Below are 69,236 nucleotides of genomic sequence, written 5' to 3'. Positions count from 1 at the left end.
TGTGTTGTTCAAGAATGATAAGTGGTATTAAAGTTCACACCAAACCCTGAATCTCTAGTATATGCAGAAGCCATATAGGTTTTTGCTTGTTTTTTGAGAGGCTGCTTCTATCACCTTATACATTTTCAGTAAGTTAAAATACCATCAGATAATTGTCACTGCCAAAAGAAACCTGTGAAGACATAACAACTAAATTGTTGCTGGGCGCGGTGGCTCACGCCTGTAATCCCAGCACTTTGGGAGGCCGAGGCGGGCGAATCACAAGGTCAGAAGATCTGAGACCATCCTGGCTAACGTGGTGAAACCCTGTCTCTACTAAAAATACAAAAAAATTATCCAGGCGTGGTCGCGGGCACCTGTAGTCGGGAAGCTGCGGCAGGAGAATGGCGTGAACCTGGGAGGCGGAGCTTGCAGTGAGCCCAGATCCCGCCACTGTACTCCAGCTGGGGTGACAGTGAGACTCTCTTTCAAAAAATAAATAAATAAAACTAAATGTAATGTGGTGCTGTGGAACAGAAAAAGGACGTTAACAAACTAAGGAAATCTGAATTAAGTATGGACTTGAGTTAATAGTAATGAGTCAACCAGGCACAGTGGCTCACACCTGTAATCCCAGTACTTTGGGAGGCTGAGGCAGTGGATTACCTAAGGTTGGGAGTTCGAGACCATCCTGGCCAACATGGTGAAACCTCATCTCTACTAAAAATACAAAAATTAGCCGGTTGTGGTGGCAGGCACCTGTGGGTTATTAGTTGTGACAAATGCTCCATGCTAATGTTGATGTTGGTAATAGGGAAAACTGGAAAAGTTTGTGTTTTCTTACAAAGCAGGTGAAATAGAGGAAGGGTGAGTGGTGGTGTGAGTGAATTGGAATTATCCATTTCAAATCCTTGAGGTTAGCCTTTTTTAGGAAGCTATTGAGAAGTTTTTATGGTATTTTAAATTCTAAAAATGCTACAATGGTTTTTTTATTAATTTGGTGAGCATTTACTAAGGCATTCAGATCAAGGTGCAGGGACAGGCAGTATGGGAAAATCATAGTTGTGTTCTGAAAGGTATTATATTTTCTTTTTTTTTTTTTTTTTTAGATGGGGTCACCCAGGCTGGAGTGCAGTGGCACAATCTTGGCTCACTGCAACCTCTGCCTCCCAGGTTCAAGTGATTCTCCCGCCTGAACTTCCAGAGTAGCTGGAATTATAGGCACGCGCCACCACAGCCTGGATAATTTTTGTATTTTTAGTAGAAACGAGGTTTCACCATATTGGTTAGGCAGGTCGCAAACTCCCTATCTCAGGTGATCCGCCTATCTCAGCCTCCCAAAGTGCTGAGATTACAGGCATGAGCCACCACTCCTGGCCTTAGGTCTTATATTTCCTTTCTTTTTTTTTTCTTTTTTTGAAACGGAGTTTCACTCTTGTTGCCCAGGCTAGGGTGCAGTGACGCGATCTCGGCTCACGTCAACTTCCGCCTCTCTGGTTCAAGCAATTCTCCATCCTCAGCCTCCCAAGCAACTGAGATTAGAGGCGCACGCTGCCACTCCTGGCTAAGTTTCTTGTATTTTAGTAGAGATGGGGTTTCACTGTGTTGCCCAGGCTGGTCTCAAACTCCTGAGCTCGGGCAGTCCACCCGCCTGGGCCTCCCAAAGTGCTAGGATTACAGACATGAGCCATCCTGCCTGGCCTAGGTCTTATATTTTCATAGAGAAAGTAAGATAGGATTTCGACATGTCCCTGTTATTCTTTGAGCACTTTCTTTCATTTTTGGAATAAGACATTTAGGCTCATCTTGTACTTTTCATGCCCTAGCTGTGGGCAGGGCAGCTTTTCCTGTCGTAGCCATTTCTCCAAAGAGCCCTGGTTCCTTTTAGTTGCGAATGGTATTTAGGGCCAGGAGTGGTGGTTCACACCTATAATCCCAGCACTTTGGGAGGCCAAGGCAGGAGGATGGCTTGAGCCCAGGAGTTCAACACCCTTGACAACTTAGAGAGAATGCCTCTCTACAAAAAAAATTTTTTAAAGAAAGGAAAAATTAAGAATGGTATACAATCTATATTTCTGTATATCTCTACATATTGAAAATCACAAGTTTACTTTGATATCTTGTATTTCTAATTCAGCCCCACAGGATTCATTATTTTCTTCCTTTTCATATGTATACCTGCCTTCTTAACCTGCTTGGGCTATGGTACCCCACAACAGGCTGCCCTTTGTCAGGGTATACTCTCACACTCCATGCCAGGCTGCCTTCCTTGAGAATCTCTCTCTTGCTTAGGCTCTAAAACCTTGTTCTAGGCTGTCCAGGTGTGTACACATTCGCCTCATCCTGGCTCTGGATCCTCACACCAGACTACCCTTTCTGGATCTTCTCCTCATCCTGCTTAGACTCAAACTCTCCATTCTCATCAGTAGCCAAAACTTATTCTGGCAATGATTTTCAGGGGAAGGCTCTCCTGAGATTTTAGGCTCTCGTGAGGAAATGGGAGGGTCTTGTCAGAAAATTTTAGTGAGGTAATTCTAATATACCTAGACATCATAGCTGTCTCCCAGGGCATAGAACTACTGAGAAGAAATAACTGGTTTATTTTTACATAGGATGTGATATCTAATATTGGACTAAAAATGAGGACGCTTATGCTATACTCCACTGGTACTATCCACTAGATTTAATTGATAATGTGAGAATTGGAAAAAGATCCTGGAGATGCTCTGGTTCAGATATTTGGTGGAACTCCATTTATTGCTCTTGTTAACACAAGTTACCTCCTACCCTAAGATTTCAAAGGGTAAAGATTAAAGTGACTGCTTTGTGCAGCTTTTCTTCTTTCTTTCTTTTCTTTTTTTGGCTAATCAAGTGGAGCAGTGAAAATGGAGACAACAAAGAAAGGACCAGCCACTTTTTTCTTTAATCCTATTAAATATAATAACTTTATATGATGCAAGTCTTACGTATTCATTTTAGAAGACTTGGAAAATGTAGAAAAACACAAAGGAATGAAATCGTGTCACGTCATCCAGAAATGCTGACAATTAAAACCTTAGTGTTGTCTTTTTAGATTTTGTTTGTACTTGTATGTGTATGTGTGTGTGTGGGTCTTTGTTTATTTTGCGATATTGTTTTTGTATTTAGATAGAGTTTAAGTGCAAAGTAATCTGCTGATTTAAGGTTGTTTTAAATTCATTTCTGAGGAATAAAGGATAGAAAGGCAATTTCCATCCCTTTGATGTTCCATAATTCTAGCTATTTATATCATTCATTTGCCCCTTCAGCATGTATTGGCTTAAACCTGTAATACATTCCAGAATAGCTGGATTTCTTTTGTTTTCCCATCGATAATTTTCATAGAGTAGATGCTCGATGACATATAATGAAGAAAGGCCAAAAATAGAGGTAAGTGAAGCTATGAAAGAAAAGGAGAAGGAAAGAGGAAGCAGAGTAGTTTGATTTTGTTTATTGCTACTTAAACCAGAGAGATAGGTTGTTCTGGAAAGGTGATTTGCTTGTTTTTACACATACGCAACCTGACTCTTTTAGGTATATTTTCTAATATACCTAGACATCATAGCTGTCTCCCAGGGCATAGAACTTGGCTTATTTCTTTTTTGTTTGTTTGAGATGGAGTGTCACTCTTGTTGCCCAAGCTGGAGTGCAGTGGCATGATTTCGGCTCACTGCAACCTCTGCCTCCCGGGTTCAAGCGATTCTCCTGCCTCAGCCTCCCCAGTAGCTGGGATTACAGGTGCCCGCCACCACATCTGGCTAATTTTTATATTTTTAGTAGAGATGGGGTTTTGCCATGTTAGCCAGGCTGGTCTTGAACTCCTGGCCTAAGGTGATCCACCCACTTCAGCCTCCCAAAGTGCTGGAATTACAGATGTGAGCCATGGTGCCTGGCTGGCTTATTTCTTTTAGGCTTTGGGCCATTGGTAATTTTCCAGCTGATACAATACAATCCAGCTTTATTCAAAAGATAAGTATTCTGACTCTTGTTCAGTGTTTATTCAAACTTGTGTTTGCATGTATTGGACTATAAGAGTTTTGAGAATATAGTGAGTGTTGTTTTTGACTATCATATTTTAAATGGAAGATGAAATTTAAATTAGTATTTGCTTGTTTCTTTTTACAATACAATAGGTAGCTTTGCAGTTTGGGGAGGCCTGTTTTCCATGATTGACTGTAGCATGGTTCAAGTCAGAGGAAAGGAAGATCCCTGGAACTCCATCACAAGTGGTGCCTTAACGGGAGCCATACTGGCAGCAAGAAGTAAGTAGTCATTATAGAAGTCACACTTTTTGGAAAACCTCATCTGCCTTAATTGAATGACATCTGTAATATAAAAAACTGATTATTGACCAGGCACATTGGCTCATAACTGTAATTCCATCGCTTTGGGAGGCTGAGGCAGGTAGATTGCATGAGCCCAGGAGCTTGAGATCAGCCTGGGCAATATAGGAAGACCTGGTCTCTACAAAAAAAAAAATGTAATTAGCTGGGTGTGTTGGTGCATGCCTATAGTCCCAGCTACTCATGAGGCTGAGGCAGGAGGATCCCTTGAGCCACCACACTCTATCCTGGGCAACAGAGCGAGACCCTGCTTCAAAAATAATAATAATTATAAAAAACGAGCATTGCTTAATTTGGCATAGCATAAATATACAGTATATGGTGATTTGAAAAAAAAAAGTAAGGGGATCTCTTTATTTGGAATATTTGAGAATGAGAGAGCATGGAATTCTAACCCATATATTACAGTGGTTGAGAGCACTTCAGGTCCCAGTTCTGCCATTAATTAGCTGTATGACTGGTCAGTTTACCAAACTTTATGCTATAATTTCTTCACCAGTAATCTGGAGTTAGTTAATAATTATACCTGCCATATAGAATTGTTATGAATAAGGAAGTTAGAACCATCTTCTGGATCCTCAGGACAGAGAGCAAACCAGAATTCCTTTGAGCTTAGTGGTTTAGACCAAGGGGTTTGCAAACTATTTCTGTAAAAGGCCAGATAGTGAATATTTTAGGCTTTGTGGGCTATGTGGTCTTTGTCATAGCTACCTAACTCTGCTGTCATAGCATGAAAGCAGCCATGGATAATACATAAACGAAACAGTATGGCTGTGTTTCAGTAAAACTTTATTTTTTTTCTTGAGACGGAGTCCTACTTTCACCCAGGCTGGAGTTCAGTGGCACAACCTCGGCTCACTGCAACGTCCGCCTCCCGGGTTCAGGCAATTCTCCTGCCTCAGCCTCCTGAGAAGCTGGGACTACAGGTGCCCACCACCACTTCCGGCTAATTTTTGTATTTTTAGCAGAGACGGGGTTTCATCATGTTGGCCAGGCTGGTCTCAAACTCCTGACCTCGTGATCTGCCCGCCTTGGCCTCCCAAAGTGCTGGGATTACAGGCATGAGCCACCACACCCGGCCTTTCAGTAAAACTTTATTTACAAAAACAGGCAGCGGGTGGCCTGTGGGCGGCCGTAGTTTACTGATTTTGGGTCTTAGACAGTAAGAGTTTGGGAATTGGAGGAGCCTGTAGCCATATGGACAGTTCTCTTCTTTACTATCTCTTACAGTAAACTAGATTTCTGTAAAAAATAATCTCTTTGTTATTAATGTCTTCAGATGGACCAGTGGCCATGGTTGGATCAGCTGCAATGGGTGGCATTCTCCTAGCTTTAATTGAAGGAGCTGGTATCTTGTTGACAAGATTTGCCTCTGCACAGTTTCCCAATGGTGAGTCTTCTTTTTGCTTAAAACTATAGCTCAGACGTTTTGGAATGGTTTTCTGATGTTAAGAAAGAACATACTTTGCCTGCTAAAATGTGTGGTATGTATTGATATGCTGTGGTTCATGAGGACTGTGATAATAGGTAAAAAATGAACATGTTACATTTAGCCACAATAACAAAAATTTTTTGTATAAATTTGCTGTTGATCTTTCTTTATAGTACTTAGGGTTTATCAGTGCTCATGTATCGCAATAAATGTCTGATCATTTTAAAAGGACTTGAAGAATGGATCTGCAGATGTGTAGCAATGATGAAGGTCAATTGACAATTTAGTATTGTATAGCTACATGCCAGACACTGTTTTACGTAGTGAACAGGACAGTCCCTGCCCTCAAGGACTTACATTCTGGTAGGGGGAGACAGACTAACACATTAACAGATAAATTGGCTTATTTTAGATAGTGTTGCTTGTTTTGAAGAAGAGAGTAGTGAAAAGTGACTTATATTTGGGAAGGTCACTTTAAGGTTCACAGGAGAAAATTTAGAATCTTAGAAAATCAGCCTAGCTAATTTTATATTCGTTTAATTCGTTGTCTGTTTTTCTTCCTATCTGATGCATAGGGTAATAATTAAATTGTGGGCTGAATGATCATTACATGGTTATAGAATGTGCTCTCAGCTGATTAGCCAGGCATAATGGCTCACACCTGTAGTCCTAGCTACACAGGAGGCACAAGAATCAGTTGAACCTGGGAGATGGAGGTTTCAGTGAGCCGAGATCACACCACTGCACTCTAGCCTGGTCGACGGCGCAAGACTCTGTCTCAAAATGAAACAAAACAAAAAACGTCTGTCAAGATGGTCCATTCCTGTAGATGGTCCATTCGTGTAGTTCAGCTACTCAGGAGGCTACTCACTTGAACCCAGGAGTTCAAGGCCAGCCTGGGCAACACAGCAAGACCCCATCTCTTTAAAAAATTTTCAGTGTCTAAATGAAAATATCCCTTGACAGTGGAAGGATGCAGAAAGATATTGTGAGGTGGCCAGGCACAGTGGCTCACACCTGTAATCCTAGCATTTTGGGAGGCTGAGGCAGGCAGATCACTTGAGGTCAGGAGTTTGAGAGCAGCCTGACCAACATGGTGAAACCGCATCTCTACTAAAAATACAAAAATTAGCCGGGCGTGGTGGCACACGCCTGTAATCCCAGCTCCTTGGGAGGCTGAGGCACAAGAATCACTTGAACCTGGGAGGCGGAGGTTGCAGTGAGCTAAGATCACGCCATTGTACTCTAGCCTGGGTAACAGAGCAAGACTTCGTCTCAAAAAAAAAAATATATAGGCCGGGCGCGGTGGCTCAAGCCTGTAATCCCAGCACTTTGGGAGGCCGAGACGGGCGGATCATGAGGTCAGGAGATCGAGACCATCCTGGCTGACATGGTGAAACCCCGTCTCTACTAAAAAATACAAAAAACTAGCCGGGCGAGGTGGCGGGCGCCTGTAGTCCCAGCTACTCGGGAGGCTGAGGCAGGAGAATGGCATGAACCCGGGAGGCGGAGCTTACAGTGAGCTGAGATCCGGCCACTGCACTCCAGCCTGGGCGGCAGAGCGAGACTCCGTCTCAAAAAAAAAAAAAAAAAATATATATATATATATATATATATGTATGTGTATATATACATGTATGTATGTATATATACACACGTATATATACATGTGTGTGTGTGTATATATATATAGAGAGAGAGAGAATAATAGTAGTGAAAATTTGACCTGGCATTTGGGAAAGAAACATGCAGAATAGTGAGACATGTTGAAAATTATTTTTGGAGCTTGGAAAACATTCAGCATGAAGTTAGGAATAGATCATACATCCCAATTTGCTTTGATTTCCCTGAGGCACCTAGCAAGAGATTCAGTATCTTTTTGGCACAATTTTCAAGTGCACTGCTTGTTAAATGCCAATGAGGTAATCTGGATGACCCTGCAGACCCTCTCACCTTCTGTTTGTTTTTCATTCCTTACTTCTGAGTTAACACTTTGTTGGGATGGTCACTTTCCAATTTTGTTTTGACCGCCTCAGTGTGAAAGACTTCACATAAAACATCAAAAGAGTTCCATATTTGCAGAAATTCAGAAATGTATATAGCAAAAACTTAAATAGTTACATTGTCTCATAGAAATTAGCCTTGAGTACTTTGTTTTAGGCTTTTTTCCTGAGAGGGAATCTCCTTTTTATTTTATTTATTTATTTTAATTTTTTTTGAAACAGAGTCTCTGTGACCCAGGGTGGAGTGCAGTGATGCAATCTTGGCTCACTGCAGCCTTAACCTCCTGGGCTCAGGCGATCCTCCCACCTCAGCCTCTTGAGCAGCTGGGACTATAGGTGTGCACCGCCACACCCAGCTAATTTTTATATTTTTTTGTAGAGATGAGGTCTCTGCCCCTGATCCTGAACCCCTGGGCTCAAGTGATCCTCCCGCCTCAGTCTCCCAAAGTTCTGGGATTAGAGGGGTGAGCCACCGTGCCCAGCTGGAATCTCCTTTTGAGTAATTAAAACTCAGCATTTATATAGAAGCAGCCTAAAAGAGGTGAATTTATTTTTAGACAGGAGATGTGTTTCTGAAAAGCTGTGTAGAGGGGAATCTTTGAAGAGTTAATTATATTTTTCCAGTGAACTTACATGAAAATGTTTGTTTTTTGTTTTTTGTTTTTTTTTTTGAGACAGAGTCTCGCTGTGTCACCCAGGCTGGATTGCAGTGGCGCAATCTCAGCTTACTGCAACCTCCGCCCCGGGGGTGCAAGTGATTCTTCTGCCTCAGCCTCCTGAGTAACTGGGACTACAGGTGCGCGCCATCATGCCTGGCTAATTTTTTTTTGTATTTTTTGTAGAGACACGGTTTCACCATATTGGCCAGGCTGATCTCGAACTCCTGACCTCGTGATCCGCCCGCCTTGGCCTCCCAAAGTGCCAGGAATGTGAACCATCACGCCCAGCGAAAAGTTTTTAAAACAGTGGGAAAAGAGTAGATAGAACTGTATTTAAATGGCAACAGTGATTTTCTTTGGCTTATCTTTTGTTTTTGTTTTTGGTTTTGGTTTTTTTGTTTTTAGAAGAGTCTTGCTCTCTCGCCCAGGCTGGTGTGCAGTGGCGTAGTCTTGGCTCACTGCAACCCCCGCTTCCCGGGTTCAAGTGATTCTCCTGCCTCAGCTCCTGAGTAGTTGGGATCACAGGCACCCACCACCATGCCCCGCTAATTTTCATATTTTCGGTAGAGATGGGGTTTCTCCATGTTGCTCAGGCTGGTCTCGAACTCCTGACCTCAAGTGATCCGCCCACCTCAGCCTCCCAAAGTGCTGAGATTACAGGTGAGAGCCACCGTGCCCGGCTCCAGCTTATCTTTTTTACCCAGTTTCTTCTTAAGTTTTCTGTAATTAACAGATAATTGCATTTATAATGAAGTAAAAATATATGAGTGAAACACTTTGAAAGCTTCAGAGAATTCTACCACTGCCCTCTTTCTCTCTTCCAGATATTTTTTAGTCTATTTCAGTTTTTCTTAAAGGAGAAAAGATTGATTCATCCCCTAAAAGTCTTTTTTTATTAAAAGCACTTTGTTTTTCTTAGTTCACAGGCTCTCCTATCCCTTGAAAATGAAAACTGCAAGACTTTGTTCAACAGCAAGCTATGTGGTGTCTTCCCATTTCAGAACTCATTCCCTACTTAATTGGTTACATAAATTGGATTACCAAGTTCTCTTAAAACATGACTAAGATACTTATACTTTGTGAAAATAATTTTAAATAGCTACTGAAAAATATGACAAGAAGTGGGAGAAACTCTTCTAATCTTGATATATGGCAGCTTGTTACAGCAATTGCTTTAAAAACTTGAAGTTTGCTTCTTATTTTTTATTTTTTTTTATTTTTTTTTTGAGACGGAGTCTTGCTCTGTCACCCAGGCTGGAGTGCAGTGGCGCGATCTCGGCTCACTGCAAGCTCCGCCTCCTGGGTTTACGCCATTCTCCTGCCTCAGCCTCCGAGTAGCTGGGACTACAGGCGCCCGCCACCACGCCCGGCTAGTTTTTTGTATTTTTAGTAGAGACGGGGTTTCACCATGTTAGCCAGGATGGTCTCGATCTCCTGACCTCGTGATCCACCCGCCTCGGCCTCCCAAAGTGCTGGGATTACAGGGTTGAGCCACCGCGCCCGGCCGAAGTTTGCTTCTTGCTATAATTAATCTGTCTGACTTTGCTAGCATAGTGTTTGAGAACTGTTCATTCTGGAGCATAGCAAGCCAGTCTGTCATATGTTATACTAAATTTGAAGGTTCTCCAGTACTCTTATGGGAATTAGTTAGATCTATAAAGAAATTAGGGTTATAGCTGTAATTTAGCATATTATTTTTTTGTTGATTGATTTACTCTCTATAGAGACTCATTCCTTTTAATTATATAATATTCAGGTGATTTTAAAATCCTTTTTATTTCTCACTTGCAGGTCCTCAATTTGCAGAAGACCCCTCCCAGTTGTCTTCAACTCAGTTACCTTCCTCACCTTTTGGAGACTATCGACAATATCAGTAGGACTTCTTTCCTAGGATTTCTTTAACAGAACGAGTTGTAGTTCGAGAAGGATTTCAGAAGATCAAGTTGTACAGTCTGTTTTTAAAACCATAGGTGGGACAGCTATGGCCAATAGGCTATAAAGAGACATTTAGCACTTTTTTCTATTTAAAGGAACAAGGCGGGAGGGGTGCTAAAAGATAATACATTTATTTATTCACACTTGAATTACATTTGTGATCAAAATAAATGTTTAAATCGCTAAAGGAAAATACAATAAGTGCTTGAAAGATGAAGGACCAAAGGGCCAAAAAACAGTAAAATATGATCATCATCTCCTTGGGGACTTCTCTGCCTGGTTTTGTGTGTTCTGCTATTCAGACAATAAAAAGCTGGTGGAACTTACTCTTTCTTTTAAGATAAGTTGTAGACTTCGACGTTTCATGCTCATGTACTTCAAATAATGCATGTTTTGTAGTTAGTCCCTTATCACTTGAAGTGACTTATGAGAATTATGCAGAGCCAACATGGATCATTTCACAGTGAGATGCTTTATGGATTGAAGGATATGGTAAAATATTTATACTTTACTTTGAAAGTAAAATATACTATGTCTTGGTTTTGAGGATATTGGATACAAAACTCTCTTCCTTTAGGGCTGCTGAGTCTTGATTCCTGATCATCAGAAATTTCACCAGAAACAACTTGCTTCCAATATACCCAATTCTATATGAAGAATTCATGGAGAGTGTACTGGCACTGGAAGAGTTTAGTGTTTCTTGTATGCTTGAAAATAAAATATGTACTGTGTTGAATGTGTTCCAAGTCCTCTGAAGCTGATCTTCATAAAGGATGTATTTTGGGGTCTGGTTGGGCCTTGAAAATGGATGAGGACTTCAGAACAGGTCATTTTCTTGATAATATTGGAAGTGACATGTGGCCTTATAGGAGGCATGATGTTAGTTAATTCCACATTTGCCTACATCTGTGGGAAATGGAGAACGAAGCCATGTGGGTACTGTAAACACACGTTTATCTTTTGGCCCAGTGCCATACATATGGTAGGCATTTAATTACTGATTGTGTTTGGATAATTTGGGAATTTTTTACTGTGGTAAAATATACATAAAATAATACTTATTAACTGTTTGTAAGTGTATAATTCAGTGGCATTGAAATACAGTCATAAGGTTGTATAACAGCCATCACTATGTATACCCAAAATGTTCTCATTATCATAAACATAAACTGTGTTTTATTTTTAGAGACAGGGTCTTACTCTGTCACCCAGGCTGGAATGCAGTGGCGCAGTCATAGCTTACTGCAGCCTCGAACTCCTGGCCTCAAACCATCCTTCTGCCTCAGCCTCCCACACACCATGCTGGGATTACAGGCATGAGCCACCATGTCCAGCCTTCACCAACATAAACTCTGTACCTGTTGAATAATAACTTCCCATTCTTTCCTCACTGCAACCGCTAGTAACCACAATTCTGCTTTCTGTCTGTGAATTTGCCTTTTCTGGGTACTTTATATAAGTGAAGTCATAAAATACTTGTTTTTGTGTGTCCGTCTTAATGCACTTGGCATGTTTTAAGGTCCATCCATGTTGTAGTATGTAGCAAAATTAATTTTTATGGCTGAGTAATACTCCATAGTGTGCATATACCACATTTTATTGGTGATCAGTTAGGTTTTTTCTACCTTTTGGCTATTATGATTTATGGTGCTATGAACATTGGTGTGCAGCTATCTGTTTTCAACTCATTTTTGGTTCTTTTGGATATACACAAAAGAGTGGGATTACTGAGTCGTGGTAGTTCTAGGTTTAACTTTTTTTTTTTTTTTTTTGTAAACAGAGTCTGACTGGGTGCAGTGGCTTACATCTGTAATCCCAGCACTGGGAGGCTGAGGCGGGCAGATCACAAGGTCAGGAGTTCGAGACCAGCCTGGCCAATATGGTGAAACCCCGTCTCAACTAAAAATACAAAAATTAGCCAAGCATGGTGGCGGGTGCCTGTAGTCCTAGCTACTTGGGAGCCTGAGGCAGGAGAATCGCTGGAACCTGTGAGGTGGAGGTTGCAGTGAACAGAGATTGCGCCACTGCACTCCAGCCTGGGTGACAGAGTGAAACTCCGTTTCAAAAAAAAAATAAACCAAAAAAGACATAGAGTCTTGTTCTGTTGCCCAGGCTGGAGTACAGTGGCATAATCATAGGTCACTACAGCCTTGACCACCTAGACTCAAGGGATCCTCCCGCCTCAGCCTCCCAAGCAGCCACTTACTACAAGTGTGCACCCCATCTCTGGCTACGTATACATTTTATAGAGATAACGTCTCACTATGTTGCCCAGGCTAGTCTCCAGCTCCTGGCCTCAAGTGATCTTCCTGCTTTAGCCTCCCAAAATGCTGGGGTTATGAGTATGAGCCACCATCCCCAGCCGAATTGTTTAATACATATTCTAAAACTAAATTTGGTATACTAGAGTAGAGCTCAAGATAAAAAGTAAAAAAACTAAATTGTTTTAATTACTAAAATAAATGACTGGAGAAACAAGCAGATTAGGAAGGAGGTTTTCCCTAGGTCTTTACTGGAATAGTGAAATTAGTTTCTCACTTTTAAGGTTGAAATGCCCATCAGAAATATCCCATCTGTTTTTCTTTGTATCTGACACCTTGTGCCAAATTGGCATACAATAGTGGATTACTTTTCTTTCTTTTTTTTTTTTTTTTGAGACAGAGTCTTGCACTGTTGCCCAGGCTGGAGTGTAGTGGCGTGATTCCAGCTCACTGCAACCTCTGCCTCCCAGGTTCAAGCGATTCTGCCTCAGCCTCCCAATTAGCTGGGATTACAGGTGCCCAGCACCATGTCCAGCTAAATTTTTTGTATTTTTAATACCAACCGGGTTTCACCATGTTGGCCAGGCTGGTCTCGAACTCTTGATCTCGTGATTCACCTGCCTCGGCCTCCCAAAGTGCTGGGATTACAGGCGTGAGCCACTGTGCCCAGCACTTTCTTCTTTAAATAGAGACAGGGTTTTGCCACATTGCCCTGGCTGGTCTTGAACTCCTGGACTCAAACAATCCTCCCACCTTGACCTCCCAAAGTGCTGGCATTACAGGCATGAGCCACTGTGCCTGGTCGAAATAGTGGATTTCTGAATCAGGATTTGGAAGACATGGGTACAGCTGCACCTGCTATTGAAAGTGCATCTGTTTTCACATAGGAAACGTCTGCAAATTATGAAAGCATGGTCATAGCTCCACCCTGTGGCATGTTACTTTTAGTTAAAATTCATTGTCCAAATTCTATTCACGCCAGGCCCAGTGGCTCATGCCTGTAATCCCAGCACTTTGGGAGGCTGAGGTGGGTGGATCACTTGAGGCTGAGACTTGAGGTTTCACCATGTTGGTCAGGCTGATCTCGAACGCCTAACCTCAGGTGATCTGCCCGCCTCAGCCTCTCAAAGTGCTGGGATTATAGGCATGAGCCACTGCATCTGGCCTCTAATAATAATAGTAATAATAATAAGATAATCAATTCAATCTGTTAGATCATGGGTGAGACCTTGTCTCTACTAAAATTCAAAAAATTTAGCTGGGCATGGTGGCATATATTTGTAGCCCCAGCTGCTCAAAGGGGCTGAGGCAGCAGGATTCCTTGATCCTGAGAAATGGAGGGAGCAGTAAGCCGAGATCACACCACTGCACTCTAGCACACCACTGCACTCCAGCCTGGGCAACAGAGCAAGACCCTGTCTCAAAAACAAGAAAATTGACAATGGCTAACATCTTTAGCTAATAAGGCAAATAATTATTGGATATTTTCCTTCTTTTTCCCCATGTTTTACATATTCTAGTCCTTTTCAGTGCATAAAGCTAGGAAATACGTAGTATATAATCCATGCACAGAAACTTCTGTTTATTTCTGTATGTGTCCTTATGTTATAAAACAAAAACTAAGTCCCTCCAACTCCAATCTAGCACCACGGGATTCATTCTAGCTGTCTCTCTTAGTTGTAATAGCAAGAAACCTGGCTTCTCCTTATAATAATTTACTGATTTGTTCAATCCTGGTTACATATATTTTGGAGTTAGTAAACCATAGCTCTGAGAAATGGATTTGCCAGCTATAATAGTGTTTGTACACAGTTGTTTTCAGTCTTCAGTATCTATTCAAAACATGTTCCAAAGCTATTTGGATAGATACTGTGTTTTATAACACAAGGACACAAGGGTGCATGGCTCACACCTGTAATCCTAGCACTTTGGGAGGCTGAGATGGGTGGATCACTTGAGGCCAGGAGTTAGACAGGCACCAGCCTGGCCAACATGGTGAAACCCCGTCTTTACTAAAAAATACAAAAATTAGCCAGGCATGGTGGCGCACGCCTGTAGTCCCAGCTACTCTGAAGGTTGAGTCACAGGAATTGCTTGAACCCTGGAGGTGTAGATTGCAGTGAGCCAAGATCGTGCCACTGCAACCCAGCCTGGACAACAGAGCAAGACCCTGTCTCAAAAATAAAGGAAAAAAAAAGGGCCAGGTGCAGTGGTTCACACACCTGTAATCCCAGCACTTTGGGAGGTCAAGGCAGGTGGATCACCTGAGGTCAGGAGTTCGAGACCAGCCTGGACAATATGGCAAAACCCCATCTCTACTAAAAATACAAAAATTAGCCAGGCGTGGTGGCATGCACCTGTAATCCCAGCTACTTGGGAGGTTGAGGCAGGAGAATGGCTTGAACCTAGGAGGTGGAAGTTGCAGTGAGCCCAGATCGTGCAACTGCACTCCATCTTGGGTGACAGAGCAAGATTCCGTCTCAACAACAACAACAAAAGTATTCTCTGATCTGTTAATTACTGGGAGAGGTGTGTAACGTTTCTTACTCTTGGTGAATTTGTCCGTTTTCTCTTGCATTCTGTTAATTTTTTTATTTTTTGATACAGGGTCTTGCTCTGTTGCCCAGGCTGGAGTGCAGTGGCATGATCTCGGCTCACTGCAGCCTTGATGTCCTGGGCTCAAGTGATCCTCCCACCTCGGCCTTCCAAGTAACTGGGACTACATGTGTTCACCACCACGCCCAGCTAATTTTTGTATTTTTCTTAGAGACAGGGTTTCACCATATTGGCCAGACTGGTCTCAAAATCCTGAGTTTAAGCAGTCCACCTGCCTTGGCCTCTCAAAGTGCTGGGATTACCGGCATGAGCCATTGTGCTCAGCCAATTTCTATTTTGTTTGTTTTGATACTGTATTATTAGATAGATAATACTCTAACGTGAGTTAGAACACTAACAAGCAGTTTATACCTAGGTATTTGTGAACTCCTTACCATCCCAGGTTTCTGCCGCCTCAACTTGAAGTAATACCATCCTGTCTTATTATTTCTTTTCCTTGAGTGTTTTGTTTTGTTTTATTTTTTAGGTAAAGTCTTACTCTGTCGCCTAGGCTGGAGTACAGTGGCACAATCTCAGCTCACTGCAACCTCCGCCTCCGGGTTCATGTGATTTTCCTGCCTCAGCCTCCTGAGTAGCTGGGATTACAGACATGGGCCACCACACCGGGCTAATTTTTATATTTTTAATAAACATGGGATTTCACCATGTTGGCCAGGCTGGTCTCAAAGTCCTGATCTGGCTACCTCAGCTTCCTGAAGTGCTGGGATTACAGGTGTGAGTCGCTGTGTGTGGCCGAGTTTTTTGTTGTTTTTTTAAATTTTACGTATTTCCCCATTTATTGGTTTGTGAGTTATATACTGTCTTCAATTTATATTACTTAAGTGGTTTCCTTTAAAACTTTAATACAGATACTTAAGATCTCACATTTATTCTTACTCTCCATCTAATAATACAAGGAGCTTAGAATGCCTTAACTTCCTGAAGCCAATTAAGCCGACTGAGTTCCTCTCCTCATGGGGGCCCAGTGTGCAATGGCTGCAAACAGCAGCTTCCCTGGTAGTGATGCAGCCTGTTTGTTGTATGGATTGCTCTAAAGGACCTTGGAGACAGTCCTTTCAGATGGATGTTCATGTTTCTGACCTTGCACTACCCCAGTGTAGGCTCCAAACAGGCATGCGAGGTGCCATTGGAAAGCCCCAGGGCACTGTGACCAGGGTTCACATTGGCCAAGTTATGTCCATCCGCACCAAGCTGCAGAACAAGGAGCATGTGATTGAGGCCCTGTGCAGGGCCAAGTTCAAGCTCCCCAGCTGCCAGAAGATCCACATCTCGAAGTGGGGCTTCACCAAGTTCAATGCCAATGAATTTGAAGACATGGTGGCTGAGAAGTGGCTCATCCCAGATGGGTCAAGTACGTTCCCAATCGTGGCGCTCTGGACAAGTGGCAGGCCCTGCACTCATGAGGGCTTCCACTGTGCTGCCCCTCTTAATATTCACCAATAAATTCTACTTCCTGTCCACCTAAAAAAAAAAAAAAATGCTTTCACTTCAATTACCCCTCTTTCTTACATACTTTAGGTCTGTTATTTTAGTTTTATCCTGATTCCCTCAAAAAACATTATTAGTATATTATTAGTGTTGTTTCTATACAGTTGTTTAAATTTATCTACTTTTTTTGCTCACTGTTCCTTTTTGCATCTCATTCCTTCCTTCAGTGATTCCTTTCCTTCTTGAAATAATTCCTGGCCTGGCGCAGTGGCTCACACCTGTAATCCCAGCACTTTGGGAGGCCGAGGGGGTGGGGGGGTGGATCACCTGAGGTCAGGAGTTTGAGACCAGCCTGGCCAACATGGTGAAACCCCGTCTCTACTTAAAATACAAAAATTAGCTGGGCGTGGTGGCAGGTGCCTGTAATCCCAGCTACTCGGGAGGCTAAGGTAGGAGAATTGCTTGAACCCAGGAGGCAGAGGTTGCAGTGAGCCGAGATCGTGCCACTGCACTCCAGCCTGGGGGACAAGAACTAGACTTCATCTCAAAAAAAAAATTCCTTTAGAATTTCTTTAGGAGTCTATGGATGGTAAATACTCTAAATTTTTATCTAAAAATCTGTGTTTTCCCTTTTTAATAGTTCATTTTTAATTTTATTTATGTTATTTTTATAAAGACAGGGTCTCCCTATGTTGCCCAGGCTGGTCTGGAAATCCTTGGCTAAAGAGATCTTCCTGCCTCAGCCTCCTAAAGTGCTGGGATTACAGGCTTGAGCCACTGCATGTGACCAAATAATAGTTTAGTTGGGTATACAATTCCAATTTGACAGTTGGCTTTTTTTTCTCAGTATTTTGAAGATAATGTCTCTGGCTTGTATGTTATTAATGAGAGGTCTGCCCTTGGTCCAATTTCTTATTCTGAGACGGAGGTTTGCTCTTGTTGCTCAGGCTGGAGTGTAATGGTGTGATCTTGGCTCACCACAACCTCCGCCTCCCTGGTTCAAGTGATTCTCCTGCCTCAGCCTGCAGAGTACCTGGGATTATAGGCATGTGCCACCATGGCCGGCTAATTTTATATTTTTAGTAGAGACAGGGTTTCTCCATGTTGGTCAAGCTGGTCTTGAACTCCCAGCCTCAGGTGATCCACCCACTTCGGCCTCCCAAAGTGCTGGGATTATAGGTGTGAACCACCACGCCTGGCCCCTTGGTCCAATTTCTAATTGCCATTCTTTTGTAGATAATCTGTCTCTTTTCTTTCACTGCTGTAAGATCTTTATGTCTTGGTTTTCTTCAATTTAACTAAAACATGTCTATAGATAGCTTTATTTTTATTTTTGCTTATAATTTATTGTAACTTTTTAATTTTTTTTTTTTTTTTTTTTTTTTTGAGACAGGGTCTCACTCTGTCACCCAGGCTGGAGTGCAGTGGCGCAATGTTGGCTCACTGCAACCTCTGCCTCCCAGGCTCAAGCAATTCTCCTGCCTCAGCCTCCCGAGTAGCTGAGATTACAGATGTGTGCCACTACTGCCCGGCCAATTTTTCGTATTTTTAGTAGAGATGGGGTTTCACCATGTTGGCTAGGCTGGTTTTGAACTCCTGAGTTCAAATGATTCACCAGCCTCAGCCTCCCAAAGTGCTGGGATTACAGGCATAACCCACTGCGCTCGGCCCTGTAACTTTTAAATCTATAGAATTATGCCTTTCTAGCCGGGCGCGGTGGCTCAAGCCTGTAATCCCAGCACTTTGGGAGGCCGAGGCGGGTGGATCACGAGGTCAGGAGATCGAGACCATCCTGGCTAACATGGTGAAACCCCGTCTCTACTAAAAATACAAAAAACTAGCCGGGCGTGGTGGCGGGCGCCTGTAGTCCCAGCTACTCGGAGGCTGAGGCGGGAGAATGGCGTGAACCCGGGAGGTGGAGCTTGCAGTGAGCCGAGATCGCGCCACTGCACTCCAGCCTGGGCGACAGAGCGAGACTCCGTCTCAAAAAAAAAAAAAAAAAAAAAAAGAATTATGCCTTTCTATAGAATGGAAAATTTGTGGCTATTATTTTGAAATGTCCATCATATGTTACATTGTAATCATTTACAAATAAAATGCATTGGGGGAGAGGTGGGTTGTGCCCACAGTGTCCCCTTTCTACAATCCTGAATTCTCTGAATTCCTGAATCTCTGCCGTAAGTTATTACAGTACCTTCTACAGGCCAGTTCTGAGGCAAACTAGACACTGTGGGAGCCATGCAGGGAAGCAGAAGTGGAAATGAGGTTCCTGGTATTCCTAGGAAGAAGTAAGGCTATAAGGGGAAATAATATAATTCCTAAAATCTTTTTTTTTTTTTTTTTTTTATACAGGGTCTTGCTCTGTTGCCCCAGCTCGAGTGCAATGGTATGATCACGGCTCACTGCAGCCTTGACCTCCCAGGCCAAAGCAATACCTCTACGTCATCTGAGTAGCCAGGACCACAGGTGTGCATCACCACACCCGGCTAATTTTTAAAAATATTTTTGTAGAGAGGGGATCTCCCTCTGTTGCCTAGCCTCGGCTTGAACTCCTGGGCTCAAGCAGTCCTCCCGCCTCAGCCTCCCAAAGTGTTGGGATTACAGACGTGAGCCACCACACCTGGCCTAAAATCTTTTACCCTTTAGCCAAGGATGACATCCTCTTCCTCTGTCAATATTTAACTAGAAGGATCAGGCTAGGCATCTCTTTGTTGTGCTCCCCGGCCTCCTTTTCTTCCCATATCAAGCACAGCACGTGGAAGTGTCATGACCTGTTTTCTTGTGCGTGTGCTAAAATGTGAGTTAGGCCATGAACACCACAGGGAGAGGAATTGTGCCAGACTTATTCCAACTGTACCCCAGGCACTTAGCTGAACAACTGGGGTCTAGTAGGAAGGTACTCAGCAAAAGTGCATTGCATCAAAGACTGAATAATTTCAAGATAGGAGTATTCAATGTCTAATATGTACCAAGCATATCTACCATAAGCATTATTTCATGAAATAAAATAATTTCAACTCTATAAAACTAGGAAGCACAGAATAGAATACTATTTCCCTTAATGAAAAACTCACTACATTGTTCTTTTTAAAAATCTCATTTCCTAGCTGAACAGTAAAAACGTCATCACTGATTAGCTCCTGTTCATAGAAGACCCACTGCAACCCACTGGTACAGAAGAGAAACAAAGTATTCAGTGGAGATGTCCCTAGCACAATAAGCGGTACAATACAGTAAGGGAAATAGAAGTGACATGCGATGGACAGCCAGGTCTAAAATTGCGCGGTGCTGATTGCTGTCCCTTAACCCAACAGTGGAAAGATAGGCGTGCCTGGAGTTGCTGGGGGGCAAGCCTCGATCCAGTGTGAATTCCGTGGACTTGTGCAGGGTTTTACTGTTTGCCAAGTGTGTTAGACACGTTACCTGGTAGAGTTCTCACATTACTTCGTGAGATACACAGATATTACGACTCTATTTTACTGATGCAGAAAGAGGCTAGGGAAGAGTCATGTTTCTTGTGCGACTTGCCCAAGGTGATACACAGTCCTAACAACCGGCCTACCACAGGGTGTGTGATCTCGAACTCAGACCTTCCCAGCCGAGGCTCAGTCCTCGCCGCTGCCTAGAAGATGAGGCAGCAGGAAGGGTCAGCAGAGAAGGGTGCCCCACCGGGACGACTGGAACACCTCAGTAGGATACAGGTGGGCAAACGTGGGCCACACGATCCCACCGGCCTCTTTTGTCCTAAGCGCCGAGGCACTGGTGCAGCTAGAAGAGTGGGCGGTAGAGTGCAGGGAGGGGATGCGATCTGGCGCAGATTTCGGGGGCGGGGCCCGCGCGGCGGGGGCGGGCCCGCGGCGCTCGGGGCGGGGCTCCCCTCGGGTTCGTGGCCCGGCGGGTGAGCAACGGCGCTGCGGACCATGGCTAGCGGAGAGCCTTCCCCCGGCGGCGGCGGCGCGGCCCGGCGACCGCTGCACTCGGCGCAGGCGGTGGACGTGGCCTCGGCCTCCAACTTCCGGGCCTTTGAGCTGCTGCACTTGCACCTGGACCTGCGGGCTGAGTTTGGGCCTCCAGGGCCCGGCGTAGGGAGCCGGGGGCTGAGCGGCACCGCGGTCCTGGACCTGCGCTGCCTGGAGCCCGAGGGCGCCGTCGAGCTGCGGCTGGACTCGCACCCGTGCCTGGAGGTGACGGCGGCGGCCCTGCGGCGGGAGCGGCCCGGCTCGGAGGAGCCGCCCGCGGAGCCCGTGAGCTTCTACACGCAGCCCTTCTCGCACTACGGCCAGGCCCTGTGCGTGTCCTTCCCGCAGCCCTGCAGCACCGCCGAGCGCCTCCAGGTGCTGCTCACCTACCGCGTCGGGGAGGGACCCGGGGTGAGTGAGCCCCGGACTGCGCCCGCTGCTGCCTGCCCGCCCTTCCGGCCCCGAGCCGCCCTACGCCCGCACCTACCCCACCCGGGAGGAGGGACCGGGAGGACCCTTCCAGCGCGTCCCTGGAGGGGCCGAGCTCCCCGCGCGCCGCCTCTCGGCCTCCTCCCCTTGCTTCCTGTTTTCCTCCCGGGCTGCCTGGTTTCCTTCTTCTGAACTTGCTCCAGTCATTGAGCGGTGCACCCTTCGCCTTTTCCATCCTTCGGCGTCTCCTCCCTGGCCTTGGCGGCTTGTCTACATTGCGCCGCATTCCCGCTCATCGCACACTGCCGTTTCTGACATCTTCCGTGACTTCCTGGATGACCTATTGTTCATGCATTTCACTTAGTGCTGTCTTGGACTTTTGGACCGAGGTCCCTGATTATCAGCCACCTTATCTCTGCTTTATGGTGGCTCGGGAATTAGCCAGATGCTGATCTAGGTCTTTGTTCTGTGTGGCCTTCTAGTTCCACAGTTAAAGCTTATATCTTTGTTTTTGTTTCCTCCTGTGAAGTCCTGGATTTGATTAACGAAAGAATTTGAGTAAAAGTGAGAACCGGAATTAGGGTGCTATAAGTAATAATTTGGCCTTCTCACTGTTAGCTAGTTCTTTAATTTTTTTCGGAGTGTAGGGCAAATACTGGAAATAAGAGATGGAGTTAGGTGGCTTATGTCTGTAAGAGTCAGAAAATCCTTAGGCTGTGGCTGCCAGTTATCTCTCAGGTAGAGTGAGTTGCAAGTTTCACAGTAAACAGCTTGCTTACAGTTTAATTTTTCTTTTATTTATGTATTTGAGGCAGAGTCTCACTCTGTCGTCCAGGCTGGAGTGCAGTGGCGAGATCTCGGCTCACTGCAATCTCTGCCTCCTGGGCAGAGGTTCAAGCCATTCTCGGACCTCAGCTTCTCTGGTAGCTGGGACTGCAGGCGTGCGCCACCACACCCGGCGAATTTTTGTATTGTTTAGTAGAGACAAAATTTCACCATGTTGGTCAGGCTGATCTCGAACTCCTGAGAACTCCTGACCTCGAGACCCGCGCCGGGCCCACAGCTTGGTTTTGTACGTTAGGGAGACATGATACATCAATCAGTATATGTAAGAAGTACATCGGTTCGGTCTGAAAAGGCGGGACAACTTGAAGCAAAGGCAGGAAGACTGGAAGCAGGAAGGAGCTTCCGGGTCACAGATAGGTGATACACAAATGGTTACCTTCTTTTGAGTTTCTGATGAGCCTTTCCAAAGGAAGCAAATCAGATATGCATCCATCTCAGTGAGCGGAGGAGTGGCTTTGAATAGAATGGGAGGCAGGTGTGCCCTAAGCGGTTCCCAGCTGGAGTTTTCCTTAGTGATTTTGGGGCCCCAGAGATTTTCCTTTCACAGCCAGATTAACACCACCGCACTCCATCCTGAGCAACAGAGTGCAACCCTGTTTTAACAAAAAAAAAAAAGCAAAGATGATGAGTAAGCAATTTTGGTGGAGGTGGGGATTATGGCTAATATTTAATAAGATGAACCAGGCACTAGTCTTAAGTGCTTGACATATGTTAAATGAGTTGTCTTTCCATAAGTGGCTAATATGGTGCATGGTACATGGTGGGTAAGCTGTGTTAGCTTTTACTGCTAACTTTTGTATTTATTTATTTATTTATTTTTTGAGACAGGGTCAAAAAGCTCCCTACATTGTTCTTTTTCAAATCTCATTTCCAGGCTGGGTGCCGTAGCTTACATCTGTAATCCCAGCACTTTGGGAGGCCAGGGCTGGCAGGTCACCTGAGGTTAGGAGTTTGAGACCAGCCTGGCCAACATGGTGAAACCCCATCTCCACTAAAAATACAAAAATTAGCTGAGTGTGGTGGCTCACGCCTGTAATCCCAGCTACTTGGGAGGCTGAGGCAGGATAATTGCTTGAATCTGGGACACGGAGGGTTGTAGTGAGCCAAGATCATGCCATTGCATTCCAGCCTGGATGACAGAGCAAGACTCCATCTTAAAAAAAAAAAAAAAAATCTCATTTCCTAGCTGATCAGTAAAAACATCACTGATTGATGGCATTCAATGATCAGTCAATTGATCAATCATCATTGACTGGTAGAGTGGCACCATCTCAGCCTGCTGCAGCCTTGACTTCCCTGGCTCAAGTGATCCTCCCACCTTAGCCTCCTGAGTACCTGGGACCAACCACAGACCTGCCACCTCCACACCTGGCTAATTTTTGTTATTTTTTATAGAGATGGGGTTTCGCCATGTTGCCCAGGCTGGTCTTGAACTCCTGGGTTCAAGTCATCTGCCCGCTTTGGCGTCCCAAAGTGCTGAGACTACAAGTGTGAGCCAACATACCTGGCCTAATTTTTTTTTAATAGACTTTATATTTTAAAACATTAACAGAAGAATTGAGCAGCTAGTTCCCATATACAGTCCAGTACTCCCTACCTACTCATATACACACAGATTCCCCTCTTGCTACCGTTTTACATTAGTATGACACATTTGTTACAGTTAACCAATGCTGATATATTATTAACCAAGACTAAATCATTTTACATTAGTATAATAATATATTTGTTATAATTAATAAACCAGTACTGATACTGGAGTCCATAGGTTTTTCAGAGTCCCTTAGTTTTTACTTCATGTCTTTTTCCGTTCCAGGAAGCCATCCAGAATTCCATATTATATTTAGCTGTCATGTATCCTCTTGGGACACTGACAGTTTGTTTTTTGAGACGGGGTCTTGCTCTGTCACCCAGGCTGTAGTGCAGTGAGCGACACAATCATGGCTCACTGCGGCCTTGATCCCCCTGGTTGAAGCGATCCTCCTGCTTCAGCCTCCCCACCAAGTAGCTGGGACTACAGGTGCATACAACTGCACCCAGCTAATTTTTTGAATTTATTATTTGTAGAGATGAGGTCTCACTGTGTTGTCCAGGCTGGTCTCAAACGCTTGGGCTCAAACAGTCCTCCCACCTTGGCCTCCCAAAGAGAGTGCTAGAATTACAGGCATGAGCCACTGCTCCCAGCCAGTTTTTTATTTTTTTATTTTTATTTTTTCTATGGAGACAGAGTCCCCCTGTGTTGCCCAGGCTGATCTCAAACTCCTGGCCTCAAGCGATCCTCCTGTCTTGACCTCCCAAAGTGCTGGCATTACAGGTGTGAGCCACTGAACCCAGCCAACCTTGACAGTTTTGAGGAGTGTTGGCCAGGTATAGTGTAGGATGCCCCTGTATTGAAACTTATCTGATGTTTTCTCATGATTAGACTAGGATTCTGAGTTTTGAGGGGCAATTCACAGAGGTAAAGTGCCTTTTTTTTTTCTTGAAATGGAGTTTCGCTCCTGTTGCCCAGGCTGGAGTACATTGGCATGATCTCGGCTCACTGCAACCTCCGCCTCCCTGGTTCAAGAGATTCTCCTCCCTCAGCCTCTGAAGTAGCTGGGACTACAGGCACGTGCCACCACGCCAGGCTAATTTTTGTATTTTTAGTAGAGACAGGGTTTCCCTATGTTGGCCAGGCTCGTCTTGAACTCCTGACCTCAGGTGATCTACCCGCGTCGGCCTCCTAAAGTGCTGGGATTAACAGATGTGAGCCACCGCGCCCAGCCAAAGTGCCATTTTCATTGGGTATTGAGGGCGCATAGTATCCACATGATTTATAACTGTCAGCGTTGATCTCGGTCCCCTGGCTGAAGCAGTGTTTATCAGCTTTCTCCACTCTCTCTCATCCCTTTCTATACTGCACTGTACCTGTTATAAGGACACTAATTAATTTTTTCACACACAAAAACTCAAAGAAAAACCCAGCATCCCAACGTAGCTTCCTTATGCCTCTTAAAATAGGTCTCAGACACCGCTGTGTTCAGAGCCCTTCATTAGACTTGCCCAGGCCTGCCTCTCCCACTCTGCATCTGGAGCCTGCATCTGTTTATGCCTCTGTTCATGTTGCTGCTTGTCTCCTCCTCAGTGTCTCCTCCCTGCCTTTCCAGCCATCTCAATCCTGCTTGTCTTTGAAGGTCCAGCCAGAAACTTTTCTTTCTTCCTTTGTGAAATCATCCTGGAATAATTGAATCCATTTCTAAATTCTAAATGGTATTTGTTACTGACATATACTCCAACCTGCTCTGCTTCCAGGTAAATGAAAGCCTGTTTGCTGTAGGCAAAAACTGGGTTTTGTTATAATCATTCAGATTTGCCTTTTTTTTTTTTTTTTTTTTTTTTCCTGAGGCAGAGTCTCGCTCTGTCACCCAGGCTGGAGTGCATTGGCATGATCTCAGCTCACTGCAACCTCTGCCTCCCGGGTTCAAGCAATTCTCCTGCCTCAGCCTCCTGAGTAGCTGGAATTACAGGTGCATGCCATCACGCCCAGCTAATTTTTGTATTTTTAGTAGCAACAGGGTTTTACCATGTTAGCCAGGTTGGTCATGAACCCCTGACCTCAAGTGAGCCACCTGCATCGGACTCCCAAAGTGCTGGGATTACAGGAGTGAGCCACTGCACCCAACCCAGATTTGCCCTTTGTTTAAGAGCTAACAGAGTGCAGATAAAGAATCATATAACCAGTGCCTATGATATAGAATACATTTCTTCTGAAAAGGTAAGTTTTAGGAATAGAAAACAAATATTAAACCAGGCGCAGTGGCTCATGCCTGTAATCCCAGCACTTTGAGAGACTGAGGTGGGCAGATCACCTGAGGTCAGGAACTCAAGACCAGCCTGACCAACATGATGAAACCCCGTCTCTATTAAAAATACAAAATTAGCTGGGTGTGGCGGCACATGCCTGTAATCCCAGCTACTTGGGAGGCTGAGGCAGGAGACTCACTTGAAACCCGGGCGGCGGAGATTGCAGTGAGCCAAGATCGCACCATTGCACTCCAGCCTGGGCGACAAGAGTGAAACTCTGTCTCAAAAAAAAAAAAAAAAGAAAGAAAAAAGAAAACATATATTAGGCTGAGCATGATGGCTTATTCCTGTAATCCCAGCACTTTGGGAGACTGAGGTGGGCAGGTTGCTTGAGGCCAGGAGTTGGAGACCAGCCTGGCCAACATGGTGAAACCCTATCTCTACAATACAAAAATTAGCTGAGCTTGGTGGTGCACGCGCCTGTGGTCCCAGCTACTTGGGAGGCTGAGGCATGAGAATCACTTGAACCTGTGAGGTGGAGGTTGCAGTGAGCCGAGATTGCACCACTATACTCCAGCCTGGGCGACAGAGCGATACTCTGTCTCAAAAGAGAAAAGAGAATACGTATTAATCACTGACTCCCAGTTGAGTTCTGCTTTTCTGAGTCTTATCACAAGTCCAAATGCAGTTGCTTCAGTAGTTTTTTGTTTGATGAGAAACTACTGTAGAGAGAAGGACACAGACAGGGTACAGATGAAAGGGTCAGAGGCTAGGTCCAGGGTCCCTGAGATGATGCATGGGATGCCGTGAGGAAAGGACCCTTTCTGGTGGCTCTGCCCTGTGAAATGGGTGTCATACTTTGGCTTGGATTCCAGGATGAACTAAATACACAAGAGGAGAGAGCTTTCTAGTTCGAACCAGACTGGCTGGCAGAAAGGTTTTAAGGATTACCTAAAATTCTCTCATTCCAGCCAGCTCACTTCTCTGGCCAGACTGAGCTCGTGTGGGAGAGATGTCAGTTCTGAAATGTTCTTCTTTTCGCTTAGGTTTGCTGGTTGGCTCCTGAGCAGACAGCAGGAAAGAAGAAGCCCTTTGTGTACACCCAGGGCCAGGCTGTCCTAAACCGGGCCTTCTTCCCTTGCTTCGACACGCCTGCTGTTAAATACAAATATTCAGCTCTTATTGAGGTAAGGAGACTAAGATTAGGTGCACCTGCCCTTGGGATTAAGAAATAATTTCAGATCTATCAAACAGGTCACATTTCAGTGGTAAATTATTATATCCATTCAGTAGTACTTCTGAAAAATTGCTTACTTTTAAATTCTTCCACCTACTGAAGTTGTATGTAGCCTTCCTCTAAATCCCATCAGTTGAGCACAGATTTAGTTTCTTGAAACCTTTGTGTTCTCCAAGATAGACTCCGGGCCATTATCATCACACACAGGTGGCTGGTCATGCTTTATTCAAACTAATCAAAAGGAGACTCTCTCCAGGTAAAATCTCCTAAGCTTTCTCTGTTGTCAGGTCCCAGATGGCTTCACAGCTGTGATGAGTGCTAGCACCTGGGAGAAGAGAGGTCCAAATAAGTTCTTCTTCCAGATGTGTCAGCCCATCCCCTCCTATCTGATAGCTTTGGCCATCGGAGATCTGGTTTCGGCTGAAGTTGGACCCAGGTAGGAGACAAAGACCCCACAGGCAAGGTTGGATTGGCCTCAGAGGCAAGGAGGACTCTGACCAGTGGACCTGCTGGGGTGGTTCTTGGGGAGTCTTGGATCCTCTGTCTGAGTCCAGAGCCTTTCTGCAGCTCATGCAGCATGAGCACAGCTGGAGGAAGTGCTCGTTTTCTCCCCACCTTTCCCACTCCCTCTTTCCAGTTCTAATCCTGCTGCCTGGAATAACATCATTAGCCCTGCTAGCAGTAGTGTTGTCCTGGGCTGCCTTACAGAGGGATGTTGGAATTTAGGCTGCAATTTTGGGAAATTGATTTTTTTTTTTTTTTTGAGATGGAGTCTCGCTGTGTTGCCCAGGCTGGACTGGAGTGCAATGGCATGATCTCGGCTCACTGCAACCTCTGCCTCCTGGGTTCAAGTGATTCTCCTGCCTCAGCCTCACAAGTAACTGGGACTGCAGGCTTGCCCCACCACGCTCAGCTAATTTTTGTATTTTTAGTAGAGACGGGGTTTCACCATGTTGGCCAGGCTGCTTTCAAACTCCTGACCTCGGGTGATTCACCTGCCTCGGCCTCCCAAAGTGCTGGGATTACAGGCATGAGCCATCATGCCCGGCCTGGGAAATGGATCTTTATTAATATCTTTAAGTTTTAATGCCCTTCTAGCAGCTATGTCTACTTTCCTATCTTCGTACAAATCTTCCCCATTTTCTTTTGCGCTTAGTTACTGGAAATACACAACTTTGCTATCATTATTTCCTTCTAAGAGGGAAGTGGACTCTCCTTCGTGTCTGCAGCGGATGCGTGAGTCTAAGCCTGCGGTGGCAGCAATGCCTCCGTGAGGTTAGATGGATCTTGTGAAGATACAAAGTGATTTTGTAAAGTTTCCTGAGAAAAGAGGTTTGACCAGGAGTCTAGGTTTTTCCTGGCTCTCATATTACCTGCCACTATAGCTTGGTCCCAATGTGGGAGCATCAAAGGCTGGACAGTGAAACTGTGACCTTTTCCTGGTGCTGTTGCTGTTCTTTATCTCTAGCCCTGCTCCCAGTTCCTAAAGGCAGTGGTGTCCTTGACAAGATTAGTTACAAGCCTCAGACTTCATAATTGGGCTCAGTGGCACTGCTGGTATCATGAGTCTTAGTTTCTGGTTATCAGATGGAGTAATAGATGGGATTCCACTGGCATCTGCTCCCAGTGCACACACTCAAAACAATACCAGTCTGGAAAGACAAAGTGCCCTCCTCTTACGAAGGGCTGTCTTCCTAATAGGCAGGGTAGGAAATAACCAAAAGGATGTCATCTTTGCAACAGACAAGCAAGTAGATAAGTAAAGGAATGTCGTTTCCAAGAATACCCTTACTAAGGTTCTATTTGTGAGAGTATGAACTATTAATGGGAAATGAGAGAACAATAGATTCTAAAGATACTGAATGATAATGATTTCTTTTTATACTGCCTGTAATAAAATGAGAACATGGTATATTGAACTAGGTGACAGGATCCACTTAACTGGTGGTAATGACTTATTCCTTCCCTGATTAGATGGACAGTCCTTGCCTCCTGGGTCACATTGTAGAGTCTTGTGGGGGGTTTATTTATTATTTTTGAGACGGAGTCTTGCTCTGTTGCCGAGGCTGGAGCGCAGTGGTGCGATCTTGGCTCCCCACAACCTCCGCCTCCCAGGTTCAAGCGATTTTCCAGCCTCAGCCTCCCGAGTAGCTGGGCCTACAGGTGCGTGCCACCATTTCTGGCTAGTTTTTATATTTTTAGTAGAGATGGGGCTTCACTGTATTGGCCAGACTGGTCTTGAACTCCTGACCTCGTGATCCACCCACCTCAGCCTCCCAACGTTCTGAGATTACAGGCGTGAGCCACCACACCCGGCCGTGGGGGTTTATTAAATGGGAGGGTTTTCTGGCAAGATATGTCACCTATCCCAGTCCCTGTTACTGCAAGAGGAAAATCCTGGGCATAGGGGAATTATGGATATATCCCAGTAGGCCCTTTTATTTATAATCTCTTCTAATCCTTACACAGACTCCATGAGGATGATACTCTCTGCATTTTAAAAATAAGCAAACCAAGGCTGTGGTGAGTGGCTTGTGCAGGACCACTAGTTGGCAAAACTGGAATTAAAATGCAGGTATTTCCATTGCAAATCCAGTGCTCTTTGCACTATACTACGGGTGATGAGATTGCAGCTTGACTGAGAGCGTCCTCATTTATTTTGACAGAAATGTGTGTCCTGGTGGAGGTATCTTGGATGACTGTCTTAAACCTTCTAGTTGTAGCAAGCTGAAGTCCACTGGGCTGAAGGACTATGGTGATTTTGATATTCAAGGTGGTGGTAGAACAGTTCACAAAGTAATTCCTTGAAGACACTGACTGCCGTCCCATGGTCTTTTTCTGTCTGGTGTCCTGTCACATCATCTTTGGCAACTTTTGTCTCCTAACACCCAGGGTTGAGGGTGGCTGCAGGGTTTCTTGTGCTGTGCCCTGCCCTTCTTGTTTTCCCCTCTCTCCCTTCCTCTCTCTTTCTCTCTTGCTTTCTTTTCTTGTCTCGCTCTCTTGTCCAGGCTGGAATGCAGTGGCACAAGAGCCCACTGAACCTCAGGCTACCAGGCTCAAGCAATCCTCCCACTTCAGTCTCCAGAGTAGCTGGAACCACAGCTACTCTGTCACCATGCCCAGCTAATTTTGTTTATTTTTTGCAGAAGCAGAGTCTTGCTGTGTTGTCTAGGCTGATCTTGAACTCCTGTGCTCAAGAGATCCTCCCAGCTTGGCCTCCCAAAGTGTTGGGATTGTAGGCATGAGCCACCGCACCAACCTTCAGGGTTTCTTGACCTTTACTCAGAGAGCCTTCTTCACTCTGTCAGCCACCCATATTCACAGCCATGCTCTGGAATCTAGAGCCTAGACATCGTCATTGTCATGAACTGTACCATATCTGAACTTTTAAGCCACTTGTCCTCATTCATCCTGACTCTGCTAACCTTCCAGCTCTCTGACAGCCTCCCTCCCACTATATTCCACCACATCTCCTCCTTGAGCTCATGGCAGCCTCCCTTCCGGCAAGCCACCCATTTCTCCTGGGCAGTCAAGACCCTCCTGACTGGGCTTCCCTCCCTGGCCCAAGTGTGTGGTTGGTTACCTCTTACCAACACCCCAAACCTCCTTGCCCACTATTCCGCTGCTGTAATGTCCCAGTCCCTTGTTACACAATTCCTTTTCTCTACTTCTATGAGTGGGTATTTGGGAGATATAGAAAATTGTGAAACTACACAGTAATACCACTATAACTTTCTTTTTTTTTTTGAGATGAAGTCTCGCTCTGTCACCCAGGCTGGAGTGCAGTGGCGCAATCTCAGCTCGCTGCAACCTCTGCCTCCCGGGTTCACGCCATTCTCCTGCCTCAGCCTTCTGAGTAGCTGGGACTACAGGCGCCCGCCACCACACCCAGCTAATTTTTTTGTATTTTTAGTAGAGACAGAGTTTCATCGTGTTAGCCAGGATGGGCTTGATCTCCTGACCTCGTGATCCGCCCGCCTCAGCCTCCCAAAGTGCTGGGATTATAGGCATGAGCCACCATACCCGGCTACCACTATAACTTTCTGCTTCGTGAAAAGTTGGAATTAAAGGAAAGTCGAAATAGACATTTGTGAGGTTTTCCAGAAAAATGTAACAGATGTACAGTCTTCAACAGCAGGTGTGCTTTCAAGGTTGTTCAATGGTCATTTTGTTTATCTTTCCATCTCACTCCCTTTACACTGTTCTAAGACTATACTCTTCAAATTTACTGTCCAATCCCATCCCCTCACTTAAGCAAAAGGTCTTGTCTCCTGTTTTACTGAGAATATTAAATTCATCAGATATGATTATGTCAGCTTCCTGTCCTCCACTTAAAAAGTTATCTTCATCTGCTTCTATCCTTCCAGACTGCGATGAGGGTCCTTCCTTCTGTTTAAAGCCAAATCTCTTCCCTCACATGTCCTCTGGGACTTTGCCTCATCATTTATGTCTCTGTCTTCAAATCTGCAGCCTCCCCCTCTAGACAAGCACCAGTTTCTCTTAGATCTATAGCAAAGCAAAAAACAAACTCAAGGCTGGGCGTGGTGGTTCACGCTTGTAATCCCACCTCTTTGGGAGGCCAAGGTGGGTGGATCACCTGAGGTCAGGAGTTCGAGACTAGCCTGGCCAACGTGGTGAAACCCATCTCTCCTAAAAACACAAAAATCATCCGGACATGGTGGTGCATGCCTATAACCCCCGCTACTCAGGAGGCTGAGGCAGGAGAATCACTTGAGCATGGGAGGTGGAGGTTGAGCCGAGATTGCACTACTGCACTCCAGCCTGGGCGACAAAGTGAGACTCACCTCAAAAAAAAAGCCAAAAACAAACAAACAAACAAACTCGGCTGGGTGCAGTGGCTCATGGCTGTAATCCCAGCACTTTGGGAGGCTGAGGCGGGTGGATCATGAGGTCAGGAGATCTAGACCATCCTGGTTAACATGGTGAAGCCCTGTCTCTACTAAAACTACAAAAACAAAAATTAGCCAGGTGTGGTGGCGGGCGCCTGTAGTCCCAGCTACTCAGGAGGCTGAGGTGGGAGAATGGTGTGAACCCAGGAGGAGGAGCTTGCAGTGAGCCTGGGTCGCGCCACTACACTCCAGCCTGGGTGAAAGAGCAAGACTCCGTCTCAACAAACAAACAAACAACTAAAAAAACCCTTAACTCCATATTCTCTTCTGGCACAACACACTGTCCTTCCCTCTGTAGCCAGGTGACTTGAGTAGCATGTATACTCACTGGCTGCACTTCTTGAAACCCCCCCACCCCACCATCATTTATTGCTACAATCTACAATGGAATCCAGCCCCCCACCCTTGCCATGCCGTTGAAACTCTGTAGTAAGAGAGGTTATTAGGCCGGGCGCGGTGGCTCAAGCCTGTAATCCCAGCACTTTGGGAGGCCGAGACGGGCAGATCACGAGGTCAGGAGATCGAGACCATCCTGGCTAACACGGTGAAACCCCGTCTCAACTAAAAATACAAGAAAATTAGCCGGGCGAGGTGGTGGGCGCCTGTAGTCCCAGCTACTTGGGAGGCTGAGGCAGGAGAATGGCGTGAACCCGGGGGGGCGGAGCTTGCAGTGAGCCGAGATCGCGCCACTGCACTCCAGCCTGGGGCACAGAGCAAGACTCCGTCTCAAAAAAAAAAGAGAGGTTATTTGCCTCAATACAGGTAACACATTTGATGCTTTTAGCCCTCGCCTTCATGTTCTGCTGTTTTTCCTTCAGGCCCCGTTGACCCTCCTCTAGCTTCTGTGCCACCACCCATGCTGGTCGTCGGGCCTCCTGGTTAGTCCTTTCTCGTCTCCTTCCCTGACCCTTTGCCCAGCTCCTTGTGTGTCGGTGTTGCCCAAGGCTCTGTCCTTGACCTGTTCTTTTCTCCTACATGCTTTCCGTGGAGAAACTCACTCATTCTTGTAGTTTAACATATTTTCTGTGTCCTGCGGCCAGAATGATCTCTTAAAACTCAATCTGATAATGTCACTTGTTGCCTTAAAATGCTCCCATGGCTCTGAAGGTCCAGTTCTGTAACAGGGTATCTGAGGCTCTTTGTGACCCGACCTTCTTGGGCCTCTCATGTCCCGTCTCCTGCCACTGCCTCCCCCATTGCAGTCTGATCCTGTCCTCGAGTAATCCCAGACCCTTCCTCACATGCATATGCAGCGTTCCATGGCTAGGTCTTTGCTTTTGATATTTGAGAAGTACCTGATACTGGTTTCCCTATATCTTTTCTTCCTGTTGGAACAGTTCCTATCCTTCAGCAAAGGCAGAGAGGAAGTTTTCCCTCATCCTGGCCTGGACCCATCCCACTTTGCCATCAGTCTTTTTTTTTTTAAACAGAGTCTTAACTCTGTTGCCTAGGTTGGAGTGCCATGGTGCGATCTTGGCTCTCCACAACCTCCGCCGCCTGGGTTCAAGCGATTCTCCTGCTTCAGCCTCTCAAGTAGCTGGGATTACAGGCACGCATCACCATGCCCTGCTAATTTTTTTTGTATTTTTTTTTAATAGAAACAGGGTTCACCATGTTGGCCAGGCTGGTCTTGAACTCTTGACCTCGGCCTCCCAAAGTACAGTGATTACAGACGTGAGCTACCAGCCCAGCTAGTCTCTCATTCATATGTCCGTATGGAAAAGCAGTTCTACAGTGCAGCCGGGGGCTCTTGGTCAAGCAGAGCCTTTGGCTGCAGGAGCCGAGTCCATTGCATCTTTCCATTAGACTGGATCTTCTTGTTTTGTTTTTGTTTCCTCCAAGCCACCTTTGTTTCCCTATCTTTTTATTATGTAAATTTCAAATATCTAGAAAATTGAAAGGATGATGCATTAAACACCTATAGAACCATCTACTTTGTTATACTAGTTATATGAGTGGATTTGTTTTTGTTTTTGCTAGACTGTTTAAAAGCAAGTAAATCTGTGTGCCTCTCTGAAGAATAAAGGCATTCTCCCTTATAACCACAATCCCATTATTGTACCTAAGGCAGTTAACAAATTTCTATTAACATTAGTAGGTTTGGATCCGACACAGTGGCTCATGCCTATAATCCCAGCACTTTGAGAGGCTGAGGCAGGTGAATCATTTGAACCCAGGAGTTCGAGACCAACCAGGGCAACATAGCGAAACCCTGCCTGTACAAAAAATTAAAAAATTAGCCAGGCATAATGGCATGTACCTATAGTCCTAGCTACTGGCGTTGGGGAGCTAAGGTGGAAGGATCACTTGAGCCCCAGGAGGCGGAGGTTGGATCACATCACTGTACTCCAGCCTGGGCAACAGAGCAAGAACCTGTCTTTAAAAAAAAAAAAAAGGTTTGTCTCTTAAGGTTTTATTCAATTCCAGATTCTATTATTAGAACCCTTTCTTCTTCTTTTTTTTTTTTTTTTTTTTTTTTTTTTTTTGAGGTGGAGTCTCTCTCTGTCGCCCAGGCTGGAGTGCAGTGGCGCCATCTGGGCTCACTGCAAGCCCCGCCTCCCGAGTTCACGCCATTCTCCTGCCTCAGCCTCCCGAGTAGCTGGGACTATAGGCGCCCGCCACCACACCTGGCTAATTTTTTGTACTTTTAGTAGAGATGGGGTTTCACCGTGTTAGCCAGGATGGTCTCAATCTCCTGACCTCATGATCCACCCGCCTCGACCTCCCAAAGTGCTGGGATTACAGGCATGAGCCACTGCACCCAGCCTTAGAACCCTTTCTTATCTCTCCTATAAGTAGAGAGAAGAAAACTAACATGTACTGTATAAACCGCTGTTTGAAGGGCTTTTGTGTGTTGTCTTATTTAATCTTCACTCATTTTACCAATGAGGAAACTGAGGCTCAGAAAGGTTAAATCACTTTTGCAAGATTGCATTCAGTAGTGAAACCATAACCATGTAGCACGGTTCCACCTCCATGCAGCTGTCTGGGGTCCTTGTTTGTCAGGTGTGGGGAGCGGTCTCTTGGATCTGTGTGGTGATCTGATCTTGCACCCCGTCACTGTGGCTGACTGCACTGTCACATTCACTTGTCTGAGGCCAGTTTTCTACAGGTGCTTTTAGGATCGGGTCACTGTGATGGTCTCTAAGCACCATTCTGCTTTTTCTGCTCTCTTGTCTTTAGGAGCCGGGTGTGGGCTGAGCCCTGCTTGATTGATGCTGCCAAGGAGGAGTACAACGGGGTGATAGAAGAATTTTTGGCAACAGGCGAGAAGCTTTTTGGACCTTATGTTTGGGGAAGGTGTGATATCACATTGACTCTAGTGTCTCCTGTTAAACTGAGTCCCTGGTTTCCATTCTCCCTCTTCGTGTGGCTTCTCCACCTCCTGCCTCCCAGAGCAAAGTTTCCCTGATCCTAGAAGTGAAGGAGAGGAGGAAAAGAGGAGGACATGAGCCAGGCTCCTCACTGTTGCTGAGGAGAGGACCTAGGAGACAAGGTTCTTTCTTTTTTTTTTTTTTTTTTTTTTGAGATGGAGTCTTCTTGCTCCGTCGCCCAGGCTGGAGTGCAGTGGCATGATCTCATCTCATTGCAACCTCCACCTCACCTCCCAGGTTCAAGCGATTCTCCTGCCTCAGCCTCCAGAGTAGCTGGGATTACAGATGCCCCCCACCACACCCAGCTAATCTTTGTATTTTTAGTAGAGACAGGGTTTCACCCTGTTGGCCAAGCTGGTCTCGAACTCCTGACCTCAGGTGATCTGTCTACCTTGGCTCCCAAACTGCTGGGATTACAGGTGTGAGCCACCAGGCCCAGCCGAGAAGAGGTTCTTGAGGTGATGAAAATGTGACCTGCAGTTGCCAAGTTTGAGATGGAGCAGCACCGTCAAGATCCTTTGTTGACCTGTGTTTTCCCATTGCTGCAAGTTTCCCCACACTCTGTTTTTAACTTTGGGCTCACACTTAGGCTCCTTAGATAAAAGGGTGCACGTTGGTCTTTATGACCCCAAGTTGGCCTCCAGGGGACTCCATGTGATGGAGCTGATAATATACTTACCACCTCCACACCTGCTTGGAAGGAGAGAGGGAAACAAATCCCTAGAGAGTGAGCTCCAGGAGAGCAGACACCACCTGGATGAGGGAAGTCCCGGCAAGGCAGGGGAGCCACCTGGGAGAAGCTCTGAGGAGCCTGGGCTTTATTTTCCGCACTGGGCCCGAAATCATACTCTGCTTGTTTAGCGACTGCATATCTTAGGGCTTGGAAATAGGCTGGAAAGGGAAGCGAGGTAGGGTCTGCTCCCGGAAGCCAGGGCCTCTCGGTGACCTCCCTGCTTCTCGGCAGGTACGACTTGCTCTTCATGCCACCGTCCTTTCCATTTGGAGGAATGGAGAACCCTTGTCTGACCTTTGTCACACCCTGCCTGCTAGCTGGGGACCGCTCCTTGGCAGATGTCATCATCCATGAGATCTCCCACAGTTGGTTTGGGAACCTGGTCACCAACGCCAACTGGGGTGAATTCTGGCTCAATGAAGGTTTCACCATGTACGCCCAGAGGAGGATCTCCACCATCCTCTTTGGTAAAGTCTCCACCCCTCTCCTAAGGACTCTGCCTCCCATTCTTAACCTGTGGGGCCAGTGTGATCTCCTTATGGGGTTTCAGAATATAAGTGGGCTTTCAGAATACAAACCACATACATGGTTTAACAACTGAATTTTTCCTTCTTTCTTTTTTTTTTTGAAGCAGAGTCTTACTCTGTCGCCTAGGCTGGAGTGCAGTGGCCCGATCTCGGCTCACTGCAAGCTCCGCCTTCCAGGTTCATGCCATTCTCCTGCCTCAGCCTCCTGAGTAGCTGGGACTACAGGCGCCCGCCACCATGCCCGGCTAATTTTTTTTATATTTTTAGTAGAGACGGGGTTTCACCGTGTTAGCTAGGATGGTCTCGATCTCCTGACCTCATGATCCGCCCGCCTTGGCCTCCCAAAGTACTGGGATTACAGGCATGAGCCACCGCGCCAGGCCGACAACTGACTTTTTTTTAAAAAACATTTCCCCAGGTCATTAAGTGTTTTTTTTTTTTTTTTCTTGAGACACAGTTTCGCTCTTGTTGCCCAGGCTGGAGTGCAATGGCACGATCTTGGCTCACTGCAACATCCGCCTCCTGGGTTCAGCGATTCTCCTTCCTCAGCCTCCTGAGTAGCTGGGATTACAGGCACGTGCCACCATACCTGGCTAATTTTGTATTTTTAGTAGAGACGGGGTTTCTCCATTTAGGTCAGGCTGGTCTCGAACTCCCGACCTCAGGTGATCCACCTGCCTTGGCCTCCCAGATTGCTGGGATTACAGGCATGAGCCACCGTGCCCGGCTCATTAGATTTTCTTCTATAGCTGCATATATGGATGTTTTTTAATTTACTGTTTGTTTCTAATTTTCTGTTGAAATATGTTGACAAACTTCCTTACATATAAATGTCTATTCGTATCAGATGATTTCAATAAGGATAAATTCTTAGAAACACAATTTCTGGGTCTGAACTTTTTTTTTTTTTTTTTTTTTGAGACAGAGTCTTGTTCTTTTGCCCAGGCTGGAGTGCAGTGTTGCAATCTCAGCTCATTGCAACCTCCGCCTCCGTGGTTCAAGCAATTCTTCTGCCTCAGCTCCCCCACATCCCACCCCCTGTAGCTGGGATTACAGGCATGCACCACCACGCCTGGATAATTTTTATGTTTTTAGTAGAGATGGGATTTCGGCATATCGGCCAGACTGGTCTTGAACTCCTGGCCTCAAGTGACCTGCCTGCCTAAGCCTCCCAAAGTGCTGAGACAACAGGTGTGAGCCACTGCGCCCGGCCCTGAACATTTTAAATTACAGAGTCTTTTTTAGTACATATTGTTCATTGTCTTCCAGAAAGTTTGTACAAATCTATACTTTCATTCAGAATATAGATAGCAAGAGCCTATTTGTGAATATCTGAATCAGCCATTAGGAATCCTGCAAGCAAATATTTTTATCCCATTGTACAGTTGAAGAAACAGACTGAGAGAGGCTGAGTCACTTACTCAGAGTCAAAGCATCTAGGAAAGGGCAGAGCTGGCTGGTTCCAAAACCCTGTCCCCCTCCCCTCCACTATTCCCTCAGTCATTGTTTGTAATGCAGAAGGAGACTTAGAGAGCCTTAAAATTTTGGGGTTGATAATTTTTTTTGTCTGACAGAAACAGTCAGATGAAAATAATTCTAAGTTTTCACAGAAGATCAAACCATTACCAAGCACGGTGGCTCACGCCTGAGGCGGGTGGATCACCTGAGGTCAGGAGTTTGAGACCAGCCTGACCAATATGGTGAAACTCCATCTCTACTAAAAATACAAAAAGTAGCCAGGCATCGTGGTGTGCGCCTGTAGTCCCAGCTGCTTGGGAAACTGAGATAGGAGAATTGCTTGAATCCAGGAGGCGGAGGTTGCAGTGAGCTGAGATTGTGCCACTGCACTCCAACCTGGGCAACAGAGCAAGACTCTGTCTCAAAAAAAAAGAAGATCAAATCATTTTCTAAAAATAAGGCTGGGGGCCGGGCGTGGTGGCTCACACTTGTAATCCCAGCACTTTAATCCCAGCACTTTGGGAGGCCAAGGCAGACAGATCACCTGAGGTCAGGAGTTTGAGACCAGCCTGGCCAACGTGGCGAAGCCCCCTCTCTACTAAAAATACAAACATTAGTGGGCGTGATGGTGCACATCTGTAATCCCGGCTACTCGGGAGGCTGATGCAGGAGAATGGCTTGAACCCGGGAGGAGGCGGAGGTTGCACTGAGCCGAGATCGTGCCATTGCACTCCAGCCTGGGCGACAGAGTGAGGCTGTATCTCAAAAAATTAAAATAATAAATAAAATAAGATAAAATAAAAATATAGTACTTTGATAAGGAAAGGTAACTGTCAGAAAGGTGTGATTCTCCCAGTCCTCATTTAAGAGAGAGACTAACAGCCTGAGTTAACCAAGTCCTTTGTAGCCCACAGCAACAGGGAGCTAGGGACTGAATCAGGCTCTTTGTAACTGTCCCTATTTGCCCTGGGTCCCCAGGAGGGTAATGTTATTAAGCTTCAGGTATCTGTTGCTGTTCTTCTTGAGGCCACAAAGAGGCAGCACAGTGTCTCTGTCAGGAAAATACAGTTGGATGTGGTGACAGACTTTTTCCTGGGGGCTTATGTTTGATTCTGCACCAGGCGCTGCGTACACCTGCTTGGAGGCTGCAACGGGGCGAGCTCTGCTGCGTCAGCACATGGACATCACTGGAGAGGAAAACCCACTCAACAAGCTCCGCGTGAAGATTGAACCAGGTCCAGGAGGCTCCTCTGTCTGACACCCACTCCCCTCAATTGAGCTTGGAGCCCCAAGTTAATGCAAACTTCATGTTGATCAGTGCACACTTAGAATACTTTATTCAGAGGGAGGGGCACTCCAGAGCTCTTTCTGGCCAATTCTCTGGCCACTAGGCTAACTGAACCCAAGCCACTGCAGCCAGTTAGGAGTTCTGTCCAGTCTGTACGGTTCGTGATGACTTCACCATTGCTTTGCATTTGCACAAGTCTGTATTATTTTACCAGGCTCTTTCCCATTCCTTCATGATCATCAGGGCAGATCTGCGGATTCTGTAGAGTAAAAGCATTAGCCTTATTTTACAGAGGACGGGACTGAGTGCCAGACAAGTTAAGTGTCTTGTCCAGGTCATATACCTAATCAGTGCATGACTGCAACTGAGATCCGGGTCCTCTCTCCAAATTCAGAGCTTTTTACTTCCTAACATTTTCCTTCATTCCATGTGTGACTAATCTGAAACCTTTTTATGCAGTCGAAGCTCATGTTCCTTGATGCTGTTAAGTGTGCAAATGAATTTCTTGGAGACTGGTAATTTAGTTTTAGCCTGGAACAGCTGTGAAAACAGCACATTGGCTGGGCATGGTGGCTCATTCCTGTAATCCCAGGTTGAGGCGGGTGGATCATGAGGTCAAGAGTTCAAGACCAGCCTAGCCAATATGGAGAAACGCTGTCTCTACTGAAAATACAAAATTTAGCTGGGCGTGGTGGTGCATGCCTGTAATCCCAGCTACTGGGGAGGCTGAGGCGGGAGAATCGCTCGACCCTGGGAGGTAAAGGTTGCGGTGAGCCGAGATTGTACCACTGTACTCCAGCCTGGGTGATAGAGCAAGACTCTTGTCTCAAAAAAAGAAAAAGGAAAAAAAAAACACTGATCTGGGAGGGGAGGTTGAGTATTTAGGTGACCAATAGGGATGGAAAAGACACAGCCTGGTGCTCAGTGGGAAGAGCTGATGGAACCTACCCACACAAAGTATATCTTGGGACTAAGGAAATGTGTCCGCTCCTCTGGAAGGCTGGTTTCTTTGTCTTCATATTAGATCCACAGTAAATGACCCTCTGAGATCTCCTTGGAAGCACCTTGAGAGAGGTCAAGATCTGGAGAGAGATCTTGGCCTTGAGAGAGAGATCTTGGCCTTGAGAGAGGCCAAGATCTGGAGAGAGCCCAGGATCTGGACTCCTTGGCCTTGCTGTCCCTGGGGAAGCTGAATTCTGATCTCTTCCATTGCTAGTCTTTTGACTCTAGAGCTAGAGAAGAACGTTACGGGTGACAGGCTACAAAAGCTTAAATCTTGTCTGCTTTCTCCTCTGCCAGGTGTTGACCCGGACGACACCTATAACGAGACCCCCTACGAGAAAGGTTTCTGCTTTGTGTCATACCTGGCCCACTTGGTGGGTGATCAGGATCAGTTTGACAATTTTCTCAAGGTATAGTCACATGAGGGGAGAAGGAAGAGGAGCGGATAAAGCCACTGGGCCTGAGCAAGGGTAGAGGCAGGGGGCGAAAGAGGTAAGGGGTTGGAGGAGGACCCAAGACACAGAAGGACTCCACTCCCCACGGGGCCAGAGAGGGTCTGAAGAGCCTTCCCTCCTCACAGGCCTATGTGCATGAATTCAAATTCCAAAGCATCTTAGCCGATGACTTTCTGGACTTCTACTTGGAATATTTCCCTGAGCTTAAGAAGAAGAGAGTGGATATCATTCCAGGTAAACAGAGGAACTGGCCTACAGGCTTCTAAAAAATAGTAGAGAATGATATCTCATTTACACTCGGAAAGATGGTGGTGGGTGGGAAAACACTGGGTCAGAGTCAGCTAGGTAGGGGCATTTTGAGCAAACCCAGAATCCTGGGATTTATTCCAGACAAATGACTTCTTTTGACTCCTCTCTGCCTCATTTTCTCCCAGTCTGTTTCCTTACTCTCTCCTCTCCTCTCCTCTTGTTTTCCTTACACCTGGACACACATAGTCAGACCCTTAACTTGCCCAGAGAGCTGCCACTGCTGCTGCTGCTGCTGCTGCTGCTGCGCCGCTGCTCCGAGCTAAAACTCACAGGGCAGGAGCGGAGGCAGCACCCCCTCCTACGGCCTTCTGAGTGAAGGCAATCCCAGTAGCTGTCCTAATTTCTTTCTTTTTTTTTTTTTTTTTGAGACGGAATTTCACTCTTATTGCCCAGGCTGGAGTGCAATGGCATGATCTCGGCTCACTGCAACCTCTGCCTCCCGGGTTCAAGCAATTCTCCTGCCTCAGCCTCCCGAGTAGCTGGGATTACAGGCATGCGCCACCACGCCAGGCTAATTTTGTATTTTTAGTAGAGACAGAGTTTCTCCATGTTGGTCAGGCTGGTCTCAAACTCCTGACCTCAGGTGATCTGCCTGCCTCAGCCTCCCAAAGTGCTGGGATTACAGGCATGAGCCACTGCGCCCAGCCCCCAATTTCTGCCTGGGAGGTACTGCTTCCAAAGAAAAAAGGAAAAATGTTCTGTCATGGATGACACAGTCCATTAGACATACCCCCACTTTTTGCTGTGGCCTGAACCCCCCTGAGTCACTCCGTTGTTGGTTTGATGAAGTCTGCGTCCTCTGACAGTAGGATTGGTCAGGCCTTTAGCAGCACCTACTGTTCGGTTGGAGGCTTGCATTTTAATGTCATGGGACTCTGGAGCTAATGGTAGTTAATAATTCTAGAGTACTTACGATGCATCAGCTGGTACGCTAAGCTTTTAACGTTTATTTGCTCATGTAATCCTCATAACCATCACTGAGGCAGGGCCTATCACCCCCACTTTATAGATAAAACTGAGGTGCAGAGGTGAAGTAACATGCCCGAGGCCTCCCAGCTGGTTAATGGCAGAGCAGGGGTAGGAACCGAGGCAGCCTGGTCCTAGAGCCCCAGTGCTTAAGTACAGTGTGGTTCTGGTGATCAGTAGGAGAATGTACACGTGAATAGAGCATCCACCAACTTGGCTCTGACAACACAGTGCTAATTTGGAGTGAAAAGCACTTTCATGGTCAAAATAACACAGTCTCTAGATATCATTATAACTAGGACTCTGCTGGAGCAAGTGGTTACATGGGAAAGTAATGTTAAATGCTGGGGAAAGAGTTTGGGATGGAGAGAGGAGAAACTTGAGGTCTCTGGGAGTTGCTTGAACCAACGACAGTAACCTGGCCAGAGAATTCTGATAGTATCTTCTCTCCTTCTCCCAAACAGGTTTTGAGTTTGATCGATGGCTGAATACCCCTGGCTGGCCCCCTTACCTCCCTGATCTCTCCCCCGGGGACTCACTCATGAAGCCTGCTGAAGAGCTAGCCCAGCTGTGGGCAGCCGAGGAGCTGGACGTGAAGGCCATTGAAGCTGTGGCCATCTCTCCCTGGAAGACCTACCAGCTGGTCTACTTCCTGGATAAGATCCTCCAGAAATCCCCTCTTCCTCCTGGTAAGAAAAAATGGTGAACCAGGGCTCCTTGTGTGCAGAGCTTTATGTCAGGGGCTAGAGAGAGACTCACAAAAAGTAGTGATGCCTGCCTCTAGGGGACTGCCACGTACAATAGGGAGGCTGGCCCTCCACAAGGAATGTGCCATCGGAAGGTTATGGGTTCTACCTACAAGCACCATAAGGACAAAGTCACAAAGCCTGGCAGTGCTCAAGTCCGAAGCTTCTGCAGGTGACTCTTGTAAAGCCTTTGTGTCTATTAAGTCATTTAATTCTCACAGCTCCTCTGGGAAGTAGGTGGTGTGATTTATTTATTTATTTATTTATTTGAGACGGAGTCTCGCTCTGTCACCCAGGCTGGAGTGCAGTGGCCGGATCTCAGCTCACTGCAAGCTCCGCCTCCCGGGTTTAGCCATTCTCCTGGCTCAGCCTCCCGAGTAGCTGGGACTGGTGGTGTGACTTAAATACCCAGGTGACAGAGAATGAACTTGAGGTACAAACAGGTCACACAGAACCCAGTCATCCAAAGCTCTCAACCACTAATGCTTTGTGGCTGCTCAGTCAAAATAATGTTCACCAAGAGGTTAAAAAAAAAGTTAGAGCCAAGATGACTTTTAGCAGGTGAGTAGCAGGAATACAAATGGAACAGGATATTGGGGGAATATGTCTGCTTTAATCTTGCTCTGTCGACCAGGCTGGAGTGCAGTGGTGCTATTGGCTCACGGCAACCTCCGCCTTCTGAGTTCAAGCGATTCTTGATTCTAGCGCCTCGGCCTCCAAGTAGCTGGGATTACAGGCATGCACCACCACACAGGTGTGCACCACCACAACGGCCAATTTTTTTTGGTATTTTTAGTAGAGACAGGGTTTCGCCGTGTTGACCGGGCTGGTCTCACACTCCTGACCTCAAGTGATCTGGCCACTTCAGCCTCCCAAAGTTCTAGGGTTACAGGCGTGAGCCACCGTGCCTAGCCACAAATCATTTCTTTCTCTTCTCCAGGGAATGTGAAAACACTTGGAGAGACATACCCAAGTATCTCAAATGCCCGGAATGCAGAGCTCCGGCTACGATGGGGCCAAATTGTCCTTAAGAACGACCACCAGGAAGATTTCTGGAAAGTGAAGGAGTTCCTGCATAACCAGGTGGGTGGCCTCTGCCTCGCTCTTCCCGAAAGCACACCGGGACCCACTCGGCCATACGTGAAGTAATCATGTGGACAGGGCTCATCGAGGACTCATCTGAGGCCCAGAGGGGGGGGCAAATGACCTGAGGACCCTACCACTCAGCCTCTTTACTAGTGTGGCTTTGAAGGCATTGCCCTAGGGACAAGAGGAAGCCTGCAGGCCTGTGGAGCTTTCTGCAGTTCAGCTGGTGAGACCCCAGGAAAAAAAGCTGGCCAGAGCCAACCCAGAGGCGGGAAAGAGGGTTATCGCATCATGCGGGAAACGCCAAGAGGGAAAGGGGCCAGAGGTCAAGCAAGAAGAGCAAAGGCTTGGAGGATAGGTCCCTGCTGCCCTGTGACTTGGGCATGGTTGGGACAGCAGCCAGACCCTCTGTCACCATGTGGAAGTTGCCCTGTTGGGGAAGGGCCCCAGGCTCTCAGGATGAACTGAATGTCATCAGATTCCGCAGCAGGGAGGGCTGGACTGGAGACGAAGCAGTGCTCTGCAGAAAGTCAGGGCTGCGTGCCTGTTTGGGGATGTTCTGAGCCCTCTATCGGCTTCCTCAAGGCTCTGGATTTTAGGAACTTGTGATGTCGCTGGCTTTTATTTGTGTGAATTTGACCTGTGGGTTTTCCTTTGTTTGACTGCAGTTGGACCCTATGCGGCTGTGAGCTTTATGTGCTGCAGCCGTTGATATCTGCTATTCACTTGATGGCTCACCACCTACCCCTTTCCAAAAGTCTGGAGTCCCACTGTGTCAACCCAACTCATTTGTTTTGTTGAGTGTAGACATCCCCAAGTTAGCATGGATTGGGATGCATATTGAGATCCATCTCCATGGATCTTTGGCCCCCAAGAAGATGCCAGAATTAGAGCACTTCTGATAAGAAACTCCTCATTCCACTGTGGTACCCACATCCCTTTTAGCACCTAGCCATGGCTGCTATTAGGCTGGTACTGGGGGCAGGAGGGCTGGACAGACCCACCGGGCAAGCTTCTTAGGCATGTGTATGTGTGTTTCTTGCAGGGGAAACAGAAGTATACACTTCCGCTGTACCACGCAATGATGGGTGGCAGTGAGGTGGCCCAGACCCTCGCCAAGGAGACCTTTGCGTCCACCGCCTCCCAGCTTCACAGCAATGTTGTCAACTATGTCCAGCAGATCGTGGCACCCAAGGGCAGTTAGAGGCTCGTGTGCATGGCCCCTGCCTCTTCAGGCTCTGCAGGCTTTCAGAATAATTGTTTGTTCCCAAATTCCTGTTCTCTGATCAACTTCCTGGAGTTTATATTCCCTCAGGATAATCTGTTCTCTAGGCTTAGGTATCTGTGACTCTTGGGCCTGTGCTCTGGTGGGAACTTCTCTAGTCCACTGAGCCCTGAGACAGAGAACCTGCCCACAGCTCTCCCTGCTACAGGCTGCGAGCACTGCAGGGCAGCGGGCCTTCTCCGCCTCTCCGCCTAAGTCTCTGGGAAGAAGTGGAGAGGACTGATTCTCTTCTTTTCTTTTTTTTTCTTTTCTTTTTTCTCGCTGATTTTATGCAAAGGGCTGGCATTCTGATTGTTCTTTTTTCAGGTTTAATCCTTATTTTAATAAAGTTTTCAAGCAAAAATTGTTATAGATTGAGTGACTATTACATTTCTTCCACCAGGGGTCCCCACTGTGTTTGTTCAGGAAAGGTCACTGGGGGAAGCCCAGAGAATGACAGTGTTTCCCTGTCCTCAGCAAACAGCCAGGGTGAAGGAGGTGGGTGTCCCACCCATGCATATGAAAAAATACATGGCAAAATGGCACAGCTGGTACAGGAAAATGAAAAAGGAATAGCATTCCAGTTCTCCGTGAAGCAGCTGAATTCTCTGCCTGCAGCAGCATTCCTATTATCATTTCCATCACTAAGAAAAAAAAAAAAGGTGGGCTGGGCGCAGTGGCTCATGCCTGTAATCCCAGCACTTTGGGAGGCTGAGGTGAGAGGATCACTTGAGCCCAGGAGTTTGAGACCAGCCTGCCCAACATAGTGGGATCTCATCTCTACCAAAAAAAAAAAAAAAAAAAAAAAGGTCGGGCGTGATGGTTCACGCCTGTAATCTCAACACTTTGGGAGGCCAAGGCAGGCAGATCACTTGAGGTCAGAAGTTCAAGACCAGCATGGCCAACATGGTGAAGCCCCATCTCTACTGCAAAAATTATATATGTACAAAAATTAGCCATGCATGGTGGCGCACACCTGTAGTTCCAGTTACTTGGGAGGTTGAGGCAGGAGAATCACTTGAACCTGGGAGGTGGAGGTTGCAGTGAGCTGAGATCATGCCGCTGCACTCCAGCCTGGGTGACAGAGCAAGACTTCTATAAAAAAAAAACAAACAAACACAAAGATAGCTGGGCGTGGTGGTGCATGCCTGTGGTTTCAGCTACTCAGGAGGCTGAGGCAGGAGGATCACTTAAGCCCAAGAGGTCAAGGCCACAGTGAGTCTTGACTGTGCCACTGAACTCCAGCCTGAGTGACAGAGTGAGACCCTGTCTCAAAAATAAAAATAAAAAACTGTCTTACGACTTTTTCTCTACCCTTCTCCCCATCCCCAAGGCTTCACTGGGCCTCACCTGTCTCTGCTCCTGGATGACTGTTTGAATGGTGTGGTAATCAGTAGTCTTTTAGAACTTAGCACTAAATTCTGATTTCCTGGCCTCAACATGGGGACCTAAACAGTTAGCAATCTGGGTTTGGGAGTGGGATGAGGGGAGGGTTGGAAGAAATATTTAGTGTGTTTCAGTTGCCTTTCTTTAAATACAGGGCACCCCTGAACCAGCCTCTGTTTGCAGCTCTGCTCTGTCCTTGGCTTTAGGTTATCAAACAGGCTTTCTCCCTCCCCTGCACAAGGGTTGGGAATGAGTCAATTTGCTTTCACTCAGCAAGAGCAAGGAACTAGTGACCAAGTGGTAGACTGGAGAGGCCTCTGCCCCATGGCACACTCAACTTCACCATCAGAGAGGGCGATGTGGGTCACAGGAGAGGGATCTGGAGGCCCAGGATCGGAAGAGACACTCTAGGCACTGGCATTTTGACAGCGAACTCCTGTGGCTCTTTCAGGACTGTTCCTGGCAATATGTTATTGACAAGGACTATTTTAGGGCTATCCAGTTGCCTCCCCCTCTCCCCAACCTGGTGTCTAGCTTATCAGTAGCTATCTTTCCTTGCTCTTTACAAAAATCTATAGCACCCACAGGCCCAGTAATCATGAAAGGTCACTGGAAGGAAAGGCTGGAAGTCCTTCTTCTAACAGCCGTTCTGTGACTCCACTAACTTTGTGGGTTCCCGTTTCATAGCACGGGTATCCTGAGCTGTGTAGCCTGCCTCACTCGCCACCTTTGTACCCGACAGGCCTACTGGATGTGGCTGTCCTTTTGTAGGACATCCTCCCATCCCACAGATGAGGCTGTGCTGCTGTGTGGGCAAGCTCTGTGGGAAGAGGGGAGGCCAGTGGGCTGTTTTTGCCATCACAGAGTACTGGGAAGCCCCTGGCATCCTGCTCCGTAGCTCTCTTGACCACTATCCTGGAATCTTTTCCCCACCCCCATCCCCATGCTTCCAAGGCACTGACCTCAAATCCAAGTCTTTCCCACTTATCTCAAGCTGCTAGTCTGTAGGGATTCCTTATCTCAGCTCCATGTCACCGGTGAGGAAGCCCCAAGAAGGCAAGGGAGCTGAGAGCCTTCTCATTTTTCTCATACATCCTCTTCACCCCGCCATCCTGGGAGCCCCAGCCAGATACTCTTCAGGGCAGGGAGCACGTGAGCAGCCCTGGGGCTAGAAGCCGGTTCTCCCACATTCCTGGGTGAGGGACTGGGTGGAGGGTGTGCCTGCCTCAGGCTCCTTGGGGGAGGCCCCCTGAAGGGCTGGGGAAAATCCTACTGAGCCCCAGGCTCTCCTGCCTGCACCGTCCCAGTGGGGGGGGGGGGGGGGGGGGGGGGGGTGGGGGGGGCAATCCTGGACATTAACTCTCTCCTAGGCCCCAGGCGCTTCAGAGAGGAGGAAGGTAAGAGGCAGATTCTCTGGGCAGGACTTTCTTTGTCCTCAGGCTATAGAGTTAAAGAAAGGAGTATCTGTGGAAGGTGGAGTCACCTTTTGTTTGAGTAACCATTTCACCCACCCTGGCTGAGGGTGGCCAGGAACTCCACAAGTTATGCATTAATGGAGGTGGGTCACACAGATCCTACTTTTTTTTTTTTTTTTTTTTTTTTTTTTTTTTTGAGATGGAGTGATTACAGGTGTGAGCCACCGGATCCTACATTTTTAGATGCATAAAAATCTAGATCTGGGCTAGGCACGGTGGCTCATGATTGTAATCCCAGTACTTTGGGAGGCCAAGGCAGGCAGATCACAAGGTCAGGAGATCGAGTCCATCCTGGCTAACACGGTGAAATCTCATCTCTACTAAAAATACAAAAAGCCGGGTGTGGCGGTGGTCTGTAATCCTGGCTACTCGGGAAGCTGAGGCAGGAGAATTGCTTGAACCCAGGAGGCAGAGGTTGCAGTGAGCAGAGATCGTGCCACTGCACTCCAACCTGGGTGACAGAACGAGATTCCACCTCAAAACAAAATAAACAAACAAAATGCTAGATCTGGAAGCGATCTTAGGGATTATTGAATTCAGACAACCTCATTTTTTATAGATGAGGAAACAAGCACAGACTCCAAGGGTCTCACCCAAGATGACACAGTTGCAGATGTTGGCTACAAGTCTCCTGCCTCAGCCACCTGTATTACCCCATTCAGGATCTCAAGGAGGGTCTATAAGACCCTGTCCATTGTGTTTCAGGCTGAGTCCATAGAGACAACCACAGACATGGGGGACTCTGTCCACAGGGAAGGCAAGGGCCCTGGCCATGGAGCTGGGAGGGAACACTCAGAGTCCTGTGCAGGGAAAGAGCAAGGGTTTCATGTACAACACACCTGCATACCTGGGTGTGAATCTCAGCCCCACCCCTTCACCAACTCTGTGTGGCCTGGGCAAGCCATTCTAAGGGAACCCTCCACACTGCAACTTTCTTGTCTATAAAATGGGAATAACCATGCATTCCTTACAGGACTTTTTTGGTGTGAGGATTAAATGAGAGAATATGTTGAAAAGTGCTTGGTAAATATATTAATACTATGCGTTCCCTCTTCGTTGAATGACGTGACCCAGATAGTCAGGCTTCTGACCACTAGAGGGCAGCAGAAGGCACCGGAAAACTGGGTCCAGTGAACCAGAGATTGGATGGAGTCCAGAGAGCAGGGATGAACTTATCCGTGTGGATTCTGGCAACTCCGGTAGGGAGGGCTTCAGCAGGCGCTGAGGGAAGAACTTTCAAGCAGAGCCGGGTCTCTTCAGGAGTGACTGCAGCAACCCTGATGCTTGGATGGAGTTCAGGCAGGTGATGGTAGTGAAGACCTTGCCAACAGATTGAGTGCTGGAGAAGGACCCCTTTAGTGGGGACCCTGGAGCCAAGGCTAGGCTGGCAGGCCCAGCCACCACCAATTAATCCATGAGTATTGCCCAGCGTTGAGCCTGGAGCACCTGCCAGCCCCTGGCCAGAGTCCTGGGTGTTCTGGGAAAAACCCCTAAACCTAGTAACTCCTCTCCCTACTAGGCCTCTTTGTCGCTGAATCGCTGGAATTTAGGGGCCAGCAGCTTTCTGATCCAGGTCAGCCAGAGGTTCACAGTCCCTCACTTTCCCTCCCCCTGCCTGGCCCATCTCTGGCCTGGCCCCTGGGAGGATTTTCCTGGGCCAGAGGGCAGCAGAAAGCACAGATGCCCACCCCAGCAATGTTCCCGCCACCTGCCCAGGCTAGTGCCCTGTGCCCAACCCCAGAGGGTGCGGGATGACAGACTCTGACAATCATTAAACCAGCCAGGCCTGATTTCCCAGCACCGCCTGCTAAGATCCGGGCCAAGTGGCACTGAATATGCAAATCACCTGGGGCCAGGAGCCCAGTCTAAAGGCCAGGAAATCCCCTCCGTCCAATGAGCCACCAGCTCAGGTTACTGCAGGGGACGTACTATAAAGGCCTGAGCTCAGGGAGGAGCTCCCTCCAGGCTCTATTTAGAGCCAGGTAGGGGAACGCAGCAGCCAGACACCTCAGCGCTACCTGGCAGAACTGGATTTCTCTCCCACCTGCGGCTTAAGCCTGACTGCCAGCCTGCCTGCCACAGCCAGACTCCACCACTCCGGTAGGATTCCCTGCCTGTCATTCCCTAGAACAGCTCTTGGGAAACTGCAGAGGGGTCCAGAGGATTTGTGGTTCTGAATCTGCGCACTCCAGTCTAGGATCTCCGAGCAAGAGCATAGGTGTTCTAAGTGTCGAAGAACAGACAGAGATCGTCTCTGGGAGGGCAGAATGGCCATGACGCTGCCAGTCTGACTCCAGGGCCCCAGAGATCTGAGGAGGAAAGTCCAGCTGGAGGCTTCTGTGGTCCTGCCCTGGTCTGAGATCTTGGAGCCCTTCTTGAAGAGAGGGTGTCTGCAGAGTTGATAATCTTCCTGCCCCTGGGGGCTACTCTTGCCTGTCATTGGGCAAAGCAGAGTAGCTGGGAGTGTAAGGAGAGGACCCTTGTCCCCTCACCAACCTCATTCCCTCTCCCCCTACCCACAGGTAGCCTCATGGCTGCAACCTGTGAGATTAGCAACATTTTTAGCAACTACGTCAGTGCGATGTACAGCTCAGAGGACTCCACCCTGGCCCCTGTTCCCCCTGCTGCCGCCTTTGGGGCCGATGACTTGGTGCTGACCCTGAGCAACCCCCAGATGTCATTGGAGGGTACAGGTGGGTCTCAGCGGGGTGGAATGGGGCACGGAGTGGGAGATAGATCCATCTAAGGGCCTGTTAGACAAATGGGAGAATGGGCAGGGAGGAGGGTCTCTGGACGAATTCCAGGGCTAGAGGCTGAGACGTAGTGACTGAGGTGCTGGGGGTTGTGGGGCTGTGACCGTCAGAGGGAGGTGTCAGATACCAGGACAAGGGTGTTGTGAATGCTACCTCCTGCCCCTACTCTTGGGATGGCTCCAAGGGCTGAGGTGTGAATCCCCAGTGTGCTCTAGGAATGGGGCTGTGTGGGCTGGGAATGGTGGCTCACACCTGTATTCCCAGCACTTTGGGAGGCTGAGCTGGGTGGATCACCTGAGGTCAAGAGTTGGAGACCAGCCTGGCCAACATGGTGAAACCCCGTCTCTACTAAAAATACAAAAAAATTTTAGCCCATCTTGGTAGTGGGCACCTGTAAGCCCAACTACTCGGGAGGCTGACGCAGGAGAATTGCTTGAACCCAGGAGGTGGAGGTTGCAATGAGGCGAGATCGCGCCATTGCACCCCAGCCTGAGCGACAGGAGCGAAACTCCGTCTCAAAAAACAAACAAACAAACAAACAAAGAAACAAAACAGCGCTGTAAGGTCTGCTGGGTGGTCTGGGCTGAGCCTGTTGCCATGCCTGGCCCTTGCAGAGAAGACCAGCTGGTCGGGGGAACAGCCCCAGTTCTGGTCGAAGACACAGGTTCTGGACTGGATCAGCTACCAAGTGGAGAAGAACAAGTACGACGCAAGCGCCATTGACTTCTCACGGTGTGACATGGACGGGGCCACCCTCTGCAATTGTGCCCTTGAGGAGCTGCGTCTGGTCTTTGGGCCTCTGGGGGACCAACTCCATGCCCAGCTGCGAGACCTCAGTGAGTCCAGGCCCCTGGAAGCGGGGGAGCAGCTCCATATGTTGAGCTGAGTTGAGTTCAGTGTGACAGTGGGCAGGCCCTGGAGCTCTGGGCCAGCGGCACAGCCAAAGAGAGCTCTTCAGGGAGGGACGAAGGGAGTGTGACCCTTCCTTCCTTCCTTGTCAGCTTCCAGCTCTTCTGATGAGCTCAGTTGGATCATTGAGCTGCTGGAGAAGGATGGCATGGCCTTCCAGGAGGCCCTAGACCCAGGGCCCTTCGGTGAGAACCCGTTTTCTCCTTCCTTCCCCAGCGTGTCTTGTCCCATCCCTGCCCCTCCACAGAGTGCTAGAGATGACCCCCTCCCCGGACTTCTTCCTCCCTCAATTAGAAAAATTGCAGCAGGTCATCAGACCCATGGGCAGCCTCACCTGTCCTGGTCTGGTCCCCTGAGCCCTCTCTGAGTTCTCACCTCCTCTTCCCAGACCAGGGCAGCCCCTTTGCCCAGGAGCTGCTGGACGACAGTCAGCAAGCCAGCCCCTACCACCCCGGCAGCTGTGGCGCAGGAGCCCCCTCCCCCGGCAGCTCTGACGTCTCCACCGCAGGTGAGAGTCCTCTCTGGGCCACAACCTCCCTTCCCCAAAGTGTCCCTGGTTCCCTCCGGCTCCCAGCACCAGAACTCAGGCCTTCTGGCAGGAATAGGAACAGGCTGGGAAGTGTGTCCTGAGAGCCAGCAGCATGGTTCAGCAGAGGGTGGGCCGGCAGGGGACTTACTCTGACCCCACCCCCCAGGGACTGGTGCTTCTCGGAGCTCCCACTCCTCAGACTCCGGTGGAAGTGACGTGGACCTGGATCCCACTGACGGCAAGCTCTTCCCCAGAGGTGAGTCGAGGGAGGTCCCCAAGAGGGTGTCCCATTTAGCAGTGTACAGAGGGCCCGGCTCTTTCTGCAGCCTTTTCCTGTAGAGGGGCTGCTCTCCCTAACTCCCCCCTTGCCCTCCTTGATCTTCCACCACCGCCCCCACAGATGGCTTTCCTGACTGCAAGAAGGGGGATCCCAAGCACGGGAAGCGGAAACGAGGTCGGCCCCGAAAGCTGAGCAAAGAGTACTGGGACTGTCTCGAGGGCAAGAAGAGCAAGCACGGTGAGCTCCAGGGGCCCCTGGGTCCTCCCTGCACCGAGGCTGAGCTGCTTCCCGGGGCACTGCGGGTCATTGTGGGTATCCCTCCTGCCGTTCTTTCTGGCCTCCACACGGCCTTTGTTAAGGCTGTGCACAAGCTGGGGGCTCTATGGTATTGGTCACCACCTAATTACAGAGCCTTGCTTGGTGGTCCTGGAGAGGAGGAGGAAATAAGGCTCCCAGTGGGAGGCTCATGGCACTAGAGTCCTGTCCACTGACTCCAGCCCTCTCTGCATTTGGCCACTGTCCTGCCTTCTGGGACACCCTTGGTGTAAGGAGGCAGCTGGTGGGTGCTTACGTGGGCTGAGGAGAAAAGCAGTCACTGCAGTACCCACACAGAGGGACTCTGGAGGGGCTTGCTCCATGCTGTGGCCGAGTCAGCAGTGCACTGGGGCGGGCAGGGCCAGCTGGCCTTGAGTGAGAGGGGACACCTGGATGGCAAACTGACGGAGGCTGGCCTTGTAGCACCCAGAGGCACCCACCTGTGGGAGTTCATCCGGGACATCCTCATCCACCCAGAGCTCAATGAGGGCCTCATGAAGTGGGAGAATCGGCATGAAGGCGTCTTCAAGTTCCTGCGCTCCGAGGCTGTGGCCCAACTGTGGGGCCAAAAGAAAAAGAACAGCAACATGACCTATGAGAAGCTGAGCCGGGCCATGAGGTGAGCTGGCGGCCAGGACCCTCACCATGCAGCCAGACACGGGGACAGTGCTCACACTCCCACCGCCCTCCTCCTGGATGCCACTTGGCTGCATGCAACAAGGCTGAGTCCTGTAGAGTGAGGACAACATCTGGGTTGGCCTACTTGGTGGATTAAACGACAACAGGGAGGAAGTATTAGCCTGGCGGATGGCAGACACAGTGTGCTTGAGCTAACAGCAACATTTCTTGTATCACCTGTGAGGCTCGTCCTCAGGAAGGCACCTGGAGAGTCGGGAAGTGGGCGGGAGCTGTGCCCACCCAGGGCCTGGCTTTCTCCTCATTGAAGCACTTAGCTTGCTTTTCTCCGAGCCTCAGTTTCCTCCTATGTCCAGGGGTAGACTAGGTCATCTTAAGGTCCCATCCAGCCCTAAAATCATATGCTTTCTTTCTTTCTCGTTTTTTTTTTTTTTTTTGAGACAGAGTCTTGCTCTGTGGCCCAGGCTGGAGTGCAGTGGCTCTATTTCGGCTCACTGCAAGCTCCGCCCCCTGGGTTCACACCATTCTCCTGCCTCAGCCTCCCGAGTAGCTGGGACTACAGGTGCCTGCCACCACGCCCGGCTAGTTTTTTGTATTTTTTTAGTAGAGACGGGGTTTCACGGTGTTAGCCAGGATGGTCTCGATCTCCTGACATTGTGATCCGCCCGCCTCGGCCTCCCAAAGTGCTGGGATTACAGGCTTGAGCCACCGCACCCGGCCTTTTTTTCTTTTTTAAATAGAGACAAGGGTCTCTGTGTTGGCCAGACCAGTCTCAAACCCCTGGTCTCAAATGACTGCCCTGCCTTGGCCTCCCAAAGTGCTGGGATTACAGGTGTGAACCACTGTGCCTGGCCTTTTCTTTTTTCTTTTTTTTTTTTTTTTTTTTTAATTTTTTTTTTTTTGAGGCCGAGTCTCGCTCTGTCACCCAGGCTGGAGTGCAGTGGCCGGATCTCAGCTCACTGCAAGCTCCGCCTCCCGGGTTCCCGCCATTCTCCTGCCTCAGCCTCCCATGTAGCTGGGACTACAGGCACCCGCCACCTCGCCCGGCTAGTTTTTTGTATTTTTTTTAGTAGAGACGGGGTTTCACCGTGTTAGCCAGGATGGTCTCAATCTCCTGACCTCGTGATCCGCCTGTCTCGGCCTCCCAAAGTGCTGGGATTACAGGCTTGAGCCACCGCGCCCGGCCCCTTTTCTTTTTTCTTATTCTTTTTTTTTTTTTTTTTTGAGACAGGGTCTCGCTGTGTTGACCAGGCTGGAGTGCAGTGGTACAATCTTGGCTCGCTACAACCTCTGCTTCCCAAGTTCAAGTGATTCGTATGCCTCAGCCTCCCAAGTAGCTGGGATTACAGGCACCTGCCACCATGCCCGGCTAATTTTTGTATTTTTAGTAGAGACGGGAGTTTCACCCTGTTGGCCAGGCTGGTCTTGAATTCCTGACCTCAAGTGATCCGTCCGTCTCGGCCCCCCAAAATGCTGGAATTACAGGTGTGAGCCACCGTGCCCAGCTGCCTGGCCTTAAAAATCATGTACTTTAATGATCAGACCCCAGTCATAGCCATAGGATACAAAGAAGCAAGGGCAGAGAGCCATGTGTCCTGGGCACAGTTACTGGCCAGTATAGGGACAGAGCTTCTGCTTACGGGTGGGAAGAACAGAGGAGTTCAGGAAGTGTGAGTCAGGCTCGGCTTAGGCAGATACCAGTGGGCATGGGTCACCTGGGGGTAACGCGGGCTAGGTGGGAGGGCTGGCAACTCGGGGCCCGTTTCCTGCCTAAGCACCTCTGACCATCCTTCTCCCCACCCAGGTACTACTACAAACGGGAGATCCTGGAAAGGGTGGATGGCCGGCGACTCGTCTACAAGTTTGGCAAAAACTCAAGTGGCTGGAAGGAGGAAGAGGTTCTCCAGAGTCGGAACTGAGGGTTGGAACTATACCCGGGACCAAACTCACAACCACTCGAGGCCTGCAAACCTTCCTGGGAGGACAGGCAGGCCGGATGGCCCCTCCACTGGGGAATGCTCCCAGCTGTGCTGTGGAGAGAAGCTGAAGTTTTGGTGTATTGTCAGCCATCATCCTGGGACTTGGAGACTATGGCCTCGCCTCCCCACCCTTCTCTTGGAATTACAAGCCCTGGGGTTTGAAGCTGACTGTATAGCTGCAAATGTGTCTCCTTTAATCTGGTGCCTCCTCAAACCCAGTCTCAGACACTAAATGCAGACAACACCTTCCTCCTGCAGACACCTGGACTGAGCCAAGGAGGCCTGGGGAGGCCCTAGGGGAGCACCGTAATGGAGAGGACAGAGCAGGGGCTCCAGCACCTTCTTTCTGGACTGGCGTTCATCTCCCTGCTCAGTGCTTGGGCTCCACGGGCAGGGGTCAGAGCACTCCCTAATTTATGTGCTATAAATATGTCAGATGTACATAGAGATCTATTTTTTCTAAAACATTCCCCTCTCCCACTCCTCTCCCACAGAGTGCTGGACTGTTCCAGGCTCTCCAGTGGGCTGATGCTGGGACCCTCAGGATGGGACTCCCGGCTCCTTTCTCCTGTGAATGGAGGCAGAGACCTCCAATAAAGTGCCTTCTGGGCTTTTTCTAACCTTTGTCTTAGCTACCTGTGTACTGAAATTTGGGCCTTTGGATCGAATATGGTCAAGAGGTTGGAGGGGAGGAGAATGCAGGTCTACCAGGCTGAGGGTGAGGGCAAAGGCTGACGAAGAGGGGAGTTACAGATTTCCTGTAGCAGGTTTGGGCTTACAGACACGTGGACTGGGCTGGGAGGCGAACAAAGGAAGCAGGTGAGACTGTCAGAGAACGCTTACAAGACTTCATGCAAGCAAGGACATGAACTCAGAAAGCTGAGGTCAGAAACATCCTGCTGTCGCGACACCGCTTGGGTGACCTTGACCTTGACCAAGTCTGTCCTGTTTGGGATTGATTCTTCCTATAAGGCTAGGGTTTGGACCTGATGTTCTCAAGATGTCTAGAATTGCATGGCCGGCCTTGTGGAATAGTTGGTTTTGCATTCCAGCCAAGTGGGCTGTAAGCTGTTTATCTGTAATATAAATCCCAGCTTTTGAGTCTGACAAAATCAGAGTTAGGATCTTGTAAAGGAAAAAAAAAAACACAAACAAAATGGAGATGAGTAATTGCTGAGAAAGAATGAGGGAAGGAGTTGGCATTTGTTGAAAGTATAGTCTGTTTCTCTTTATTTAATAATTGCAACTATTACTCTAGATTTAGGAGGTACGTGTGCAGGTTTGTTACATGAGTATATTGTGTGATGCTGAGCTTGGGATGCGAATGATCCTGTCACCCAGGTAGTGAGTATAGCACCCATTGAAAGCGTAGTCTCATGCCAGACACTGTGCTAGCCCACTCTGGCTCATTTAATCCTCTCCCAAGAAGAGAGGAGATGCAGTATCCCCATTTGACAGATGCGGAAAGAGGTTCCACAGGTGTGCCTTGATTCTGTCCTCAAACCGTTTCCTGGGAGCTTTTCCTGGTGTAGGCTCTCCTAACCTAATCCTCAATCGACTCCAGAACTATTATTCTGTTTCCACAGCGATAATGTGTCTAGGTTTTAGGGAGGACAGTTCATTGATGTTACTTATGAAGAATGCTTTCCAGGTGAAAAGTTCCTTAAGTTTGAGGCTTCACATTCCATAGAGCACATTAAAATCCCATTCATGAGTTTCAAATACTGCTCTGTTGTCTTGGAAATACCAACCAGATTATTGGCTGAAGTGATGTGGGTAAAGAAGGGATCTTAGAAAAACTAAAGCTTGTGTGTGGATTTCTGGAAATGCAGCTTGCTCTGGAGAAGCAAGAAATGGTAGAAAAGAGAGTGGGGAAGTTGATTGGAGAGAAAAGTGAGATCACGAGAGAACCCAGAATCCTGGAGCCATTTGGAAAAAGACTTTTATTTACATTTCCCTTCTGAAGTGTGAGCCAGTTAGACAAAGGGGATGCAGGCCAGGGCGTAGGTGTAACCTCAGAAGCTGGGGAAGCTTTCACAGCTACTCAGTCTAAAAATGACCCCATTTCTTGAAAATTATGCATTAGACTCTGGTCTAGTTTCCCTAGCCACAGTATCTCGGGGTCCTTGCACCCTTAAGAGATGTGGCCCAGCTGGGCACGATGATTTATGCCTGTAATCCTAGTACTTTGGGAGGCCGAGGCAGGAGGATCACGAGGTCAGAAGATCGAGGCCATCATGGCCAACATGGTGAAACCCCGTCTCTACTAAAAATACAAAAATTAGCTGGGCGTGCTGGCACGCGCCTGTAGTCCTAGCAACTCAGGAGGCTGAGGCAGGAGAATCACTTGAACCCAGGAGGTGGAGGTTGCAGTGAGCCGAGATTGTGCCACTGCACTCCAGCCTGGCGACAGAGCGAGACCCCGTCTCAGAAAAAAAGAAGAGAGGTGACCCAGTGTGGCCTGAAGTCACCTAGCCAAGAAGTGGGGGAGGGGCCTCTGAAGCCTGGGACATGCTTGTTCGGCCTCCCTTGACTCCCAGCGTCTTCAACTCCTAAAGGAAATCATAGCAGGGAGGAGGGCTGGGAATATGGCGCTCAGCCCCTTCACCCTCTTCTGGAGGGCTGGGGGCAGGTGCTGCCCGCTGCACACTGACCTTTGTCCTGCCATTTGCAGTTTATGAGGTGCTTTCCTCATCCCATTATCTCATTTGATCCGCCCCACAGCTCTCTGAGGAGACCGGGCGTCCCCATTTTACTGACAAGGTGGGCCGAAGTCACTGGCTGGGTGAGAGTGGGGACCAACTGACAGCATGCCTGCCCCCACGTTGCAGCTCAGTGAGGCCACCTGGGCAGCGCCTGGGACAACTGGGAAGACGGCAGCTCTGGGAGGGACGTCTTTCTCCCCAACAGTTCTCTCCCCTCTCACCCCTCAGGATGCTGCACAGTCCTGGCACAGACCCCTGGGCTGGCCTCTGTGCTGCCCTCTCTGTCGATCACCAGACACCCTTATCCCAACTCTCACCAGCCCAGGGACCTCTGAATGGACCCCTCCTAGCAGGAGACAGCCCCGTCTCTCGCCCACCCCAGTCTGCATCCCCTCAGGTGTGTCCTGGGCTGGGGAGTGGGGGTGGGGAGGAAACCACAGGGCCAGGCTGTTTATATCCTGCCCTGCCGGAGCTGCTGGTCACCTCTTATCTGCTTCTGTGGGATTGGGTGTGTCGCTGTGCAGGTCAGAGGGAGGTCACCCCTCCCGTGGTGTTTGGGTGTGCCTGAGGAGGGGCTGGGGTCGGCCTCCTGGGACAGTTCCCGGCTTCTCCCACAGCCCCACCTGTCCCACCAATTCTGGGGAAATCTGGCTTCTCCTGGGGGAAGTGGGTGAAGGGGTTGCGTTTCTGAGGAGTCTGGTTTCAATCTGCTCTCTCACTGCAGTTGTCTGTTTACACATCTCTCTCCCTCGCCTGGCTGTGAGCACCTCTGGGCAAGTGCTGGGGCTTACTCACCTCAGCACCTTGCACAGCGCCTGGCACAGAGGAGGTGCTCAATAAATATTTGTTAAATAGCCCCGTGACTCTCCCTGCCCTGGCCACCACCTCCCCCACAAACCACACACACTCATACACACTCATGGGAACCAAAGTCACACCACACTCACACTCACAAAGATAAATATCCACAAGCCCTCACTCACATGCCCCTGCAGACACTGCCTGCTCTCACACACTTGCGTGGACCATATGCACAGCCTCACACTTGCACACACCGGCGCACACAACACACTCCCACCTCATAGTCTCACATATCCACACCCAGGCCTACTTGCAGGACTCACCTCCTCCCTCGGGGTCCTTCTATGAAGCATTTCCTGACCTCCTCTTTGGCCCTTTTCCACCACCAGATGGGTTCAGCCCTTGCCTCCAGTCAGGACAGGCTTGGTAATTTGCAGAGCCCAGTGCAAAGTGAAAGCCTGGGCCCTTGTTAAAGAATTATTAGGCCGGGTGTGGTGGCTCACACCAGTAATCCCAGCACTTTGGGAGGCCAGTGGATCACCTGAGGTCAGGAGTTTGAGACCAGCCTGATCAACATGGCAAAACCCCATCTCTACTAAAAATAACAAAATTAGCTGGGTGTGGTGGCATGCACCTGTAATCCTAGCCACGCTGGAGGTTGAGGCAGAAGAATCACTTGAACCTGGGAGGCGGAGGTTGCAGTGAGCCGAGATCAAGCCACTGTACTCTAGCCTGGGCAACAAGAGTGAAACTCCATCTCAAAAAATAAATAAATAAATAATAATAATTAAAATTTTCAAAATGGCAACAGCAGAGCAGAGCATGAACCATGCGTGAGGTGCAGTCCTCCACCAAGTGCAGGGCCCTGTGGGACCACTGTCCAAGTTGCACTCAGGAAGCCACCCCTGCCATCATTTGCCACTGGCCCATAAGAGCTCCACTGAACTAACTACCCATCATGACTTCTACTACAGATATGTTTGCCACAGTCACAAAGAAATCAACAATTTTTCAAGTTTTTTGTTTTTGAGACGGAGTCATGCTCTGTTGCCCAGGCTGGAGTGCAGTGGCACCATCTCGGCTCACTGCAACCTCTGCCTCCCAGGTTCACGCCATTCTCTTGCCTCAGCCTCCTAAGTAGCTGGGACTATAGGTGCCCGCCACCATGACCGGCTAATTTTTTTGCATTTTTAGTAGAGACGGTGTTTCACCATGTTAGCCAGAATGGTCTCGATCTGCTGACCTCATGATCTGCCTGCCTTGGCCTCCCAAAGTGTTGGGATTACAGGCGTGAGCCACCGTACCTGGCCCAAGTTGTCAAGTTTTTAAAAGTAGGAAAATTTTCACAGGAAAAAACCCTAAATTTATGGCTTGTCTTTTTAAAAAATTGGCTGTACGAAGTGACTCACACCTGAAATCCCAACACAGGGAGGCCGAGGCAGGAGGATCACTTGAGCCCAAGAGTTCAAGACCAGCCTGGGCAACATAGGGAGACCCTCTCTCTACAAATAATTTTTTAAAAATTAGCCAGGTAGGCCGGGCGCGGTGGCTCAAGCCTGTAATCCCAGCACTTTGGGAGGCCGAGACGGGCGGATCACGAGGTCAGGAGATCGAGACCATCCTGGCTAACACGGTGAAACCCCGTCTCTATTAAGAAATACAAAAAAACTAGCCGGGCGAGGTGGCGGGCGCCTGTAGTCCCAGCTACTCGGGAGGCTGAGGCTGGAGAATGGCGTGAACCCGGGAGGCGGAGCTTGCAGTGAGCTGAGATCCGGCCACTGCACTCCAGCCTGGGCGACAGAGCGAGACTCCGTCTCAAAAAAAAAAATAAATAAAAAAATAAAAAAAAAATAAAAATTAGCCAGGAGTGGTGGTGTGCACCTGTGGTCCCAGCTACTCAGGAGGCTGAGGCAGGAGGATCGCCTGAGCCTGGGAGGTTGAGGTTGCAGTAAGCTCTGATTGCACAATCCAGCCGGGGCATGATTTGTAACTTTGAACAAATTACCTTCCTTTTCTGAGCCTCAGTTTCCTCATCTACAAAATGAAGATTGTTCTACTTCGAGTGCTTTGTCCTACAAGTCACCAGAGTGAGACCTGGTCTCAAAACAAGTTAAAAATAAAAATAAATGTGAAAAAAAGAATCAGAAGATTTGGCCCAGCTGAGTTAGCTCTCCCTGTACCACAATCTGTCAGAGTGGAGTCAGGCTGCTCCATACAGTCTTGAGTTTACCACCATCCCCACCATGCAGTACCTGTGTGGCCCCAGAAGTGCTAAGATTTCAGCAACTGTTTAAAAACATCTAAGCCTCTCCCACCTACTGCTCCCAGACTAGGAGCACGTTTTGTACCCCCTCTACTTGGCAAAAGGATGTCTCGTTGGGCATGTTAACAAGTAAATGAATGAAGTGGGTTGAGGGGATGGGAGGATGCTCATGAGTATGGAAGCCCAGCCAGCTCCTTCTATTATGAGGGTCTGGGATGGACACCAGAGCCCCTGATACTTACTGGGAAATATTGAGTTTTCTTAGCTCTAAAACCATTGACTTTTAACCCAATTCAGTGCATGGCATAGCATGGGCCCTCATGCACACTGGACTATCTCTGCACGGTCTTCTGGACTGTGCATGGCTGCTTAACCCAGAGTGCCCAAAGATGCCACCACTGCCCAGCAGTCTTGTCCCATCTCCTCTCTCTGCTGAGGGAAGAGAGTTGGCAGAACTTCATTGTCCGTGATAGCTCTGCATGTATTTCCCCCTCAACCCACCTTTTCTCAGGAAGAACAAGCACCTTAAATTGGTCCTTACATCAGCTGGGTGCAGTGGCTCACGCCTGTAATCCCAGCACTTTGGGAGACCGAGGCAGGCAGATCACCTGAGGTTGGGAGTTTGAGACCAGCCTGACCAACATGGAAAAACCCCGACTCTACTAAAAACACAGAATTAGCCAGCTGTGGTGGCACATGCCTGTAATCCCAGCTACTCGGGAGGCTGAGGCAGGACAATCGCTTGAACCTGGGAGGCGGAGGTTGCGATGAGCCAAGATCGCGCCATTGCACTCCAGCCTGGGCAACAAGAGCGAAATTCCGTCTCAAAAAAAAAAAAAAAATTAGTCCCTACATCATAACTACCAGTGATTTGTAGGACAGAGCACTCAATGTAGAACACTTTTCACCTTGTAGATGAGGAAAGTGAAGCTTAGAAAAGAAAGGTAACTTGCTCAAAGTCACAAATCTTGTCGAATGGAGCTTGAGCTTCATGTTGACAGGTTACCGCTTACTGAGTATCTACTAGGTGCCAGGCAATGTGTCAAGTTATTGCTTTATATACATCATTCATTCTCTCTGTATTCATTAACTGTCTGCTGTGTGCATGACTCCATGATGCGTGCAGAAGACCCAGTAGGGAAGAGGTCACTCAGGGGGAGTAGGAAGCCTAGACTGTGGCCGGGCACGGTGGCTCATGCCAGTAATCCCAGCACTTTGGGAGGCTAACGCGGGTAAATCACTTGAGGGCAGGAATTTGAGACCAGCCTGGCCAACATGGCGAAACTCTGTCTCTAGTAAAAATACAAAAATAAGCCGAGATTGGTGGCGGGTGCCTGTAATCCCAGCTACTTGGGAGGCTGAGGCAGGAGAATCGCTTGAACCCAGCAGGAGGTTGTGGTGAGCCAAGATCACGCCTCTGCACTCCAGCCAGGCGACAGAGAGAGATTCCATCTCAAAAAAAAACAAAAGTCCGGGAGCAGTGGCTCACGCCTGTAATCCCAACACTTTGGGAGGCTGAGGTGGGTGAATTATGAGGTCAGGAGTTCAAAATCAGCCTGGCCAAGATGATGAAACCCCGTCTCTACTAAAAATACAAAAAATGTAGCCGGGCATGGTGGCGGGTGCCTGTATTCCCAGTTACTTGGAAGGCTGAGGCAGAGAATTGCTTGAATCTGGGAGGCAGAGGTTGCAGTGAGCTGAGATCACGCCACTGTACTCCAGACTGAGTGACAGAGCGAGACTATCTCAAAAAGAAAGAAAGATAGAAAGAAAGAAAGAGAGAGAGAGAGAGGAAGGAAGGAAGGAAGGAAGGAAGGAAGGAAGGAAGGAAGGAAGGAAGGAAGGAAGCCAGCCAGCCAGCCTAGGCTACAGCCTAGGAAATTCCAAAGACATCTATATAAACCTCTCAGCGAGGTAGAGGATGAGTGCCTCATTTCACAGATGAGCAAACTGAGGCTTCAGAGAGGTTAAGAAACAGCTTAAGCGCTCAGAGATAGCAGTAAGTTTAGGAAACCAGAGCTTGAACCCTGGCTTCTTTCTTCAGTTCCACAGCTGCCTCTGCTTTGAGAGGTGCTGAGCAACCCAAATGTCTCTGCTGCGTTGGTGCCTGAAACCCCACCATTAGATGTGCAATTTGAGGAATGCCCTATGGATATACAACCATGCCTGGGGTGGAGGGCGGATTCAATGAGCATTGCTTTCCAGGGACCCTTGGATCCTGCAGGGTGGATGGAAAGTGAGTTTTCAGTTCTTGAGAACCTCACTGTGGCCGTCCCTTGGGAGCGCTGCCCTCTCATTCTTATCCTATGCTCCTCCTCCTCCTCCTTCTCCTTCTGCTATTCTTATCCTATGCTCCTCCTCCTCCTCCCCCTCCTGCTACGTGCAGGGCTGGGCTGGGGCACCAGCAGCAGCAATTAGCCCAGCTCAGCCGCCCGTTACTGGAACCTGCATGTCAACTCTGGAGCTGATCCAGGAAACCACACCCAGTGTCCTGCATGACTCAGCCTCACCTGCCCCCTCCACACCTGCCAGCCTCAGTGACCCAGGCCACAGTGCCCAGGGGAAAGTCCCAGCATCCTTTGGTCAATCCTCATCTACTCCATGTGTTTGTAAGGCCAGCTGGGATTTAGAGTCTTTGTATCACAGGCTTGATTCCAGGCTGATTTCTAGCCAGGAGAGAATGCTCCAGGCAGAGCAAATGCTGGGGTTTGGAAAACTAGACTCTCTATGGCAAACGCAGACAGATGGACCTCCTCTTCACTATCATTGCTTGAAACGTGAACAGCTTAAGGCCATGGGAGATATTACTTTTCATATGTCAAACTGGCAAAGAATTAAAGAATGCCCCTGATGTCCAGAGCTGGTGAGGATGTGAAGAAACTCAAACTTGACACAAACCACTAGTCAAGGTGTGAATTGAGAGACACTTTTTTTTTTTTTTGAGATGGAGTCTTGCTCTGTTGCCCAGGCTGGAGTGCAGTGGTGCGATCTCAGCTCACTGCAAGCTCTGCCTTCCAGGTTCAAGCAACGCTCCTGCCTCAGCCTCCTGAGTAGCTAGGATTACAGGCATACCACCACGCCTGGCTAATTTTTATATTTTTAGTAGAGACGGGAGTTTCACCACGCTGACCAGACTGGTCTTGAACTCTTGACCCCAGGTGATCCGCCTGCCTTGGCCTCCCAAAGTGCTGGGATTACAGGTGTGAGCCACCGTGCCTGGCCGAGAGACATTTTCTTTCTTTTTAATTTTTTAATGTTTATTTTTATATATTTTTTAACTTTTTTTTTTTTTTTTGAGACAGGGTCTTACTCTAGCACCCAGGCTGGAGTACAGTGGCATGATCATGGCTCATTGTAGCCTTGATCCCCGACTCCCCCTGGCCCAACTGATCCTCCCACCTCAGCCTCCCAAGTAGTTGGGACCACAGGCATGTGCCATCACACCCAGATAATTTTTTCATTTTATTTTATTTTTGTAGAGACAGGAGTCTCACTGTGTTGCCCAGGCTGGTCTTGAACTGCTGAACTCAAGTTATCCTGCCTCAGCCTCTCAAAGTGTGGGGACTACAGGTGCGAGCAGGATAAACTTTCTAAAGAACGATTTCACAGAGTGTTTAAAAGCCTTAAAAAACATGCACATGCTATTACACAGCAATTTCATGTCTAAGAATTTTTCCAAGAAAAATAATTGGAAAAGTACACAAGGATGCTTGTTGTGGTGGTGTTATAACTGAAGACAAAAGCTAGCAACCCAGTGTCAACCAAAAGAGGACTGTGGCTGCTCTGCCTATGAAGTAGCCATTCTTTTTATTTCTTTACTTTTTTTTTTTTTTTTTGAGATGGAGTCTCGCTCTGTCGCCCAGGCTGGAGTGCAGTAGCGCGATCTCTTCTCACTGCAAGCTCCACCTCCTGGGTTCACTCCATTCTCCTGCCTCAGCCTCCTGAGTAACTGGGACTATAGGCGACCGCCACCACATCCAGCTAATTTTTTGTATTTTTAGTAGAGACAGGGTTTCACTGTGTTAGCCAGGATATTGTTTTACTTTCTTAATAAACTTCCTTTCACTTAAAAAAAAAAAAATGGATTGGTGACAGAGTCTCTCTGAACCTATTCTGGTTCAGGGCATGCTTAAAAAAAAATTTATAAATAGGGCTGGGCATTGTGGCTCAAGCTCTTTGGGAGGCTGAGGTAGGAGGATCACTTGAGACCACTTCCAGACTATCCTGGGCATATAGCAAGACACCATTTCTAAAAATATAAATATATAAAAATTTGTAAGTAAATTTTTAAAGAGAGGATTGGTGAAATAAACTACAATAGAGGTATTTATTCAAATACTAGGCAGTCATTAAAGTAATGCTGTGGACTGTATTTATTGACATGTAGCATTGTCCATGATATATTATTAAGTGGAAAAAAAGTAGGTTTGTACTCATTTTGTATAGAATGATTCTACTTTGTAAAATGTTAGTGGTTATCTCTGGGTGGTATCAAACATACATTTTCTGAAAAGAGTTAAATAGAGCATATGTTATCATAAAAAAGTAAGCTGTTTTCCATTTTGGGAAAGAAAAAAAAAAGCATCAATGGGACTGAAGAAAAGCTTCCAAAGGCTGTTATTTACATCTCCATAACACTTTAAAAGTGTCTCTAGGCAGGGCGCAGTGGCTCACGCCTGCAATCCCAGCACTTTGGGAGGCCGAGGTGGGCAGATCACAAGGTCAGGAGTTCGAGACCATCCTGGCTAACATGGTGAAACTCTGTCTCTACTAAAAATACAAAAAATTAGCCGGGCATGGTGGCAGGTGCCTGTAGTCCCAGCTACTTGGGAGACTAAGGCAGGAGAATGGCGTGAACCCGGGAGACGGAGCTTGCAGTGAGCCGAGATGGCACCACTTCACCAAAGCCTGAGTGACAGAGCAAGACTCTGTCCCCCCTCCCACCAAAAAAAAAAAAGTGTCTCTAGGGCCAGGCTTCATGGTTCATACCTGTCATCTCAACACTTTGAGAGACCAAGGTGAGAGCCAGGAGTTCAAGTCCAGCCTAGGCAACAAAGTGAGACCCCCGTCTCTGCAGAATCAAAATAATTTTAGGCTTGGCGCGGTGGCTCACGCCTATAATTTCAGCACTTTAGGAGGCCAAGGCGGGCAGATCACCTGAGGTCAGGAGTTCGAGACCAGCCTGACCAACATGGAGAAACCACGCCTCTACTAAAAATACAAAATTAGCCAGGCATGGTGGCGCATGTCTGTAATCCCAGGTACTCAGGAGGCTGAGGCAAGAGAATCACGTGAACCCGGGAGGCGGAGGTTCCAAAAAAAAAAAAAATTAGCTGGATCTGGTGGCATGTACTTGTAATCCCAGCTACTCGGGACACTGAGACAGGAGGCAGAGGTTGCAGTGAACCGAGATCAAGCCATTGCACTCCAGCCTGAGCAACAAAAGCAAAACTCCGTCTCAAAAAAAAAAAAAAAAAAAATTAATGTTTCCAGAGGCATTTCTTTCTCTTGGGTACTCAGAGACAAGAATTGTTCTTTTCAATTTGGCAAGAAACCTTTGACTCTGAAAAATTAAAACTTTGTCCAAAGATTCACAGCCAACTGTAGCGTTTTTAAAATTTATTCTTTTGGGCCGGATGTGGTGGCTTATGCCTGTAACCCCAGAACTTTGGGAGGCCGAGGTGGGTGGATCACGAGGTCAAGAGTTTGAGACCAGCCTGGCCAACATGGTGAAACCCCGTCTCTACTAAGAATACAAAAATTAGCTGGGCATAGTGGTGCATGCCTGTAATCCCAGCCACTCAGGAGGCTGAGGCAGGAGAATTGCTTGAGCCCGGGAGGCAGAGGTTGCAGTGAGCAGAGATCACGCCACTGCACTCCAGCCTGGGTGATAGAGCAAGACTCTGTCTCCAAAAAAAAAAAAAAAAAATTCTTTCCTCAGCTGTTTTGAGTCTACTGATGAGCCCATTGAAGATAGCCTTTATCTCTATTTCCTTTTTTTTGTTGTTGTTTTTTATTTTTAATTTTTGACAGGGTCTCACTCTGTTGCCTAGGCTGGAGTGCAGTGACACCATCTTGGCTCACTGCAGCCTCTGCCTCCGGGTTCAAACAATTCTCATGTCTCAGCTTCCTGAGTAGCTGAGATTACAGGCACGCACCACTGCACCTGGTTAATTTTTGTATTTTTATTTTTATTTATTTTATTTTATTTTGAGACAGAGTCTCGCTGTGTTGCCCAGGCTGGCATGCAGTGGCATAGTCTCAGCTCACTGCAACCTCCACCTCCCAGGTTCAAGCAATTCTCCTGTCTCAGCCTCTCGAGTAGCTGAGATGACAGGCACGCACCACCATGACTAGCTAATTTTTGTATTTTTTAGTGGAGATGGGGTTTCACCATGTTGGCTAGGCTGGTCTTGAACTCCTGACCTCAAGTGATCTGCCTGCCTTGGCCTCCCAAAGTGCTGGGATTACAGGCATGAGCCACCATACCCAGCCATGTTTGAATTTTTGTGTGCATCTCATAATTTTTTATAAAGTGTTAGACATCTTTTTTTTTTTTTTTTTTTTTTTTTAAGACAGTGTCTCACTCTGTTGCCCAGGCAGGAGTGCAGTAGTATGCAATCTTGGCTCACTGCAACCTCTGCCTCCCAGGTTCAAGGAATGGGGTTTCTTCATGTTGGTCAGGCTGGTCTCAAACTCTCGACCTCCGGTGATTCACCTGCCTCGGCCTCCCAAAGTTCTGAGATTACAGGTGTGAGCCACCGCGCCTGGCCCCATTTGAATTTTTTGCCATAGAAAAGTATTTTTAGGCCGGGTGCAGTGGCTCACGCCTGTAATCCCAGCACTTTGGGAGGCCGAGGCAGGCGGATCACTAGGTCAGGAGATCGAGACCATCCTGGCTAACACGGTGAAACCCCATCTCTGCTAAAAATACAAAAAAAAAAATTGGCTGGGCACGGGGCCGGGTGCCTGTAGTCCCAGTTACTCGGGAGGGTGAGGCAGGAGAATGGCATGAACCTGGGAGGCGGAGCTTGCAGTGAGTGGAGATCGTGTCACTGTACTCCAGCCTGGGCAACAGAGTGAGACTCCACCTCAGAAAAAAACAAAACAAAAAGTATTTTTAATGCTTTTAGCTTTTTTTTTTTTTTTTTTTTGAGACGGAGTTTTGCTTTTGTTGCCCAGGCTGGAGTGCACTGTCTCCTATTACTTTGGGAGGCCAAGGTGAAAGGATTGTTTGAGCCCAGGAGTCTGAGACCAGCATGGACAACATAGTGTGACCCCATCTCTATTTTCAAAAAGCCCAAAGATAGGTGATCTGTTAAATAAATTGTCATATCCCTAAAATGAAACATTATGCAATCATTATAAACAACGATCTGTATTTAATGACATGGAATATTGTTCATTACATACTGTTAAGTCAAAAAGGCTGACTGCAAAACACCATGCATAGTATTTCTCAATTTTGGTTTTAAAATGTAGAAGTAACTATGGGTATATGTATGCATAGAAAACAGTCTGGAGCTAGGCGAGGTGGCGCATGCCTGTAATTGTAACACTTTGGGAGGGCAAGGAAAGCAATCAAGAGTTTGAGACCAGCCTGGCCAACAAGGTGAAACCTCATCTCTGCTAAAAACACAAAAATGAGCCAGGCGTGGTGGCACACACCTATAATCCCAGCTACTCTGGAGGCTGAGGCAGGAGAATTGCTTGAACCTGGGAGGCGGAGTGAGCCTAGATTGCGCCACTGCACACCAGCCTGGACAACAGAGTGCGACTCCTTCTAAAAAAAAAAAAAAGAAAGGAAAACGGTCTGGGAGGCCGGGCGCAGTGACTCACACCTGTAATCCTGCACTTTGGGAGGCTGAGGTGGGCGGATCACCTGAGGTCAGGGGTTCGAGACAAACCTGGCCAACATGGTGAAACCCCCTCTCTACTAAAAATACAAAAATTAGGCCGGGCGCGGTGGCTCAAGCCTGTAATCCCAGCACTTTGGGAGGCCGAGGCGGGTGGATCACGAGGTCAGGAGATCGAGACCATCCTGGCTAACATGGTGAAACCCTATCTCTACTAAAAATACAAAAAACTAGCCGGGCGTGGTGGCGGGCGCCTGTAGTCCCAGCTACTCGGGAGGCTGAGGCGGGAGAATGGAGTGAACC

At 47.8% G+C, this 69,236-nt stretch overlaps 3 protein-coding genes, 1 non-coding gene and 1 pseudogene across 9 annotated transcripts in view; all 5 read left to right on the top strand.

Moving 5' to 3' along the window:
- Positions 1–11,115, top strand: part of TIMM17A (translocase of inner mitochondrial membrane 17A) — a 14,885-nt gene extending 3,770 nt beyond the window's left edge. Inside the window, exons 4-6 of one of the 2 annotated variants that reach the window (XM_025388765.1) lie at positions 4,131–4,259; positions 5,620–5,730; positions 10,226–11,115. In XM_025388765.1, coding sequence (XP_025244550.1) covers positions 4,131–4,259; positions 5,620–5,730; positions 10,226–10,311 — 326 coding nt within the window. In that variant the 3' untranslated portion in view covers positions 10,312–11,115. Of the gene's footprint in view, positions 1–4,130; positions 4,260–5,619; positions 5,735–10,225 lie in introns of both variants that reach the window. The other variant, XM_025388755.1, reaches the window with a different exon arrangement.
- Positions 11,116–16,164: 5,049 nt separating this feature from the next.
- On the top strand, positions 16,165–16,298 carry LOC112615932. The gene has a single exon (XR_003117511.1). It is a non-coding gene; the product is annotated as a small nucleolar RNA SNORA70 (small nucleolar RNA).
- A 7-nt stretch (positions 16,299–16,305) lies between these two features.
- On the top strand, positions 16,306–16,649 carry LOC112631478 (annotated as a pseudogene).
- A 3,894-nt stretch (positions 16,650–20,543) lies between these two features.
- Positions 20,544–45,412, top strand: RNPEP (arginyl aminopeptidase). 3 transcript variants are annotated; one of them, XM_025400426.1, is made up of 11 exons: positions 20,544–21,044; positions 26,738–26,878; positions 27,216–27,364; positions 35,022–35,138; positions 36,177–36,412; positions 39,052–39,165; positions 40,518–40,630; positions 40,801–40,909; positions 42,415–42,639; positions 43,637–43,779; positions 44,828–45,412. In XM_025400426.1, exons 1-11 carry the CDS (start codon positions 20,595–20,597, stop codon positions 44,984–44,986), a joined length of 1,956 nt encoding a protein of 651 aa, XP_025256211.1. In that variant the 5' UTR covers positions 20,544–20,594; the 3' UTR covers positions 44,987–45,412. The 3 variants fall into 3 exon arrangements, with proteins under 3 accessions (XP_025256211.1, XP_025256225.1, XP_025256218.1); XM_025400433.1 differs by lacking the exon at positions 20,544–21,044 and adding an exon at positions 21,273–21,451; XM_025400440.1 differs by lacking the exon at positions 27,216–27,364 and having other exon boundaries at positions 20,565–21,044.
- Positions 45,413–49,058: 3,646 nt separating this feature from the next.
- On the top strand, positions 49,059–57,107 carry ELF3 (E74 like ETS transcription factor 3). Of its 3 annotated transcripts, none has more exons than XM_025384556.1 (9): positions 49,059–50,007; positions 50,430–50,600; positions 51,275–51,496; positions 51,662–51,754; positions 51,958–52,077; positions 52,265–52,354; positions 52,499–52,615; positions 53,117–53,312; positions 55,134–57,107. In XM_025384556.1, the coding sequence occupies exons 2-9, from the start codon at positions 50,438–50,440 to the stop codon at positions 55,246–55,248; spliced, it is 1,116 nt and encodes a 371-aa protein (XP_025240341.1). In that variant the 5' UTR covers positions 49,059–50,007; positions 50,430–50,437; the 3' UTR covers positions 55,249–57,107. The 3 variants fall into 3 exon arrangements, with proteins under 3 accessions (XP_025240341.1, XP_025240340.1, XP_025240342.1); XM_025384555.1 differs by having other exon boundaries at positions 49,076–49,206; XM_025384557.1 differs by having other exon boundaries at positions 49,846–50,125; positions 50,434–50,600.
- The last annotated feature ends 12,129 nt before the right edge of the window (positions 57,108–69,236 follow it).

The sequence above is a fragment of the Theropithecus gelada genome, chromosome 1, assembly GCF_003255815.1.
Source record: "Theropithecus gelada isolate Dixy chromosome 1, Tgel_1.0, whole genome shotgun sequence".
NCBI lineage: Eukaryota > Metazoa > Chordata > Mammalia > Primates > Cercopithecidae > Theropithecus > Theropithecus gelada.
This window is presented reverse-complemented; position numbering and strand designations above follow the sequence as displayed.

Excerpts from the sequence above, each read along its gene's own strand:
- RNPEP (XM_025400426.1), top strand. The coding sequence starts at position 20,595 with ATGGCTAGCGGAGAGCCTTCCCCCGGCGGCGGCGGCGCGGCCCGGCGA. Across the intron at positions 36,413-39,051 it reads GATCTCCACCATCCTCTTTG|GCGCTGCGTACACCTGCTTG; the intron begins GTAAAGTCTCCA and ends ATTCTGCACCAG. Across the intron at positions 42,640-43,636 it reads GAAATCCCCTCTTCCTCCTG|GGAATGTGAAAACACTTGGA; the intron begins GTAAGAAAAAAT and ends TCTCTTCTCCAG.
- ELF3 (XM_025384555.1), top strand. Across the intron at positions 50,601-51,274 it reads GATGTCATTGGAGGGTACAG|AGAAGACCAGCTGGTCGGGG; the intron begins GTGGGTCTCAGC and ends TGGCCCTTGCAG. Across the intron at positions 52,355-52,498 it reads CGGCAAGCTCTTCCCCAGAG|ATGGCTTTCCTGACTGCAAG; the intron begins GTGAGTCGAGGG and ends CCGCCCCCACAG.